Source organism: Eleutherodactylus coqui, chromosome 2 (genome assembly GCF_035609145.1).
Source record: "Eleutherodactylus coqui strain aEleCoq1 chromosome 2, aEleCoq1.hap1, whole genome shotgun sequence".
NCBI classification, from domain to species: Eukaryota; Metazoa; Chordata; class Amphibia; order Anura; family Eleutherodactylidae; genus Eleutherodactylus; species Eleutherodactylus coqui.
In genome coordinates this window covers 9,271,243-9,343,331 of record NC_089838.1, presented here as the reverse complement: position 1 = coordinate 9,343,331, position 72,089 = coordinate 9,271,243, and the positions used below count along the sequence as shown (strand labels likewise).

Genomic DNA, 72,089 nt, shown 5'->3' with positions numbered 1-72,089 from the left:
CACCACCGATGCCGAGAAGGCCTTTGATAGGGTTGATTGGTTATTTCTTAGAATGTCACTTCAAAAATTTGGCTTCCCAGAACTATTCATAGATAAGATTATGGCGCTGTACTCCCTTCCCTCCGCTAAAATTAAAATAAACTCGGAATTCTCCCCTACAGTCCATATTAGCAACGGCACCAGGCAAGGGTGCCCCCTATCCCCTCTATTATTTGTTCTTACTATGGAGACCTTTCTGGAAAAAATTAGACAAAATGATAAAATTGCAGGCATGAAATGGGGTTGTAGGGAACACAAATCAGCCTCCTACGCAGATGACATGTTGTTTTTTCTCACAGAACCCCAAAACTCAATTCCTTACATTCTGCAAGAATTTAAGAACTTTGGCCGAATATACAATTTTAAACTAAATCACACAAAAGCAGAGGAGGTGAAGGGTCCCTGCCTAGAAGCGGAGTATTCATCTCAATAGAGACGGCCCAATGGTCTTCATCCTGGGCCCTGGCTGTCCCTGAAGGGACCCCTGGAGAGATGAACTGAACAGCAAAGCAAAATAGAAATGAAAAGCTACACTTTAACTGAAACGGAACCCGCAGCTACTTATCTGCAAATAAAAAACCACTCAGCACACCACAGCTCCAAACTCCAAGATCTGTACTATGCAACGGAATAAGCAGCACTGATCACCAGGAGGGGTGAGAATATATAGCCACTCTGCACCTGAAAACTGACAGAGTGAATAGAAAACCATACCTCCACCCTACTCCCAGGCATGACTAATCTAGCATGCATCCATGCAGCAAAGGCAGACCCTAGACTGTGCACATTGTGCACTGACCCTTGACCTGCTTAACAATCTGTGTTGAGGCCACCATGCCACGTCGTTGTCGCGACTGACAAGCCACAACAGTATCTCAGCTACAGTTAGTATCACATAGATGAGAATTAGATACATAGCACTTTTCCCTAGCAGTACTCCATTTGTTGATTTAAATCTTTTTTATTGAATACATTTTTCTTGTGTCTCAAGACACTTTTGGTCCACAAACAGTACAAACACAAAGACAATAACGAATCTCCCCGGTAAACAAGACCCAACAGTCTCTCCTGCAGTGTCTCAGCTCATTGTATAAAGTTCCTTGGATTTTTCGCAATCACCGAGGGGCACTTCACAGACCACACAGCTCAACGTCACCTAGACAGTACCCCATTTAGTGTATATTGGTGACATCCGAAACACTTATTGGATAATACAAGCGATAGATGGATTTATATTACCCAAATAACAGTAATGTATCGATCTTTATATGAAGATGGGTGTATGACTGCGTAATTCACAGTGTGTAAGAAAAGAGAATAAGATCTAGTCAAAAGTTCAGCAAAACGAAGGCTCGACGCGTTTCCCCACTCCGTGAGGAGCAGTTCATCAGGAGCTCCAAAATACTGACTTTATATCAGAACTGCGGTATGCTGAAATGTTCTCTACAACTCCCCCTTGTCATAGCATGGCAGATGTTTGCGCTGCATACAAGGTGATGGCACTATCTTTACAAGGTGTAATAATGACCAGTATGGATACATTGGTCATAGAAATAGAATAACTCATATAAAAGAGTTTCTATTTAAAAAGGAAATCAGGGGGGGGGGGGGAGGAGAAACGAGGCCCGGTTTTTGGCTCAACCCCACTATGAGGAATCAGGCTAAGGTAAAGCACATCAAGATGCCTGGTATGCATGCACATCAGCGGATAGCTTATTAAGGAGGTGTCTGCTATATTAGTCTTAGACACTGGTCTAATAACCCTATATTCTCCCCTTCCAAGATAGACTAGCACAAAGTCTTTTACACGCTGGCCTGATTGCCCTGTATCTATAACCCTGATGGCAACTAGCCAGAGTACCATCATATAACAAACATGTAGATAGAGACATGGGCGTAACTATAGTGGGTGCAGGGGATGCGGTTGCACCCGGGCCCAGGAGCCTTAGGGGGCCCATAAGGCCTCTCTTCTACATATAGAGAGCCCATTACTATGAATAATGCATTATAGTTGGGGGCCTTGTTATAGGTTTTGCATTGGGGCCCAGAAGCTTCAAGTTACGCCTCTGTGCAGCATGGTTTAGGTATGGGTACGAGTACAGATAGAGGGGAGGCCCCAGATCACCTTTTGCATCAGGGCCCCAGAGCCTTTAGTTACGCCCCTGGATAGAGAAATCGGGCCTGTGGCCCTGATGGTGAACCCCAGGCTATGATTGTTGTCTCAGCCTTAATCCCTGATATACCCGGCCTAAGCCCTCCTCTTGGGGAGGAGACCTATAGATCCTCCAATGGATTACAAACTCTTAATGAATAAGGGGAGGGGCCGGATACCTTACCCTAAAATTGCCTCTTGGGAAAGCCACCAGTCCCATGAGATACACAGAAAACAGATAAGTATATTTGGGACATTGTAGGTAACCTCCGTCTCACATTTGATTGCTGGCCGCTAGCTACGATCGCTCTCAAGCGGCCATAGTATGTTCCCCATTCACCGGGATGTTATGGGCGGAGTGCGCATGCGTGCGCAGCGTGATGACATCACTGCGTCTATCACGTGATGTCCGTCACGTTCGGCCTTGCGGAATGACGTAGCGGTATGGAGACGGCGCCATTCATTCATAAAATCTCCGATGTCGATATAGGAGCCCATTCCGATTGAATTAAACGATGCTGAACTTAAGTAGTGATGAGGATGTATCGCTGCCGACGGACCTCCTAATAGCAGAACTACTGCTTAACATACATGATCCGCAGAAATAACGATGACACCGTAAGGAAGGCCGCATCCGTCATTTCTTTATCATTCAGAGTTTAAGCGTTTAGCGTGTCTGGGAGGCCAATAAAAGAGCCCATTCTGATAGATGAAGCAATGCTGGAGGTAAGTGGTGCGCTGATGAGGATGTATCGCTGCGGACGGACCTGTTAGTAGCAGAACTACTGCTTAACATATAAGATCAACGCCTCCGCATGAATAAACGGTATGGAATAAGGAATGCTGCATCCTTGATTTCGTTATCGTTTAGACGTATAGCATAATTAGGGCGTATTACACAGCGATGGTGCTGATGATGGTGATGGTGAAGGGAACATACTAGGACTTAATATAAGATCAGACAAGCCGACAACGTGATAGAGAGAAGTCTAGGAAGGAAGTTTAGAATCAAACAAATATAGAATTAGGCTCTAAAATCCTTAAGAGGCTTTTTAATGAAGCAGACATACAGTCTGGACACAAAGGGGTAAGTATTAACCCTTTCCAATCCACTGTCTGATGTCTGAAGACATTCTGATTGAAGGCTGTACAGCTCCGATGTCGGAAGACGTCTGGCAGGGTATTGTTACTGTATATTACTAGCCGCTCTGTTGTCGGGGGACCGCTCCAGCATGTCCCATACCGCAGTACTGGCTCTAGCCAGCAGATGGTGCCATTGTATAATGGCAGAAAGAGAAAACCCCCTAGGAAACCCTGAATCCAAAATTGGATTGCAAAGAGTTAATGGCTGCAAGTCGTTTAAAGACTGAAGATACATGTTATTGTACACAAGATAAGACTCATGATAGAGTAAACGGCAGTTTTGCCAGGAACGGTATATCAGGGAGGGAAATGTGTTTGTCCCAAACATGTGGAATCTCCCAGGAAATAAAGTCACAGAAAACAATTAAAACATAAATTTCCATTTAGCCCGACTGGATTGAGAGTATTGATGCGGTAAATCCTCTTTCTGGAGTAAGCGCTCGTCAGGATCACCTCTGCCGCCATACGGTTTCGATAATTCAATTCCTTGAAATTTGATAGACTGAGCGTCTCCATTATGCATTGCCCAGACGTGGTCGGCTAGTGGTGGGGATTCATGACGGTGGATGTTGCCAACATGGCCTAGGATCCTGCGGCCAAATTGCTGTATAGTTTTCCCTATGTCATTTTTAGGGCAGGGCAGGTGGCCATGTATACGACGTCCTGCAGTTAATCAAGTCACGGCATAGATATGTTTTGCTGGTAGAACGAATTGCCCTTTAAAATAAGCGGCCATGCTAGACCCCCGTGACAGGGAAAGGTACCACAGGGTTTATTAGACCGGAGCCACGTCTTTTATGCATCATCGGAGTGAAGATGACTCTTAACCAGGTGATCTTTAAGGTTATGGCCGCGACGAAAGGTGATCAGAGGCGTAGGTGATGTAGACTCTCCAAGGTCAGCGTCGCTTTTTAGGATATCCCAATAATGATTCCGGATATTGCGTACTTCCTTTGAGGCTGTATGGTAAGTCCCTATAACTCGAGTGTATTGGTCAGTCGGGCGTTCCCGTGGTGTCAGGAGGGGAGTACGGTTTTGTGAACAGCATGTCTAAATGCTCTATGAACAGCCTCTTCGGGGGCTGTCCATCCTGGAAACGTGTGGAGAGTTTCTCACTTTCCATCATGAAGGAAGAGTCATCAGAGCAATTCCGTCTCAGACATAAAAGTTGCCCTTTTGGGATTCCCTTCTTGAGTGGGAAGGGGTGACGGCTCTTCCCACCGAGCAGACTGTTGGTGGCTGTTGTTATATAAAGTCGAAGAGATCATACCATCCTCGTCTTTCTTGATCAGTAGATCCAGGCAGGGTAAGGCCGTGGAATTAATCTCATACGTTGGATGGAGATTAGGAGTATTTTGATTCAATGAGTCCACGAAGTTCTTAAAGGAGGATGATGTGCCTTTCCAGAAAAAGAAGATGTCGTCGATATATGGAAGCCATAAGATAATGTTGTCAGACCACATGGTGTTACTGTAGACAAACCTTTCCTCCCACCAGCCCAGGTACAGGTTGGCATATGATGGGGCACAGGGCCTCCCCATCGCTGTACCCCTGAGCTGGTGAAAGTACTTGGTGTCAAACAAAAAGTAATTGTGGCTGAGAGTAAACTCAAGATATGATATGCTATTGCCCGTGGGTGTCAGCTGTAGGAAACAATAACATGTAGAAAAAATAAAATGTCATATTTTTGCAAATATGTCATTTTAAAGACTGTTTTTTCTCTATAGTGAACATGAAAAAGAAGATTTGTACCCCAAAATGGATCCCCCTGTTTGTCCTGAGTTCAGAAACATACCCGCTGTGGCCCTAATCCTATATCTGTATGCACAACGGGGCCCAAACCGAAAGGAGCAGCCGGTGGCTTTCAGAACAGAAATTTTGCCTGGAGGTTTTAGGCCCCATTGCCCACTTGTAGAGCCCTTGAGCGGCCAAAATGATGGAGAACTCCCCAAACAGAGTACTTTCAGCTCCCCTCCTCATCCTCACTGCTATATTAACCCTTTGCAATCCAAATTTGGGTTCCTGGTTTTCTAGGTGTTTTTCTCTTTCTGCCATTATACAATAGCGCCATCTGCTGGCTAGAGACAATACTGCGGGTTTTGATATGCCGGAGAGGCCCCCGACAACAGAGCAGCCACTAGTATACAGTAAGAAAACCCTGCCGGACGTCTTCCGACATTGGAGCTGTAGAGCCTTCAATCAGAATGTCTTCAGACATCAGACAGTGGATTGGAAGGGGTTAAATGTTATGTCTCCAACAGTCACCATTAGTACTATATTGCATACTACATCCTCATCATCCATTATTACTACTATATTATATACTACATCCTCATCATCCATCATTACTACTATATTATATACTACATCCTCATCATTAGTACTAGATTGCATACTACTTCCTCATCATCCATCATTACTAGGGGAAGAGACTTGTTATTTGTATAGCACTAACGTATTCTGTAGCGCTATTGTAGGGGCCCAGAGCTAGCGGGGCCCCTCCATAAGTATGAATGCTTTTGCCTTGTTAGTGTCTTCTATGTGTGTTAATTTGATGTGTATTGCACATCTGCAGCACTGAATGGGTTAATGTCTGTGTTATGTCTGAAAAATGTATCTTGTTGTATGTCATGTGATCATGCTATATATGTGTGTTTTTGCAAGGATGCTGTGCAAGTCTTTTTGTGACTTGCACAAAAATTTACATTTATTTAGGCCACCTTCACACAGATTTTCCCCAGTAGAGTTCGGCTTGGCACCCGGCTGGTGACCCCTGCGTTCTTGTCTGGTGGCTTCTGTACAGCGCTGCGGATGTGCCGGGTGGCGCTCCGTCCTACATGCGCAGAAGCCGCCAGAGCTCTGCAGTGAAGCGTATCCCTCGATACTTCTGCAGGGCTCACTGTGGAGTGCCGCGGGACAGACCGCTTGCATTGCCTTCAACGGAAGCCAAACATGCATATCCCGCACAGAATCGCAGCATGCTACAATTTTTTTCACCCCTGAGTAGAAAATCGATTTCCGCTCATGGGCAGGAAATCGCGGATTGCCATAGCATGCTATGGGCTGGAATCCCACTCCGGATTCCGCGATGCAAACCCGCCTGTGTGAAGGAGGCCTTATGCCATAATTCTGGTGTAAAAGCTTCTGTAAATACCCCCCTATGTGTTTACCAAAACATGCTCAGTGGGGCGCCATTCCTGAGGTGAGAACTGCATGAACATCCATCAATGAACTCAAGATGCCTCAGCAAGGCTGGGGGGTCACCGGACCACCATATAAAGTCAGAGCGGGGGAAGAAGGAAATACTAAATGTGACAGGGAGGTAAAAACTAAAGTAAAGACACAGGCGCCCATCAGTTATATGCAGATACATCTTTATTAACCCTTACAATGACCAGCAGCTACCTACACAGATCTGGTGACCCCAAAATAATGCAAAGTGGGGAAAAAACAAGGCGCATTTCATGTGATTGGGTCATTATAACAATAGTAAGCAAGAAACAAGCGGAAATTAACCTAAAACCCAAACTGCTGAAGATTAAAGTAATATATAGAATTACATTTCCTTAGTCCGGCATTAACAGGCTCTGATGCCGGATTATCAGATGTTCTGAGTTACTGAACTGGCAAAAAACTTTATAAAACTTTCTGGCAGAGAAGCTGAAGGAAGATGAAATGCTCATACATAATCTGCTGCTGTCACATAATGCTCCGTCTTCTGGTTCTGTGCTGGAAACAAGGGCCGGATTATCAGAATCTCTGGATTATCAGACACCAGATTACGGGTAATTCACAGAATGGGTTCTATTTACTGACATTCTGATTAGTAATATATTTATTGTCCTAATATCAAAAAATATTTAGATAATAGTAAATAGGTGAGTGAGTGCTGCCTCTGATTGGTGAGGGCTGTGACCAATCAGAGGCAGCCCATTCAGCAGGCGGGGATTTCAAATCCCCGCCTGCTGAATACTACACAGAGCAGTTCAGGAGAACTGCCGGCCGGCCGTGGCTGAACTCCGGCTGCAGAAAAAAGGTGAGTATACATTTTTTTTTATTTTATACATTTCAGGATGGTTTTCAGGGAAGGGCTTATATTTTTAAGCCCTTCCCGAAAATTCATCCCGCGCTCGCCGGCAGCCCATTGCCTTCAATGGAGCCAGCTATATTGCCGGCTCCATTGAATTCAATGGGCGAACAGCGGACAGTGCTCCTTTGATTGGGCCCGTTTCGCTGAAAACGCTGCTAGGTACAGATTTTTCAGCGAATTGTCGGCCCCGGTCACGAGATTTGCAGATGCGCATCCGTTATGCGATTCGCAAATTGCGCGAAAAAACGCCTTTCTGACCGAGGCCAGAGTCTGTACCATTGGTACAGATTTTGACCAGAAATCAGCTGGAGATACGCAGCGGCACTCCCCCTCACCTCCTACGTAGGCTTCCCACTGTCAGCGCTCCCTAGCTTCCGATTCCCGGCAGCCTGGTGAGGTGCGGCACCACAGGTCCGCTGGGAACCGGAAGCCAGGGAGCGCTGAGAGTGGGAAGCCTTCGGAGGAAGTGAGGGGGAGTCACAAATAGTGTGACATCAGCTGCGGATACGCGTCTGATTTCCAGTCAAAATCCACACAAATGGTACAGACTCTGACTGTTTTTTGGTGCAGAAATGCTGCGGACTTTGCTCCCTGTCTCTTTTTTTGAACCGCCCTGTACATTTTATAACGATGGAGGTAAAATCATACGTTGTGATAAGCCCCGCCCCTGGCCACACCCCTGTCCCGCTTTGACCCTGGAAAAATCTGGTCACCTTACATAAGGACATGTCAAAAGTTTGGATTGCTGGAGATACAACTGCTGAGATCCCCACCGATCGCTAGAAAATACAGTTACACTAAGTCTCCTGGTATGACGGGCCGGCAGCGTTCTAAACGGGATGGATCTGCGGTAATATTCTGGCTTTCTTGATCTTCCCCCACAGTCGGGTTAAAGGGAACCAGTCACCACCTGTCAGCCTTATAAACTACATAACGGGGCTCGAAGGTGAGAGAACGGGGAGTCCGGAAGGTTGTGTTTGACACTCACCGGGTGCCTCGTTCCGGCGCTGTGTCTCCGTGAAGTCGGTGCGCACACAGTAAGGCGCGATCACATGACAGTTTTTATGTTCAGCTTTTTGTGAGCCAAAACCCGGAGTGGAGAGCCAGTATAATGGGGAGAGGTGCCGTCCTTCCATATTTTGGACCCGCTCCTTGTTGTGGCTCACAAAAAACTGAACATAAAAACTGTCGTGTGAAAGCGCCCTCAGGGCTTCTACCACTAGTGGGGTTTTAGTGCTGCGATATCGCTACATTTTTTTCAATGGAACTTTCTAATGTTAAAATCGCAAGTTTGCGCTTCTGTCCCATTGAAAAAAACGCAGCGATATCACAGCGTTAAAAAGAAAGAGCCAGTGGGTGTCAGCCGTAACTCTTTGCAGCCCGCTCTGCGCTCTGGGAGAGCGTGAGCACGGAGTCGGCTGTAAAGTCACACTATGTGTGTGCGGGGACGCAGCGCTGGAGCGGGGCACCCGGTGAGTATTGTACACCGCTCCCCGGACTCCCCGTTCTCTCACCTTTGAGCCCAATAATGTAGTTTATGGAGCTGACAGCTGGTGACGGGTCCCTATAAAGGCGGCTGCGAACATCTGGGATGATGTAATTCAGTAGGGATCGGGGTCCACAGTCACAAGACGCTACATGTGATAAGCAGTAAGACTGCGGTAAATCATCCGCGTGACTTCAGCGTTCCCCTTTGGGTAGAATGTCACCATAACAAATACATCTGATGTGTCCATAAGACAAGATCCCAGGGCCGGGTGCTACACAGGAAGTGTCCGGCGCTCTACACACGCTCATCCGTAGGACGGCTCCACGGACGAGCTGCGCACAGCGATCTCCGTGTATGTGGAGCGTTATTTGTATTTAACCCTAATGAAGCGTCATTCACAACACTTAGGCTGCGTTCACACGGGGCGGAATTGCCACTAACGTTCCGTGCAGACTTTCTGCACAGAAATTCCGCCTGCGACTTTAATCCTGGGATTAGCCGGCAAAGGGCAGGAGATTTACAAAAATCTCATCCATACGCTGCGACCGAGCCGCACTGAGATTGACAAGCCACACGGAACTCAAAGACGTGGCATATCAATTATTTCCCCGCTTCCGCAGTGGATCCTCTCCTCTCTATGGGGAGATGGACGCAGCGGAATGCAGGCGGTGAAGCCGCTCCTAAACCCGCGACGAAAGGCCATGAGTTTTGAAGCTGCATTTCTCTCGCAGAAATCTCGCAGTATTTCCGTGCGGTCATTCCGCGAGATTTCAGTCCGTGTGAACCCAGTCCTAAATCCGACCTGATCTACCCGGGAACCCCACAAACATACCAGGATGCCACCTTTATGCAGATTTTCATGGACTTCACCCACTTAGCGCTCTCTTTTGGGGGACAATCCTGGTAAAATGGGAGTGCTGGTTCATGTGATGTAGTAGATCAGACATCATTGGGATAAACAGCAATGACACACGGAGGATTATCCATAAGGAGGCACAGGGATCACACCCAGAATACAATCACAGCGGATCCCCCACATGTGATCTAGTCATAAGGACAGCGGTCAGATAGGCCGGGCACCAACATATGTGCATTGGGTATAACACACACAATGTACTGTGAGAGAAGTCCCAATGGTCTCTCCTGCGCCATCCTGCCCTTCGCTCTCTATAAATAAGGGCTGTTGTTCGGCTCGTTTTCAATGTCTGAGTCTAAAAAAAACGTATAAATATTTCTATTTTTTTCTAATAAAGGGAGAATCAGCTGATTACGCAGAATGCTGTGTGACCGAGTCTATGATCCTTCAAGCAGCTCGAACTGAACCCCGTTGGATTCGGAGCACAAGAATATAGCTGTAGCATTCCATCGCACTAACAGCGCACGCATATAATACGCGCAAAAGGTGTCAATGAAAGGACATTGCTCTCACTGTTCCGCTCACGCTTGCCTGTATTTTATTGCGTATGTTATGTGCGTAATAAAGAGCGCAGCATGTTCTATTTTACCGCATATAATGCACATAACAGCCCTATTGTTCTCTATGGGTGCGTTCACAACACAGCGCTTACACAATCACATTACATATGTATGGCGGTTTTATGTTGCCAGGAGACAGGAGAAGGAAAGTGAAAAAAAGAAGAAACCAGCCAGCCGGCGCAGGACAGCGTGAGTAAAATACGTGTACATGTGCAGGCATAACCGTGTAAGAACATGACAATACGCAGGGATACGCAGACCCCTACTCCGGGAAAATGGTCAAGTGGGCCTGGCTTTGGTTATAATCACCTGCAGCCCCACCTCATTCATCCCATTGGCTGTCTGATCTACCAATCAGTTTGTCTTTCAGTCCTGTCTCTGGTCAGTTTCTATTATGGTTTCTCCCAGTTGTTGCTTCTCCCAATATCGTTATTAAACCGGCATTCACACGTAATACAGCATGAAGCGGCTCGGTGAAGGAGGCAGTGAAGGTGTGTAAGTGTCTGATGGGGTCACACAGCGCATAAAAGGACAGCCGCCCGGCCCCATAATCCAGGCAGATCCTGACTCTATTACTGGATATAATGTGAGGTAACGGAATCACTTTACTATCATGTCTCACTAAATACTGATTATTAAACCTCCTCAAACCCCAGGACTTGTTATTATCTCCAATGTATGACTGCTGCCCCCTCCTGTCTATACTGGGGTAACACATCCCCACCCTCCACCTCACTGATCCACTGATCTCCACATCCCAGTAATGTCGTCCTGAGGAGAATCCCCTCCTGCTCATCACCTGATTATGCTGGAATCTCTCTGCTGTTTCTGGACGGTTCTGGTTCTCTTGTGTCCCGGTTGCCGTTTTCAGGTCATCTGATATATGGATATTATTACCAGCTGTGTTTTCATCCAGTAATATGTCTGCAGGACCCTCCACATAGATCCCCCTCATTATATCTGTTACTATGTCACATAATGTGTGAAATGTGTCTGAGATCACAGCCACATCCGGACCATCTACATCATGAAGCGGTTCACCATGTCCCCGCGTGTCCCCATCACCTCCATCATGTCCCCCCGTGTCCCCATCACCTCCATCATGTCCTCCCATGTCCCCATTACCTCCATCATGTCCCCCCGTGTCCCCATCACCTCCATCATGTCCCCCTGTGTCCTCAGGATCATACAAGTCCCCGGTGTCTGGTTCCTGTAAGACAGTCAGTGGATCAGTCATGTTACACAGCTCCTCCATGTGTCTCATCTTCCTGGACAGCTCGTCCTTCTGTATTTCCAGCTTCTTCATCAGAGCAGACAGTGAGAATGACTCTTCCTTCTCCTGCCTGGAGATCTCGCTCAGGACCCTCTTCTCCACATCGTCCAGCCGTCTCCTGATGTCTCTACACAGGGCAGTGACTCTCTCAGCTTCTCCAGATGCTTTTTCTTGAGCTTTTCTCTTGCACTCCTCCAGACTCCGGACTCTTTCCTCAGTCTCCTCCCTCCTTGTGATCAGTTTCTGGAGAACATTTCTCAGTCTCTCCTTCTTCTTCTCAGAGGCCTCGTCCAGCATCTCCACCCGATGACCCCGATGTTCTCCGGCCAAACTGCAGGACACACAGATACAAGCGGCGTCCTCAGTGCAGTAATATTCTAGGATCTTCTTATGGACAGAACATTTCCTGTCCTCCAGGTTGGCGCTGGGCTCACATAAGACGTGTTCTGCTGACTTGCTGTGAACTCTCAGGTGTTTCTCGCACAGAGAAGCTTCACACAGCAGACAGGATTTAGCGGCCGGTACAGGAGAGTCCACACAGTAAGTGCAGAAGATCCCGGCTTCCGTTTGTGTCGGAGGAGTAGTCAGGAAGTTCTCCACGATGTTACACAGAGCTAAGCATCTCATCAATGCCGGCCGCTCCTGAGACTCCTCTCTGCATTCAGGACAGGAATAAACTCCAGCCTCGTCCTGTGTATCCAGCACACGATGAATACAGACCCGGCAGAAGTTGTGTCCACATCTCAGCATTACAGGATCTGTATAAGTGCTCAGACAGATGGAGCAGAGCAGCTCGTCTCTCACAGCAGCAGACGCCATGGCTGACAGAGGAAGAGAGAAACGAAACTACTACTTCCTGACCCTCATAGACCTATGAGCAAGTTTTCTTCTGTTGACTACAGGGCGGGGCTGCACGGCACAAGATCACTATTAACCTGTTAATGGACAGTTGTCATAATGATACCATGTTTTCCTGAAAATAAGACCCTGTCTTATATAAATTTTTGTCACAAAACAGGCATCGGGTCTTATTTTTGGGGAATGTCTTATTATACTTACCTACCAGGCTCAGTTCAGGTCCCTCCCGCTGCTCTCTAGACCTACGACACGCTGAGCCGTGGCATTGATTGGCCAATTCATAAATTCTGCCTCCACAACGCGAACCAATCACAGCCATCGCATTCGTTCATCGAGTGCTGCATGGATTGGCTGAGCAGTGCTCGAGAACCAATAGCAGCCATCACTTCCTGGAGGTGGGATTTATGAATCCCATAACCAAGAAGTGATCTTCTGTGTGTGAACGAGAACTGCAGGACGCACGGCGGAGCTCCAGGCAGCAGCAGGAGGACCTGGATCAATCCTGCTAGGTAAGTATTCAATTTGTTTTTTAAATGTAATGCAGCTAGGGCTTATTTTCAGGGTCAGGCTTATATTTCAAGCCTTCCCAAAAAATCTGGGTAGGGCTTATTTTCAGGGTAGGTCTTATTTTCGGGAAACTGGGGTAGATTCTTTCTGCTGTATATTTGGGGCCTACATTGTGGTCACATATAAAGTGTTGGGTTGTTACTTGCAGTAAATTCCTCTGTTATTCCTCTCTTTTAAAAAGAAATTCAATAGAAATCTACTGAAAATAAAGAATTTACAGCAGAGATAAGAGAAGAGATTCACCAAGATCCAAATTCATGAAGAAATCAGACATCTGAGAGGTTCATGAATTAACCCTTTGCAATCCAATTTTGGATTTAGGGTTTGCTAGGGGGCTTTCTCTTTCTGCCATTATACAATGCCGCCATCTGCTGGCTAGAGACAGTACTGCGGTATGTGACTTGCTGGAGAGGCTCCCAACAACAGAGCGGCCAGTAATATACAGTAAGAATACCCTGCCGGACGTCTTCTGACATCGGAGCTGTACAGCCTTCAATCAGAATGTCTTTGATGTCATCAGTCAGTGGATTGCAAAGGGTTAAAGGGGTTGTCCCGTTGTGACAAGTATATGTATGCACTTCTGTATGGGCCTTACAATGCACTTTGTAATATACTTTGTGCATTGAATATGAGCCATACAAAAGTTATATACTTACCTACAGGAGTGACCCCCCCCCCCCGCCCCCCATGTTGATGATCTCATCGTCCCTAAGCCTGTGGACAAGCCCGGTACAGTTTGCAAATGCACAGTAGCTGCTGTCAGGCCTTGATCGTGCTTTCCCACGGGGACTATCAAGCAGCAGATGGTAACTGTTACTTGGAGGGAGGGGGGAAGGTGTGCTGACAGTGTACTTGTCATGGGGGGGGGGAGTGCTGTCGATGTACTTGTCGCACCGGCGGGCGGCTGGGGTGCTGTCAGTGTACTTATTGCACTGTGCAGGAGGGTGCTGTCAATGTACTTGTCGGGGGGGGGGGTCTGTCAGTGTACCTGTCGTGATGGGGGGGGGGAGGGAAGGGGTGCTGGTAGTGAACTTGTCAGGTGAGTTGGGGGTGCTGTCAGGTCAGAATACTTTTGGATGGGGGCTGCTGTTACTGTACTTGGGGGGGTGGGAGTGCTGCTAGTGTACTTGTTGCACCATGGGGGGGTACTGTCAATGTACTTGTCAGGGGGGGAGCTGTTAGTGTACTTGTTAGGGGGGCTATTAGTGTACTTGTCAGAGGGTGGGGGGGCTGTTAGTGTACTTGTCGGGGGGGCTGTCATGGCACTTGTGGAGCTGGGGGGGGGGGGGTTTGCGGGTGCTGTCAGTGTACTTGTCGGGGGGTGCTGTCAGTGTACATATCCGGGTGGGGCTAGGTGGGGGGTGCTAGCGTAATTGTCAGGGGGTGGGGAGGGAGGGGGTTGCTGTCATTGTACTTGTCGCGCCGTGAAGTAGGGTGCTGTCAGTGTACTTGTCCTGCGGGGGAGGGGTGTCACTATCACTACTGGGGGCAGTGTCAAGGGGAGGGGAGTGTGGCGGCTGGTGTCACTATTACCACTGAGGCAACTATTGGGGGTTACTAGTACTGCTAGGTCAGAAAAAAAAAAAAAAACTAGTAGTCCCGCACTCCTTATAGGGATGAAGTGTAAAATATATATATGTAGATATTTTCAATTTTCTATACATGCACTTACTTCTTTTGGAGGTCCCCTCCTAGGAGACCCCACTTTGTCAAAAGATGAGCCTTAAGAAGTCTCCACCGGTGGGATATCAAAGCCACAGATCCTCAAAATGGCAGACACTGTGTCATCTGGAGGAGACGAAGCGGTGAGGAAGATGCGACTACGGCTGATGGTTGGAGTCTCCTCTGTTCTCTTGTGTAATCATGGTGACTCTTGGTTTCCCTGCAGCTGGATGGAGTCCTGCCTCAATGAGGAGCTGGGGCCCCATATGGAGCTGGAGGAGAGTCTGCACAACGGTGCCACCCTTGCCAAGCTGGGGCATTTCTTAGCTCCAGAGATTGTACGAGGACCACTGAGGAAAATCTTGTCACAAATCCAACGTTGTGTTATGTTGCTTTGAGGATATGGATGTTCCACGATTGAACCGGCTGCACAGAGTCCGACCTGAACCCGACCAAACTGGAACTTCAGTGTCCATCTTCTTTAAGAGAATTCGCCAAACATCTTTCTCGTCTGTATCATAGCTAATGGGGGCACTATTTATGCTGCGGCAAATGTAGAGGGTAACTGCCCCAGCAGTGATAGTGATTCCCAATAATTGCCCCAGCAGTGATAGTGATTCCTAATATTTATCACTGCTGGGGCAGTTAATGGGGGTCACTATTTCTGCTGTGACTATAATTGTTGGGGCACTGATGCTGCTGAGGCTACTATTGTGGGGGCACTATTGCTGGTGCGGCTATAATTGTTGGGGCACTGATGCTGCTGTGGCTACTAATGTGGGGGCACTATTACTGCTGTGGCTACTATTGTGGGGGCATTATGTTACGTTGGAGCACTATATGGGAGCACTGTGGTAGCACCATGTGTGGGCATAATGTTATGTGGGAGCACTGTGTTATGTGGGTGTACTATGTTATGTGGGGTCACTGGGGGGGGCACTGTGGGAGTGCCATGTGGGAGTACCATGTGGGAGCACTATGTGCGGGCACCCAGGAGGCACTGTTATGTGGGGCGCACTATGTTATGTGGGGTCACACTGTGGGGGCAGCAAGTGGGAGCACCATGTTATGTGGGGGCAGTGTGTGTGGGAGCACTATGTGGGAGCAGTGTGTGGGAGCACTATGTGGGCACTGTGAGAGCACCATGTAGGGGCACTGTGTTGGGCACTATGTTATATAGCGGCACTGTGGAAGCACCATGTGGGGACACTATATTATGTGGGAGCACTATGTAGGTGCACTATGGAGGAGCACTATGTTAGGGAATGTGGGAGCACCATGTGGAGGAACTGTGTTATGTGGGAGCACAATGTTATGTGGAGTCACTGGGGGAGGGCATTGTGGGAGTACCATGAGGGGGCACTATGTGAGAGCACTATGTACGAGCACTATGTGGGGGAATGTGGGAGCACCATGTGGGGGCATTGTGTTATGTGGGGTCACTTGGGGGGCACTGTGGGAGTATCATGAGGGGGCAATATGTAGGTGCCCCATGGGGGGCACTGCATAGGGGCACTATGTTATGTGGGGGCACTGTCGGAGCACTATGTGTGGGCACTATGTAGGTGTATTCTTTAGGGGCATTATATGGGGGGGGCACTATGTTGGCGCACTATGTGAGAGCACTGTGGGGGCACTATGTGAGGACAGTGTGGAAGCACTATGTGGGGGCACCATGTTGCGGCACTAAGTAGGTGCACCATGGGCGGGGCACTGTGCGAGAGCAGGTGGTGTTACTTTCACATTTAATTACTTTCAATGGGAGAGGATGGCGATCTCCTGCTTCTGCTGTGACAGCTGTAGCAGGAGATTCCTTCATCTCTCTTTGAATGGGGCTGGTGCGCTGCCTGCTGCCGGCTCCATTGAAAGCAGTGGGGACTCGCACGGAGGGAGAGAGCTATATCAGGCCATCCCTCACAGCCCGATATCGCTCTGCCCATCACAGCGTGCGTCTCTCATAATGACGCCGGTCTTCCGTTCATTTGACTGGCGTCATCGGGAGCGCACACTGAGGAGGAGAGGGGGCAGTGCATCATGGGAACTACCTCGGCGGCGCCATCTTTGAAATATTCTGTAGGTCAGCTTTACAAGGAGAAGATAAGGAATAGAGATGAGCGAGTATACTCGCTAAAGACAACTTCTCGAGCGAGCATTGCCTTTAGCGAGTATCTCCCCGCTCGAGACTGCAGGTTCGGTTGCCGGTGCGGGGGAGCGGTGAGTAGCGGCAGTCAGCAGGAGGGAGCGGGGGAGAGGGAGAGAGAGATCTCCCCTCCGTTCCGCCCCGCTCTCCCCCGCAGCTCCCTGCCCGCCGGCACCTGAACTTTCCGTCTCGAGCGGGGAGATACTCGCTAAAGGCAATGCTCGCTCATCTCTGCTAATGAATAAAAAGGTTAGCAGAATCCCGTTTTTTATGTGTAATGCTGTATTGTGGGATGCTTTTACTCTACAGGGCATTAATGGAAATAAAATCACTTTGGGCGGCCGGACAACCCCTTTAAGGAGAAAACGTGGCAAAGAAACGAGAGGGAAAATAAGTCATCAGCATTTTATATTCACATTGGTGGACATGTGATGCGGGACACATCGGCATGTAATAAGATGCTGCGGCACGATTCTGGCCCCATTTACAGCCCAGAGATTTTGCATATCCCATTTGTGTCTGCCAGTTAGACAATCGGCATCCTGCCAGCCGGTGGGGGGGGGGGGGGGGGGGGGGGTCTTGAAGTCCTTGGGTGACACCAGAAACCAAATATATGAATACATTATCAGCACAGCACAAGGCCAGGTTTACTTCTGAGCCAAACATTTATCCTCCTCTGTGCCATCATAGGAACAGACAACCAACCATGACGGACGGCCCGATGTGTCACATGATGGACATAGTAGCCATTACTCTTCATGTTACCAGTGGTAATAACGCTGCATTGTTTACAGTAGAATTGATGGAATCTTTGATGGAGGCTCCAAAGGGAATTTGTAACGCAGATTAAAGGGGTTGTCTGACTTAAAGGTTTCTTTTATATTTGTGTTCCTCATGCTTACAAGTCATAAACCAGCTCATGCCCCTCCCCCGCGGAGCGGTCCGAGTCCTCTCGCTGATGTAATGATTACAAGCTATACTAGACTACTTACAGGACGTCACAGGCTGCTGCAGCCCGTTAACAATCCAGAATTGTTCCATCCATGGAAAGTAAAAGGTAGATACTTGAAGTATTGCCGAAAACTAGATAATTTATGGAAAATGATGATACAACTTGAAGCTCCTGGGATTGTAGAGGGGCGCCATGTAGAACGTAGTAGGAAGACCGTTAATCTTCCCGTAGATACCAAGCCAGAGTGTAGTAGAGTTACAGCTTTGTGTAGGGGTGCAATGTGACAGTCAACCTCCAGGACAGAAAATAGTAGTAATGTGAGTGATTGATGCTGCAATCATCACACATAATACACTATATGGACTAAAAGTATTTGGACACTGCGGAAAATCAGTAAATATGCAAATACTGAGTTTGCCGAACGGCATGCTGGGAAGGGCATGGGTAAAATAAAAAGCTGCTCATTTTGTAATAACCATTCATTCATCCGATCGAGCACTTGTGGGACGAACTGGAGCGACGGGTACGACACCGCCGCCCACGCCCATCCTCACAGCAATCTCTTCTCACAGCCTCGTACGAAGAATGGCGGCTATTCCTGCCCAGTCTTACAGAGACCTTGTGGGAAGTACGCCTCGACGTGCGGCCGCTGTAATACCAACAAAAAGGAGGGCCGACACGTTACTACAGGGAATAATAAAGCACTTTTTCTGAAAAACATGCAGTGTCCAGTTTGTCCACATGGTGTATCTAGAGGCCACCAGTTCTACTTATTCCTGCTATAGCATTACGTCATACTGCAGGAGCGATCAAGTCAGTCGGCGTTCCCTTCTGCCGCTGGGGAGGGAGGTCTGCAGACGCCCCCTTCAGCTGCTGGAAGTGAAGAGCCGTTGTATGCAGCGGAGGAGGGAGGTCAATGGCGTTTCCTTCTGCTGCTGGCAGTCTGAGGAGAGGACTGTCGGCACCTCCAGTTGCCACTCAGAGTCGGAGTATCCTGTCGGGGACCCGCTGAGGGGATCTCTGAGCTCCAACAGGGGATCCTGGCACTGCAGCAGCCACCATACTTGCCTTCCTTTACGGGGGGGGGGGGGGGGGGGGGAGAGGCAGCAGAGCTCCCTGCTTGCAAGCTTCAGCCTGACCATAAGGTCCAGCCTGTCCTAGGTGGACTGCAGGCTCCACAAATTAACCCTTTCTGGCAGGGGCTTGGAGTGCACCCCTGGGTCCTTTGAGGGAGATCCTACTTGCCTGCACAGTCAGGAGTCCTCACAGCCTGCAGCCCAGGGCTTCCTTACAGTACCACACAATGCACCCCTGCAGCTGCACATGACCAAGAGAGAGTCTGCACCCCACAGCTAATAAACGAAAAATAAATAACTTGCTAAACCCAGAAAGAGCTTGGGATCATTATCCAGTGCTGCTCTAAACTTCTGCCAGCTTATACAGAAGCAGCAACATTTCCAACTCTGCTACATGCAACTTTCACATTGAGACGTCTAACTAATTCACTCTAGCGCCACCTGGTGGCCCAAAGGGAAAAATCGCTATTTTTGATTACATATCGATTTCTCACAGAGTATTTCTGCAGATTCATTTTAACTTATCACAAATAAGTACTTTTGTCACGCCTACAAACAGCCTAAGACCGAAACTAGCAGCGCTAGAGCGACCAACTTACAACTTATCCCTCATGCCAAGCTGCTCTTTTATGATCCTTCTGCACCATGGAAAATTGCTGCAAGATAATAATATACTAATGTGAACAAGCCCTACATCTCTCCCAGCATAGTGACATTCAAAGCAGACACAATGGGGAAGAACACCAAAATTGCCAACCCGGAGACAAGCAAAAATACTAAAACTCCCAACAAATACCTGGAAAGTGAAAAAATCCTCAAAAAAACCTCGCCAGAGATTTCAAGACTGATGAGAACAAAGAACACTGTGGAGGAAGTCAAATCCTCATCCCTACTTGCTCAACCCTTAATCTCGGACTCAGATAGCGACCTTGAAGAGGGTGCGCAAGCTCAGGGGTCTCAGAATTAAGAGATTACATCAAAGCCTTACCAACTAAGGACTGCATCAGAGACTTATTTAAAGAATTTACCCAGACAATCAAAGAGGAGATATCGGAGATGAGGAAGGATGTACAGCAAATATACACAAGAGTACAATCTTTGGAGGACACTTATACTCAGGTGGTCAGCCACTCTGAGAGAGTATCAGAGATCCTCATTGATAAACATAAAGAAGCCTATTTTCAAAAAGCTGCAAATTGATGACCTTGAAAACCGTTCAAGGAGAAACAACATCCGAATCAGAGGAATCCCTGAATCTGTCCTAGATAAAGAAATACCAGCGACTCTAGCTGGTAAATCAGACGACCATGATCTGGGCCTTGAAAGGGCGCATCGAGTCTTTAGACCCAGATCAATAAACGCGGACAAACCGAGAGATATATTGTGCTGCCTGCAAAGCTTCAAGGTCAAGGAGGAGAATCTGTACAAAGCCAGACTGGCTAAAAAGATAGAATATGCCGATAAAGAGATCTTAATCTTCCAAGACCTATCCAAACTAACCCTGCATTTAAGAAGGCAACTCCAGCCATTGACTAAAGCTCTGAGGGAAAATGCCATACCCTACAAATGGTTGTTTCCTTTTGGCTTCGCTATATCCGGGCACAGCAGAACCTGGACTATTAGAACACCTCAAGATCTTCCTCTGGTCCTGCCAAAATTAGATCTCGGTCATATCCAAATTCCCGATTGGACCACAGCTGAAGACATTCTGAATATACCACCTCTTCCCAGATGTGAGACCTGGTCGTCGGTAACACCACGTAAAGTTAAAGGGGTTGTCTCACGCCGAAACGGGTTTTTTTTTTCCATAGGCCCCCCATTCGGCGCAGGACAACCCCAAAGGATGTGTTAAAAAAAAAAAAAAATTCATTACTTACCCGAATCCCCGCTCTGCGACGTCTTCCTTCTTCCTTCTTCTTCCTTTACCAAGATGGCCGACGGGATCTTCAGCCACGATGCACTGCGGGTCTTCTCCCATGGTGCACCGTTGGCTCTGTGCGGTCCATTGCCGATTCCAGCCTCCTGATTGGCTGGAATCGGCACACGTGACGGAGCGGAGCTACGCGATGATGCGTAGAAGGGGGTGGAGCCAGAACGCCGCTCGTGCCGGGACGACCAGAAGGGAGAAGACCGGACTGCACAAGCGCGTCAAAAAACGCCAGAAGACAGCGAATTTAGATGGATCCATGGCGACGGGGACGCTAGCAACGGAGCAGGTAAGTGAATAACTTCTGTATGGCTCATAATTAATGCACGATGTATATTACAAAGTGCATTAATATGGCCATACAGAAGTGTATAACCCCACATGCTGCCGCGAGACAACCCCTTTAAGAAGTCCCGAACTCACAACTCGGACCCTTACAAATCACCTGGAAGAGGGCACCCTAAGAATGATAACGTTTGAACGTTAATTCATATATTATAATGCTTGAATGCTATAACTTTTACCTAAGTGGCACTATTTGGCAATGCCACTTGTTCTCTATCTCAGTGTTTTGTTCTTCCACTGCATAGTATATCTGTTTCTGCTTTTATCTAACATTTCCCTACAGATAACAGACTACGCTGGGAGTCATGGATCTCCTGAGCCTCACCACGTCCCCGCAATTTCCTAATTCCTGCTTGATAATCTGGTTCCAGATAGGACTTTGTCCCTATAATCTGGTCCAGCAGCAAAAGGTCATAATGTTTTTGTTCAATGTTGGCCAATCACAGGCCAGTTATATAAGTTTTGTGTTTCCCTTCTTTTATGTTCTGTATTTTTCTGACAGTTCGGCTGATATCGTCAACTCAAAAGGTACATCCCATAGCTACAGTAATGGCTGATTTACACCTAGCCTCATTCAATGTAAAGGGTATTAATGTCCCACAAAAAAGGTCCCAAATTTTGCATTATTTAGAGAAACATGGTGTGGACATTGCTTTCTTTCAAGAAACGCATTTTAAAAAAAACTACACCCCTGTTACAAAAAAAAAAGTTTTCACTAAATGGTTTAATGCCTGAACGCCTTTGAAAAAGCATAGAGGTGTAGCTATAGTTCTACATAAAAAGGTTCAATTTCAATTGTTAAATACCTTAACTGATCCCGAGGGCAGGTACATCATGATCAAGGGTACAATTGGTGACAGAACGATTACATTAGCTAATGTGTATGCCCCCAATTCCTATCAAGATGCCTTCTTCACTAAAGTCACTAATATATTACAAGAATTCTCAGAGGGTGATCTTATCCTTGGCGGTGACTTTAATGTTCCGCTTAATCCTACCTTAGACACTTCTAATGGCTCCTCGGCGGTCTCCTTTCTCAAACTAAAAATAATTAAGAATCTGTTAGCGGATCTCCACCTGGTGGACCCATGGAGGGTTCTTAACCCAGATACAAAAGATTTCTCTTTTTATTCCCCAGTCCAGAAAAAATACTCAAGAATAGACTATTTTTTGTCACGCATTCTTTACTAGATTCAATCATCAAAACATTCTATGATTCTATCCTCTACTCAGATCATGCCCCTATTTTCATGAACATGGCTTTGTCCCCCACGAGGAGATCTGCAACCAATTGGCTATTAAATGACAACCTGTTGAATAACAAAGAGGATGTCGAATATATACAAAAAGGCCTACAACATTATTTCAGGGAGAATGCTCTGGAGCCATATAACCCTGCGATTCTTTGGGAGGCCCACAAGGCTGTAATAAGAGGTTTATTTATTGAACTGGGTACTAGAAAGAAGAAAGAAAAAGAGAGAGAGACTTCCTCTCTCATTGAGCAGATTAAAAACATAGAATCATGTAACAAGAAAACGTTCTCACTCCAACATGAAAAACACCTGTTTAACTTGCGTATTAAACTAAAAGAGCTCCTTAATAGAGATGAGCGAGCACCAAAATCCTCAGGTGCTCGTTACTCGGAACGAAATTACCGCGATGCTCGAGGGTTCGTTTCGAATAATGAACCCCATTGAAGTCAATGGGCGACCGGAACATTTTTGTATTTCGCCGATGCTCGCTAAGGTTTTCATGTGTGAAAATCTTGGCAATTCAAGAAAGTGATGGGAATGACACAATGACGGATAGGGCAGGCGAGGGGCTACATGGTGGGCTGCATCTCAAGTTCCCAGGTCCCACTATTAAGCCACAATAGCGGCAAGAGTGCCCCCCCCCCCCCACTGTCAGCATAAAGATCGTTCTCCTCTGCCACAGCTGTAACAGCTGTAGCAGAGAAGAACGATGTTTGCCCATTGAATTCAATGGAACCGGCAATACAGCAGGTTCCACTGAATGCAATGGGCTGCCGGCGATCGCAGGATGAATGGTCGGCAAGGGGTTAAATATATAACCCCTTCCCTGCAATTCATCCAAAATGTGTTACAATAAAAATATATACTGGCGTATAAGGCGACCGGGCGTATAAGACGACCCCCCAACTGTCACCTTATACGCCGGTAATACAGTGAAGCAAAGAATAAAAATCATTACTCACTTTTTCAGACGATCTGCGGCGCTCCTGCAGGCTGTCGCTCCCTCCTGATCCATGGCAGAGTATTGCTTTCTCTATGAAAGGCTTGAAATCCCCGCCTCCAGAAACACAGCCAATCACAGCCATTCAATGACATCATTGTCATTGGCTGTGATTGGCTGAAGGCACATGTGTTTCTGGAGGCAGGGATTTAAAGCCTTTCGTGGAGAAAGGAATAGTCTGCCGGGAACCAGGAAGGAGCGACAGCCTGCAGGAGCGCCGCAGATCGTCTGAAAAAGTGAGTAATGATTTTTATTCTTTGCTCCACTGTATTACCGGCGTATAAGGTGACAGTTGGGGGGTCGTCTTATACGCCCCGTCGCCTTATACGCCGGTATATATTTTTATTGTAACACATTTCTGGATGAATTGCAGGGAAGGGGTTATATATTTAACCCCTTCCCGACCATTCATCCTGCGATCGCCGGCAGCCCATTGCATTCAGTGGAACCTGCTGTATTGCCGGTTCCATTGAATTCAATGGGCAAACATCGTTCTTCTCTGCCACAGCTGTTACAGCTGTGGCAGAGAAGAAGGATTTGTCTTCTATATGTTCTCAATGGTGTCGGCGCTGCTGCCGCCGGCCCCATTGAGCGCATATAGAGAAGATGTATGGCCTTAAGAAGGACCGTTGGGGTTCTTGAAACCTAAAATACTCCTAACACTCTCCCTATAGCAGCTCCAACACGATAGCGCTTTCCCTAAACTCATGTCAGAATGCATCCATAGCGAGCTGCGGGAGGGGCAGATTTCAATACTCGGGTGACACCTTATCTCCCCAGCCACTCACAGCAGGGGGGTGGTATAGGGCTTAAACGTTGCAGGGGGAAGTTGTAATGCCTTCCCTGTCTTTCTATTGGCCAGAAAAGCGCGCAAATTTCTCAGGGAAGAAAGTTAAAGTAACCCGAACATCGCGTGGTGCTCGTTACGAATAACGAGCATCCCGAGCACCCTAATATTCGCCCGAGCATTGAGCTCGGACGAGTACGTTCGCTCATCTCTACTCCTTAACCAAAAATTTGAAAAATACCTCTTCTTTGCAAAATATAAACACTATGCCTTCGCTGACAAATGTGGTAAAAAGCTCGCAGCCCAAATTAAAACTCAGAATGCTAAGGCATTCATTCCTAAAATAAAAGATAAATATGATAAAATGCATTACAAAACTGCAGATATCTCCAATATTTTTCATGCATTCTACACTGATCTATATAATATTCGAAATCCCAAGGAGTCAATAACCATTAAACATCAAAAGATCCGTGATTTTCTGGACTCGGTTAACCTTACTAACGTACCCACAAGTCAACTAGAATCTCTCCTTGAACCGATCTCTCCCCAAGAAGTGGAGGAAAGTATCCAGTCCGCCCCAAATGGGAAAAGCCCAGGTCCCGATGGTTTCGGGTCCCTTTACTTTAAAACCTTCAAAGAAACTCTCACACCACATTTGGTACATTATTTCAACTTCATTAGCACTGAAAATCAGTTCCAAAAAGAAGCATTGACAGCACACATAACCTTAATCCCCAAAGAAGGAAAGGATGCTACTTTATGCAGCAGCTATAGACCCATATCTTTAATTAATAACGATGTCAAGCTATATGCTAAAATCCTAGCCAACAGAATAAAATTAATACTGCCTTGTTTAATCAGTCCCGAACAAGTGGGCTTTATACCAAATAGGGAGGCAAAGGATAATACCACAAAACTACTAAATCTGATACACCAAGCCCACCACAGCAAATCCCCATTAGCCCTGCTCACCACCGATGCCGAGAAGGCCTTTGATAGGGTTGATTGGTTATTTCTTAGAATGTCACTTCAAAAATTTGGCTTCCCAGAACTATTCATAGATAAGATTATGGCGCTGTACTCCCTCCCCTCCGCTAAAATTAAAATAAACTCGGAATTCTCCCCTACAGTCCATATTAGCAACGGCACCAGGCAAGGATGCCCCCTAGCCACTCTATTATTTGTTCTTACTATGGAGACCTTTCTGGAAAAAATTAGACAAAATGATAAAATTGCAGGCATGAAATGGGGTTGTAGGGAACACAAATCAGCCTCCTACGCAGATGACATGTTGTTTTTTCTCACAGAACCCCAAAACTCAATTCCTTACATTCTGCAAGAATTTAAGAACTTTGGCCGAATATCCAATTTTAAACTAAATCTCACAAAATCAGAATTGTTGAATATAAATATAGAGCCAGACCAGTGGACAGAAATTTTAAAAATCTCACCTTTTAAAAATTCAAGTGAACAAATAACATATCTGGGGGCGAGAATATCCCGGAACCTTGCAGATGTCTATAAATTAAATTTTGTCCCCCTACTCGAGAAAATCGAAAAGGATCTTATCTCCTGGAACACTTTGCCTATTTCCTGGTTTGGCAGGAAGAATTTAATCAAAATGGTCTGCTTACCAAAAATATTATATGTACTACAAACGTTGCCAATAGAGATCCCTCAGAGCTTTTTTGCCAAATTGAAAAATCTCATAGCAAAATTCATTTGGCAAGGTAAAGGACATAGGGTTAAACATGCAACTCTTATCAAAACAAAAAGAGAGGGTGGCATAGGACTCCCAGACTTTGAAATATACTGGATTGCGTCACATCTGAATCGCATGGTGGACTTATCCCGCCAAGCAAGTTCTTAACTGTGGGTGGAGTTGGAACTTTCCTCCCTAAACAACGATCAGAAACTCTCAATGTGGTCCACCCCACTTAACAAAACATCATTGAAAGAGATCCAAAACCCTTTCACCCGGCTAACTTTGAATATATGGCATAAATCCAACAAAAAACACAAACTGGTACCTCAGATTAGCGGTTTCACCCCACTTCTCCTGTTAATTCCCAACAAATTCAGAGTACTTAAGCAGAAAATTAGAAAAGATACCTACCTAGCCTCATTGCAATCCCGTTGTCTCATAATAGATGATTCCGTAGCACATGATTTCCAATTTTTAAAGATACTATATTTAATGACAAAGAGTTATGTATCATTAGGGATACAATCAGGTTCCATTCTCCAGATATTCTCGACACAGATCAGAATCTGCTATTCCACAAATTATTCTGGAACCCCCAACCCGTTAAAAACGCAATCTCCAAACTCTACAAGACCCTGATACAGTATGGGCTGCAACCCTCCTTTATACCCCGATGGGAGACCGAACTAAACACCAATTTTACTACTGATGAAGTAAAAGATATCCTCCGCAATTCACATTCGCCCTCCTCCTCCACTAGGTTTCAAGAATTAAACTATAAAATTATCTCCAGATGGTATAAAACCCCGGCCCTACTCAACAAAATAGATTCGGATTATTCCCCCCTATGCTGGAGATGCTCAGATAGTGTTGGCACCTTCACCCATATTTGGTTCTCATGCCCGCTCCTACAACCATTCTGGGAGGAGATCCAAAGATCACTTGGCCTTATTTGTAAAACGAATTTCACCCTTACACCTGAGATTGTCCTCTTGAACATGAATGTCCCAGGTCTCCTAGTGGAATACAAATCTATTGTTCCATTTCTCACAAATGCAGCTAAAATTTTAATCCCCAGGCATTGGAGAGATAGCACAATTCCCTCCATGCCAGAATGGTATAATGAGGTGAATATTATATGCTCTTTCGAGAAGGTCAAAGCCAGACGTGAAGGGGGTCTGGAGAAATTCATGAATCTCTGGGATCCCTGGTTTACGTTTCTTCGCAACGTTCCTGGCCCACCACCATAAATAATTGATACCCCCCAACCATTGAATTACTTATGTACTCTACTATATGTATGTAATGCATAAATGTTCTATACTATATTTCTAATAGTTTTTTCTCTTCTCTGATATTGGAGTGTATTCTCAGCAGAGCTGTCATTGTTCTTTGTATGTTACAGGATTGATTGTTTTATAATGTGATTTACCACTGATTTATTTCTATTTCTGTTGTAACCCCTCCCCCCCACCCTATTAAAATTGAAAAATAAAGAATATATACAAAAAAAAAGCTAACACTTATTGCTTCATCTTATCTTTAACTTGAGACAAAGAAAGCAAGAAGTATATTTTACTTTCACTTACAAGTTTAGGAAAGGGAGGGAGAGAGAGAGAGAGAGAGAGAGAGAGAGAGAGACTGTGAGGGAAGGAAAGAGGGTTAGTGGGCAAATTCCAACTGCTGCTAAATCCCTGGTATCTGGTTACACAGTGTATCTGTCATGTCCGTGCAGCACACGAGCGTCACACTCACCAAGGACGCAGGGTGATGATAACAACTACAGTAGCTGAAAGACTATTGCACTGAAGAACAGTGCGCACCACAACAGAAGTACATAACCCAGATGTAAGGCCCATGTGACACCAGAGTACAACACTCAGCGTGGCGACAGGGAATGTACACATGATAGAAAATATATGCACACCCAGCTATGCTGCATGGTAGCATCCCTCCAAGGAGAAGGAAGCCTGGCCCTAACCTAGCAGAGGAGGTGAAGGGTCCCTGCCTAGAAGCGGAGTATTCATCTCAATAGAGACGGCCCCGCGGTCTTCATCCTGGGCCCTGGCTGTCCCTGAAGGGACCCCTGGAGAGATGAACTGAACAGCAAAGCAAAACAGAAATGAAAAGCAACACTATAACTGAAACGGAACCCGCAGCTACTTATCTGCAAGTAAAAAAACACTCAGCACACCACAGCTCCAAACTCCAAGATCTGTACAATGGAATAAGCAGCACTGATCACCAGCAGGGGTGAGAATATATAGCCACTCTGCACCTGAAAACTGGCAGAGTGAATAGAAAACCATACCTCCACCCTACTCGCAGGCATGACTAATCTAGCATGCATCCATGCAGCAAAGACAAACAGCAGATTCTGCACATGGTGCACTGACCCTTGACCTGCTTAACAATCTGTGTTGAGGCCACCATGCCACGTCGTTGTCGCGACTGACAAGCCACAACAGTATCTCAGCTACAGTTAATATCACATAGATGAGAATTAGATACATAGCAAAGCAGACAGTATCGACTTTTGTTAGAGAGAAAAACATTCGGCATTTAGGAGAGCGGCAGCTCGCTTGCCAGCAGCATCTGCTTTTCTGTTTCCCTGTGCAATGAGTGAGTCTCTTTTCTGATTTCCTTTACAGTGAATTACTGCCACTTGAGTAGAGGCCCACACATATTCTAACAGTTCCAGAATGAGAAGGGTGTTAGTGCAAACCAATATTTACTATATGATATTCTGTTGGGGTCCAAATTCAATTATTAGAGGTAAGCTGAGACTAAAGGCCCATTTAGACATAACGATTATCGCTAAAAATTCACTGTCTTTTGAGTGATATTCGTTGTGTTTAAATGTGCCCATCTTTCACTGTTTGACTGAAGGATGGTTTTCAGTTCTGCTTGAAAAATGTCCTTCAGCAGAACAGCTGATAAGCAGGACCACATGCTGTGTTTGCTGTCCGTGGTGCTGAATTCCCCACGGGGAGCCTGTGGCTGAACAATAGAGCTAATTACAGAGCTCAGACCTCCTGCTAAGTTCTGTAACAGCTCCCAGAAGCTCTTTATTGCATGAAGCTAATAAAGTACTAATAGTAATTAGTGTCTATTAGAACTTTATGCAAAACGATAGCTGATCTTTTAACCTTTTGAAAGATATCTGTGTGTGTAAATGGGCTTTAACATTAAATCACACAGCTGAAGGAAAAGCAGCGCAGACGCAGTAGAATCCTACATGATTAATTTCTCAGAATGCAAAGATACAATAATTGTTTACTTTGATTTAGTGAAGATATGGACTTTCAGCCCAGCTACCAGCTGTAGGGCTCTGATAAGTGCAATAAGTTCTGACCTTTGAGCTGAAGTTCTGCTTCTATAGTAGTCTGTAAGGTGACCACTGCATATCCAGCATAGTGCATACCTTTATCCATGAAGCTGCTGCCATCTGTGTAATATTCAGCATCAGGAGTTTCAAGAGTTGTGTCCTGTAGATCAGGATGGCTGCGAAAAACTTCACCCTTTAACTCACAGCAGTTATGGTCCGGGGTTCCAGTTCTAGTCAGCAACAGGGTCGCTGGATTTAGAGTGGTGCACACTTCCAACTTCAGTCTTGGGTTTTCACATAGGAAGCCTTGGTACTTGGTCATGCGAGCATTTAACATAGTAACATAGTATGTAAGGCCGAATGAAGACAATGTCCATCTAGTTCAGCCTGTTTATCCTCCTATGTTGATCCAGAAGAAGGCAAAAAACCCCCAAGAGGCAGGAGCCAATTAGCCCATTTGGGGGAAAATTCCTTCCCCGACTCTCTAATAGCAATCAGACTGTTCCCTGGATCAACCCCTAATAGTTCCTACCTGCTGTATACCCGGATTAACAATTAACCTAAGATTTATATCCTGTAATATCCTTCCGCTCTATAAAGACATCAAGTCCCCTTTTAAACTCCTCTATGGATTTTGCCATCACCACGTCCTCAGGCAGAGAGTTCCACAGTCTCACTGCTCTTACAGTAAAGAACCCTTTTCTGTGTTGGCGATAAAACCAGCTTTCTTCTAGACGTAGCGGATGCCCTCTTGTTACCGTTGCAGTCCTGGGTATAAACAGATCATGGCAGAGATCCTTGTATCGTTCCCTCATGTATTTATATATAGCTATTTGGTCGCCCCTTAGCCGTCTTTTTTCCAGAGTAAATAATCCCAGTTTTGGTGCCTCTCTGGGTATTCCAGTCCATACATTCCAGGTATTAGTTTAGTTGCCCATCTTTGAACCCCCTCCAGTACTGTAACATCTTTCCTGAGCACCGGAGTCCAGAACAGTGCGCAGTGTTCCATGTGGGGCCTGACAAGTGCCTTATATAGTGGGAGGATAATGTTCTCATCCTTTGCCCCTATACCTCTTATAATGCACCCCAAGACTTTATTTGCCTTTGCAGCAGCTGACTGGCATTGGTTGCTCCAGTTAAATCTATAATCCACTAGTACCCCCAGGTCTTTTTCCATATCACTTTTCCCTAGCAGTGCTCCATTTAGTGTATATTGGTGACATCCGTTTCTCCTGCCCATGTGCAGAACCTTACATTTATCAACAATGAACTTCATTTGCCATTTTTCTCCCCAAGCCCCCAGCTTATCTCGGTCCGTTTGTAGCCGCACATTGTCCTCCGTTGCATTGATTATTTTGTATAATTTTGTGTCATCTGCAAATATTGATGCTTTTCAGGGAAGAGCTTATATTTCAAGCCATTCCCTGAAAGTTATACTGCAGGGTTTGCTACAAACCACTGCTTTCAATGGGACCGGCAGCAGCGCTGATCGCATTGAAAGCAATGGGATAGCATGCTGCCCTTCTGCTACAGCTGTCACAGCTGTGACAGCTGTGGCAGAAGTCCCGGGTATTCTCCATATCTCTTCAAAGGGGCTAGCGCTGCTGCGGCTGGCCCCATTGAAAAGACTGGCGATATGCCGGTCTTATTTCAGCGTCTTTCTTGCACTGCGAGGCGAGAGTTTTCACGTGCTCTCGCAGCACAAGAAAGAAAATATCGCCAGTGGGTGTCAGCCCTGAGTCTTGCAAGATCTAAGTCAGTGTGCAGTCTAGCAGAAATCTGGAGAGCTGAGAGACTTCTAGTGAGTGGGAGAACTTGTGCTTTGTCCTACAAGGAGCCCTAGAATGGAAAAGGCTGAGCGATGGCCTGATGTGTGCCCTGGCCCTATTCACCCGGGCCTCCCTGCTATTAATATGGAGGACTGAAAGAGAAAGAGGAATCGCCCTGCAGTGCTGAGTGCTATCCCTAAACGTGAGAGAGAATGGCCGAGAGCAGAACCCCACAGATAACTGAGACTGTGGACCCGTCTGACCTCCTGTGAATCCTCCCTGACACCACTAATCTGTGTGCATCGGTGATATGCTGGCTGATGTAAAGTTGATGGACTGTTAATCGTTATTACAAGTAAACGAGCTCTACCAACCATTCCGGGTTTTGCTCATAACATTTTCTCTGTGTGTGGACTACGTTACTTTCATCTACTGGATTCACCACAGAGGACGGAACGCTGGCGTCACAAGTGACAAAAAGGACTTAAGGTAAACCTCATACTGGCTTACCCCGTGAAACTCCTCCAGCAGTAATTTGTTCGGGTGCCGTGCCACCCCCAAGGGAGGAGATGATAGAGCTCTGTGAAAAGGCATCCATCTACCCCGCTCTCTCCTCGGCTCTGGGCCTGCTCCGCGGACGCTGGACTTTCAGGTAAGCTGGGTGCTCATTTTACTGACCTCGGAAGGATAGAAGGCTGAGCCAACCTTGTGCTGGCTGCCTGAACCATGCGGGTAGCCGGATCAAGGTTGAACCCACAACCTTCAGATCGTGAGCGAGAGCTTAGGACTGCATTCTGCTTCCTTAACTCTCTGCGCCACACAAGACCATTACTACTATATTATAAACTACATCCTCATCATTACTACTATATTATATACTACATCCTCATCATCCATCATTACAACTATATAATATACTACATGGATGATGAGACCCCACCCACTTTTTGTTAGAAAAATAGCTAAAGTCACAAATTTCTGTGACTTGCACAAAAATTTACATTTATTTAGGCAACCTTCACACGGATTTTCCCCAGCGGAGTTCGACCCAGCACCCGGCTGGTGACCCCTGCGTTCTTGTCTGGTGGCTTCTGTACAGCGCTGCGGATGTGCCGGGTGGCGCTCCGTCACACATGCGCAGAAGCCGCCAGAGCTCTGCAGTGAAGCGTATCCCTCGATACTTCTGCAGGGCTCACTGCGAAGTGCCGCGGGACAGATCGCTTGCATTGCCTTCAACCGAAGCCAAACGTGTGTATCCCGCACAAAATCGCAGCATGCTGCAATTTTTTTCCCCCTGAGTAGAAAATCGATTTCCGCTCATGGGCAGGAAATCGCGGATTGCCATAGCATGCTATGGGCTGGAATCCCACTCCGGATTCCGCGATGCAAACCCGCCTGTGTGAAGGAGGCCTTATGCCATAATTCTGGTGTAAAAGCTTCTGTAAATACCCCCCTATGTGTTTACCAAAACATGCTCAGTGGGGCGCCATTCCTGAGGGGAGAACTGCATGAACATCCATCAATGAACTCAAGATGCCTCAGCAAGGTTGGGGGGTCACCGGACCACCATATAAAGTCAGAGCGGGGGAAGAAGGAAATACTAAATGTGACAGTGAGGTAAAAACTAAAGTAAAGACACCGGCGCCCATCAGTTATATGCAGATACATCTTTATTAACCCTTACAATGCCCAGCAGTTACCTACACAGATCTGGTGACCCCAAAATAATGCAAACTGGGGAAAAAATAAGGCGCATTTCATGTGATTGGGTCATTATAACAATAGTAAGCAAGAAACAAGCGGAAATTAACCTAAAACCCAAACTGCTGAAGATTAAAGTAATATATAGAATTACATTTCCTTAGTCCGACATTAACAGGCTCTGATGCCGGATTATCAGATGTTCTGAGTTACTGAACTGACAAAAAACTTTATAAAACTTTCTGGCAGAGAAGCTGAAGGAAGATGAAATGCTCATACATAATCTGCTGCTGTCACATAATGCTCCGTCTTCTGGTTCTGTGGTGGAAACAAGGGCCGGATTATCAGAATCTCTGGATTATCAGACACCAGATTACGGGTAATTCACAGAATGGGTTCTATTTACTGACATTCTGATTAGTAATATATTTATTGCCCTAATATCGAAAATACTTAGATAATAGTAAAGGTTAACGTGTGACTGAGCTTTCTAAAAGCTTTTAACATACCATAAGGTAAGGTGACCATATATCCTAATTTAGGTGGGACAGTCCCACTTTGGGACCCTGTGTCCTGACTTCCACCAGGACCCCAGTGGGACAGGCATTTGTCCCCCTCTCTGGTGACGTCTAGTCAACATTAACCCCTTGAGTGGCACGCCCGGAAATTTTCTGGGACGAGCTCCACTGCCCATAGCGATATAGCCCAGAAGATGTCCGGGCTATGTTTCACTATGGGAGCTGCAGAGCACATTCCCATAAGCTGTGGCAGTGTGCTCCGCCTGCACAGACTCACACAGAGCCGTGCAGGACCTTGAAAAACAGAAGCAGGAAGATATTGCCGATCTGCTGGCAATCTCCTGCTTCTATTTTCAAAGTCCTGCACTGCTTTGTTTGCAGGTTGCCATAGAGACCATCGCCTTGTCAGAAGACAGCCGAAGGTCTCTGTGGCAAGGAGAGCTGGTGCTTGGCTGTCCCTCCGTTTAAAAAATCATAACTCCTTTATTTATTTAAAGTACCATATAATGTACTGAAAAACTTTTACAAAATTGTAAGTGGAGTAAAATGAAAAAAAAAAACGACATTCCGCCATCTTTCAGTGCGTTTTGTTTCTACGGGGCACAAACTGCAACAAAAATGACCTGATACCTTTATACTATGGGTCAGTACGATTACTGCGATACCAAACCTGTAGAGGTTTTTTTTGCTGTAGTACTTGTATTGTTTTTCAAAGACATTTAATTTTTTACAATTTTGTGCTGCATCTTCTGCGCGCAATAACTTTTTTATTTTTCCGTCGACGTAGTTGAGCAAGGGCTCATTTTTTGCAGAATGTTCTGTAGTTTCCGATAGTACTAATTCAGAATACATACAACTTTTTGATTACTTTTTATTGCATTTTTTCTGGGAGACAGGGTGACTGAAAAAGTGCATTTGTGGCGTTCTGTATTTTTTTTTCGGACTACGTTCACCGTGCGGGGAAAATAATGCACTACTTTGATAGATCGGACTTTTACGGATGCGGCAAATAAGTATTTTTCTTTTATGATTTAAATTTTTTTATTATAAATATGGCAAAAGGAGGGTGATTTAAACATTTATAACTTTTTTTTTTTTTTAAATTGTGAAAAAGTTGCGAAAAAGAAAAAAACAATTTTAATTTGGTATTGGCATAATCGTACCGGCCTATAGAATGACTTTAATATATTATTTATACTGCTCAGGGAATGTAATGAAAAATAAAAATAAAAAACATGCCAGAATCACAGGTTTTGTTAATCTTGCCACTAGAAAAAAAAGGAATAAAAAGCGATCAAAATGTTACATGTTCCTAAAAATTAGATAAATGAAGAGATAAATGAAGACTGGAGTTCATCCCGCAATAAACACGGCCTTCTAGAGCGCTGGCAATGGGAAATAAGATTACTGCGGCTCTTGGAATGTGGCGACACAAAAGCAAACTTTTAAGAAAACAAAAGGTTTTAAATGTACAAAAATAGCAAAACATAAAACAACTGTATAAACGCGGTATCGCCGGGATCATGTGACTCAGAGAATAACGTTATCACACTATTTATTCCGCACGCTGAACGCCGTAAAAAAAATGAAATCCAAAAAAGAAATTGCAGAATTTCTTTTTTTCCCCCAATCTCCCTACAAATTTTTTACAAAAGTTATGCAATACATTATTTATACCCAAAAATGATGCCATCAAAAAGTACAACTTGTCCCGCAGAAAACAAGCCCTCATACGGCCGTGTCAATGGAGAAATGAAAAAGTTAAGGCTCTTGGAACGCGTCTGGAAAATTAGTTGAAATTAAATGATTAGACCATTTAAAAAACCTGCCCTGGTGGGTCTGACAGGGGGGTAAGAAACCCGCCACTCAAGGGATTAAAGTGATTACTGGGTGAGGTGCCGCAGCTCCCTGCCCGGTAATCACTCTGCAGCGCCGCAGCCTGATGCACATACCGATAGCAGTGTGTCCATCTGGGATCCTCCTCCCCTAAACTCTCCTCTTTGGTTCCGCTAGAGCAGAGGGCAGGAGGCGCTGCTGCACACACACTTCCGCCCACTAGCAGCAGCACTGAGAGGATCAACGGGAAGCCTACATAGTAGGTGAGGGGGAGCGCCGCTGTGTATCTCCAGCTGATTTCCAGTCAAAATCCACACAAATGGTACAGACTCTGACTGTTTTTGGAGGCAGAAATGCTGCGGACTTTGCTCCCTGTCTCTTTTTTTGAACTGGCCCTGTACATTTTATAACGATGGAGGTAAAATCATACATTGTGATAAGCCCCGCCCCTGACCACACCCATGTCCCACTTTGACCCTGAAAAAATCTGGTCACCTTACATAAGGACATGTCAAAAGTTTGGATTGCTGGAGGTACAACTGCTGAGATCCCACCGATCGCTAGGAAGTACAGTTACACTAAGTCTCCTGGTATGACGGGCCGGCAGCGTTCTAAACGGGATGGATCTGCGGTAATATTCTGGCTTTCTTGATCTTCCCCCACAGTCGGGTTAAAGGGAACCGGTCACCACCTGTCAGCCTTATAAACTACATTACGGGGCTCGAAGGTCAGAGAACGGGGAGTCCGGGAAGTTGTGTTTGACACTCACCGGGCGCCTCGTTCCGGCGCTGTGTCTCCGTGAAGTCCGTGCGCACACAGTAAGGCGCGATCACATGACAGATTTTATGTTCAGCTTTTTGTGAGCCAAAACCCGGAGTGGAGAGCCAGTATAATGGGGAGAGGTGCCGTCCTTCCATATTTTGGACCCGCTGCTGGTTTTGGCTCACAAAATACTGAACATAAAATCTGTCCTGTGATCGCGCCCTCAGGGCTTCTACCACTAGTGGGGTTTTAGCGCTGCGATATCGCTGCATTTTTTTCAATGGGACTTTCTAATGTTAAAATCGCAAGTTTGTGCTTCTGTCCCATTGAAAAAAAACGTAGCGATATCACAGCGTTAAAAAGAAAGAGCCAGTGGGTGTCAGCCGTAACTCTTCTCAGCCCGCTCTGCGCATGTTCTTCCAGTCATCTCTCTGGGAGAGCGTGAGCACGGAGTCGGCTGTAGAGTCACACTATGTGTGCGCGGGGACGCAGCGCTGGAGCGGGGCACCCGGTGAGTATTGTACACCGCTCCCCGGACTCCCCGTTCTCTCACCTTTGAGCCCAATAATGTAGTTTATGGAGCTGACAGCTGGTGACGGGTCCCTTTAAAGGCAGCTGCAAACATCTGGGATGATGTAATTCAGTAGGGATCGGGGTCCACAGTCACAAGACGTTACATGTGATGAGCAGTAAGACTGCGGTAAATCATCCGCGTGACTTCAGCGTTCCCCTTTGGGTAGAATGTCACCATAATAAATACATCTGATGTGTCCATAAGACAAGATCCCAGGGCCGGGTGCTACACAGGAAGTGTCCGGCGCTCTACACACGCTCATCCGTACGACGGCTCCACGGACGAGCTGCGCACAGCGATCTCCGTGTATGTGGAGCGTTATTTGTATTTAACCCTAATGAAGCGTCATTCACAACACTTAGGCTGCGTTCACACGGGGAGGAATTGCCGCAAAATTTCCGTTCAGACTTTCTGCACAGAAATTCCGCCTGCGACTTTAATCCTGGGATTAGCCAGCAAAGTGCAGGAGATTTACAAAAATCTCATCCATACGCTGCGACCGAGCCGCACTGAGATTGACAAGCCACACGGAACTCAAAGACGTGGCATATCAATTATTTCCCCGCTTCCGCAGTGGATTCTCTCCTCTCTATGGGGAGAGATGGCCGCAGCGGAATGCAGGCGGTGAAGCCGCTCCTAAACCCGCAACGAAAGGCCATGAGTTTTGAAGCTGCATATCTCTCACAGAAATCTCGCAGTATTTCCGTGCGGTCATTCCGTGAGATTTCAGTCCCGTGTGAACCCAGTCTTAAATCCGACCTGATCTACCCAGGAACCCCACAAACATATCAGGATGCCACCTGTATGCAGATTTTCATGGACTTCACCCACTTAGCGCTCTCTTTTGGGGGACAATCCTGGTAAAATGGGAGTGCTGGATCATGTGATGTAGTAGATCAGACATCATTGGGATAAACAGCAATGACACACGGAGGATTATCCATAAGGAGACACAGGGATCACACCCAGAATACAATCACAGCGGATCCCCCACATGTGATCTAGTCATAAGGACAGCGGTCAGATAGGCCGGGCACCAACATATGTGCATTGGGTATAACACACACAATGTACTGTGAGAGAAGTCCCAATGGTCTCTCCTGCGCCATCCTGCCCTTCGCTCTCTATAAATAAGGGCTGTTGTTCGGCTCGTTTTCAATGTCTGAGTCTAAAAAAGCGTATAAATATTTCTATTTTTTTCTAATAAATGGAGAATCAGTTGATTACGCAGAATGCTGTGTGACCGAGTCTATGATCCTTCAAGCAGCTCGAACTGAACCCCGTTGGATTCGGAGCACAAGAATATAGCTGTAGCATCCCATCGCACTAACAGCGCACGCATATAATACGCGCAAAAGGTGACAATGAAAGGACATTGCTCTCACTGTTCCGCTCACGCTTGCCTGTATTTTATTGCGTATGTTATGTGCGTAATAAAGAGCGCAGCATGTTCTATTTTACCGCATATAATGCACATAACAGCCCTATTGTTCTCTATGGGTGCGTTCACAACACAGCGCTTACACAATTACATCACATATGTATGGCGGTTTTATGTTGCCAGGAGACAGGAGAAGGAAAGTGAAAAAAAGAAGAAACCAGCCAGCCGGCGCAGGACAGCGTGAGTAAAATACGTGTACATGTGCAGGCATAACCGTGTAAGAACATGACAATACGCAGGGATACGCAGTCCCCTACTCCGGGAAAATGGTCAAGTGGGCCTGGCTTTGGTTATAATCACCTGCAGCCCCACCTCATTCATCCCATTGGCTGTCTGATCTACCAATCAGTTTGTCTTTCAGTCCTGTCTCTGGTCAGTTTCTATTATGGTTTCTCCCAGTTGTTGCTTCTCCCAATATTGTTATTGAACCATTATATACACGTAATACAGCATGAAGCGGCTCGGAGAAGGAGGCAGTGAAGGTGTGTAAGTGTCTGATGGGGTCACACAGCTCATAAAAGGACAGCCGCCCGGCCCCATAATCCAGACAGATCCTGAATCTATTACTGGATATAATGTGAGGTAACCGGATCTCTTTACTGTCATGTATCACTGAGTACTTATTATTATACTTCCTCAAACACCAGGACTTGTTGTTATATCCAATGTATGACTGCTGCCCCCAACTGTCTATACTGGGGTAACACATCCCCACCCTCCACTCCACTGATCTACTGATATCCACATCCCAGTAATGTCGTCCTGAGGAGAATCTCCGGCTGCTCATCACCTGATGATACTGGAATCTCTCTGCTGTTTCTGGACGGTTCTGGTTCTGTAGTGTCCAGGTTGCAGTTTTCCGGTCATCTGATATACGGATATAATTACCAGCAGTGTTTACATCCAGTAATATGTCTGCAGGACCCTCCACATAGATCCCCCTCCTTATATCTGTTACTATGTCACATAATGTGAGTAATGTGTCTGAGATCACAGCCACATCCGGACCATCTACATCATGGAGCGGTTCACCATGTCCCCCCGTGTCCCCATCACCTCCATCATGTCCCTCCGTGTTTCCATCACCTCCATCATGTCCCCCCATGTCCTCAGGATCACACAAGTCCCCGGTGTCTGGTTCCTGTAAGACAGTCAGTGGATCAGTCATGTTACACAGCTCCTCCATGTGTCTCATCTTCCTGGACAGCTCGTCCTTCTGTATTTCCAGCTTCTTCATCACAGCAGAGAGTGAGAGTGACTCTTCCTTCTCCTGCCTGGAGATCTCGCTCAGGACCCTCTTCTCCAGGTCGTCCAGCCGTCTCCTGATGTCTCTACACAGGGCAGTGACTCTCTCCGCTTCTCCAGATGCTTTTTCTTGAGCTTTCCTCCTGCGCTCCTCCAGACTCCGGACTCTTTCCTCAGTCTCCTTCCTCCTTGTGGTCAGTTTCTGGAGAACGTTTCTCAGTCTCTCCTTCTTCTTCTCAGAGGCCTCATCCAGCATCTCCACCCGATGACCCCGATGTTCTCCAGCCAAACTGCAGGACACACAGATACAAGCGGCGTCCTCAGTGCAGTAGTATTCCAGGATCTTCTTATGGACAGAACATTTCCTGTTCTCCAGGTTGGCGCTGGGCTCACATAAGACGTGTTCTGCTGACTTGCTGTGAACTCTCACGTGTTTCTCGCACAGAGAAGCTTCACACAGCAGACAGGATTTAGCGGCCGGTACAGGAGAGTCCACACAGTAAGTGCAGAAGATCCCGGCTTCCGTCTGTGTCGGAGGAGTAATCAGGAAGTTCTCCATGATGTTACGTAGAGCCAAGTTCCTCATCAGTGCCGGCCGCTCCTGAGACTCCTCTCTGCACTCAGGACAGGAATAAACTCCAGCCTCGTCCTGTGTATCCAGCACACGATGAATACAGACCCGGCAGAAGTTGTGTCCACATCTCAGCATTACAGGATCTGTATAAGTGCTCAGACAGATGGAGCAGAGCAGCTCGTCCCTCACAGCAGCAAACGCCATGGCTGACAGAGAGAGAGAAACGAAACTACTACTTCCTGACCCTCATAGACCTATGAGCAAGTTTTCTTCTGTTGACTACAGGGCGGGGCTGCACGGCACAAGATCACTATTAACCTGTTAATGGACAGTTGTCATAATGATACCATGTTCCCCTGAAAATAAGACCCTGTATTATATTAATTTTTGTCACAAAACAGGCACTGGGTCTTATTTTTGAGGGATGTCTTATTATACTTACCTACCAGGCTCAGTCCAGGTCCCTCCCGCTGCTCTCTGGACCTACAACACGCTGAGCCATGGCATTGCTTGGCCAATTTATGAATCCTGCCTCCACAACGCGATGGCTGTGATTGGTTTATCGAGCGCTGCGTTTATTGGCTGAGCAGCAGTCGATGAACCAATCACAGCCATCGCATTAGTTCATCGAGCGCTGCATGGATTGGCTGAGCAGTGCTCAAGAACCAATAGGAGCCATCCCTTCCTGGAGGTGGGATTTATGAATCCCATAACCAAGAAGTGATCTTCTGTGTGTGAACGAGAACTGCAGGACGCACAACGGAGCTCCATGCGGCAGCAGGAGGACCTGGAACAATCCTGCTTGGTAAGTATTCAATTTTTTTTTAATGTAATGCAGCTAGGGCTTATTTTCAGGGTGGGCCTTATTTTCAGGAAAACAAGGTAGATTCCTTCTGCTGTATATTTAGGGCCTACATTGTGGTCACATATAAAGCGCTGGGTTGTTACTTGCAGTAAATTCCCTCTGTTATTCCTCTCTTTTAAAAAGAAATTCAATAGAAATCTACTGAAAATAAAGAATTTACAGCAGAGATAAGAGAAGAGATTCACCAAGATCCAAATTCATGAAGAAATCTGACATCTGAGAGGTTCATGAATTATCTTGTTTGTAGAATGCATCAGGTTTATGTCTATTGAATGGCTGCAGGCGTGAAAGGGTTAATGTCTGGAAAGTGTATCATTTTGTCTGGTGTGGTATAAAAGTATAGTCATGTGATGGGTGGTAAGGCTGCCCCTGTCTAGCTTTCTATTTGGGCAGTCATCTTCAGTCTGTCGGTCTGCTGCGGCTGTTGCTGTTGTCCAGGCCAGAAAGAAAAAGAGAGCGAGTCGATGTAGGACTCAGTCTGCCTGAGTAAGAGAACCGGATGATTAGAAAATGGAAGAGTCCGAAAGGGGGTCCGTTGTTCCCGCCTGGGCCTAGCCTTGTAGAGGAACTCCCGTTAGCTTCTATCTCTAGAAAGAAGCGAATGTACCCGGACTGAAAGAAACGAGTTGAAACCGCATGAGTCTGGAGAGGGAGAGAGGACCCGTTAGAGAAATGTAAGTGACTGGCAGGAGACAGAGAGAGAGTTGCCGGGAGAGACAGAACTGACAGATCATTGGGACTGTGGTTGAGTAATGCCCGAGGGTCCTCCCTGATCCAGCACTGTTCTCACAGTGTTTACTAGTTAAGTCTGTTGTATTGTTGTTTGTCTAAAGAGACTTAAGTCAACGAGCAGAACTGAATGTTACTGGTTCCTGTTCAGAAAAGTGTAGCTTGTGCGTGGACTACTTTATTTCCCGGAATTGACATTGGTGGGATCCACCAAAAAGCATGGACGTTGGCATCACGAGTGACAACTTAGATTGCAGGTAACCTTGGGTACTACCCCTGTGATCTCCCCCTAGTAGTAAGAGGTCAGGTTCCAAGCTACTTTTAGGGAGGAGACGGTAGCCTTGCCCCTTGACAAGGTTAAGACTCTACCCCGCTGTTTCCTTGGCTGAGGGCCTGCTCCTCGGATGCTGCACATACTTTGCAAACTTCTCCAGATGCAGTGCAATGCCATGGCAGGCAGCAGATGGTGTACGCTATTGCTTCATGGACACCGATTGTGCCCCTGATTTCAGCTGTACTGCGACTGGGGGTATATTCTGAGCGAGTCCTGGTGGATTATCTTCCGCCCATACCCCTGGTATTTTCATTACTTTGTCCAGGGTGGGGCCTGAGTGATCTGGCTCATAAATGACAGGAACTGTGAGTGAGAAGGTTCGGCAGGAATTGGAACATCTTCTCCAAGTTGTAAAGTCATCTGTCCATCCGGTTGAAAGGACACTTGGGCCTGTAGTTTTATCAACACATCCTGTTCCAGCAGTGGTTTTGGACAGTCCAGTAGATACAAAAATTGATGAGTGTCTCCCGAGGTGCATTGCGGTGGTACAATAAAGTGATGCTTCCCGCCTTGTCCAGTAGCTCCCACAATCTGGGCATTCTGTGTGAAAGAGGTGCTAGTTGTTGGGTTGTAACTGAATGTTCAGCTCCGGTATCAACCATAAAGTTCACAGAATGACCTCCTTCCTTTACTCTGACCATAGGTTCTTGGGGGTCCAGCAGATAGGAACCTGGTCATCGTTATTTGGAATTATCTTCATACAGCGGAACAATAGGACATAACAAGATGGAGGTCAGTGAGGACGGACCTGAGTGGCTCTGCCATGTGCTTGTCTCTGGTTACGGCCATTTTGGGCCTGGCCCCTTCCTCCTTCTCTTCCTGTATGAGCAGAGGAAGTGATGGGGCAGTCTCTTTTCTAGTGACTGTGCTTCCTGCACCATCTACATTGGTCTCTATCAAGGGGGCGGTGTTGGGGCCTGCCCTTCTGTGCATAAGAAGGAGGTGGGTCGTTGTACGAGAAGATAAGGAAATGACTTTTTAATGGCGTAAAAGCGTTGAATCATTTAGTGAAGACTTTACTTTTGTTAATAGGGGTGTAGTGTTTTTTTTAATGCATTTCTTGAAATAAAATGATATCCATGCCATGTTTCTCTAGGTAATGCAGTTTGTACAAGTGTAGTAAGAACTTCCCTCTTGACAGCCACCTCACTCCGGTGTGTAGGAGTAGACATTTGATTCTTCATCGTGGTCTTTACAGAGCGGAAAAGACGTTTATTCAAAAGAGTGCGCTAATCTTGTTAACAGCATTAACTACATAGTGCAGAGAATCATGCAATCTCTCACATACATGTTTAGCAACAAGGTGCTGCCGATCGATCACACAGCGGACTGCAATTATGCCAGGCATACTAGATTTTAAATGGGCTATAAATCTGCGATATCCACCAATCATGGACGCAGCTCCGTCGGTTGCACAAGCAGGTACATTTGTTAAAGGTAAATTTTTTTTCTTAAAAAATTCTCCCACTCTTTTGTATATAGAGGAGCCTTCGTGTCGGTGGTTACATTTCTGGTAAACAACAGTTCCTCCACTACCTCTTCATTCTGATTAATGATAGGAACGTCAGCTAGCAGCAATGCTTCATTGTCTCTAACCGTTGACTTGTCAAATTGCATTACAAATTCTGTGTTCTTTAACATGTCTAAAAGCGTTTCCTCCACATCAGCAGCCATCTTGTCAATTCTTCTTGAAACAGTGTCATTACGCAAAGGAATCGATTTCACCATGGCACACGCATCAGGCCCCAGCATAGTACTGACAATCTCTTTAACTGTGGGTAACACAAGTGTTTCCCCAATAGTATGTTATTTACCACATTGCGCAATTAATAAAGAGACTTTATAGGAAGCAAGGAGGCCTTTGGTAGGATTGAGAGCAGATTTTCCAAATGGCTTGCCTACAGTGCTGCGGTTCTCAAACTTTGACTTTAAACTTTGGTAAAATGAAATTGGCTTACCCACTTTGTCTGAATGCATTTTTGCAAGGTCATCACTGTTCGTAGCGTCATTCGAAAATGCCTTTTCACAAACGAAGCACAAGGGAAGCTGTCCGTTTGTAGGAGAAGGGATGAATCCATATTTCAAGTATCTATTTGAATATTGATGGCTTTTCTTCTTCTCAGCCATTTCTATAAAGTATGCTTCAATAATGCACTGCTTATGTCGCTCTATCATATAATGATGTCTGACATTTATAACTCCATGACTCCGCTGCAGATCAATCACACTGGATAACCTAAAGAACCACCTAACCCGCTGTATTCCATTATGCCGATGATTGGCTGGAATTTTTAATTGTGTGGGTCTCTGGGAGTTGTAGTTTATATCAGTGTTCTGAAAAGACACTCAGCGTCTACTAGACCACAACTCCCGGAGACCCACACAAGTGAAAGTTTGAAGCGGTTCCAGCCAATCAGCGGCATTATGGAATACAGCGGGTTAGGTTGTGCTGTAGGTTATACATTGCTTTGAAGTGTGATTGATCTGTAGCGGAGTCATGGAGTTATAGAAGTCATACATTATATGATAGAGGCGCACAGGCTGCACACAACTATAAGTGATTCATATGGAAATAATCGCTTCGGTTTTCATCAGTTTCGGATTTCACTGATTGTTTTCGAAAGGATTATCGCCGAAAACTGAGGTATCACTACTAATTTTTAGAAAAATGTAGTTACTAGACGAAAAAAAATCAACAAAGCAAACAGAGAACGCCCCCCTACCGCCCCCTTTATGTTCCAACACCCCCCTGCCACACCCTTGAGAAGTAAAAACGCCCCCCAGGCAGTAATAACGCCCACATTGAGAACTACTGCTCTAAAAAAGAATTATTGCAGTCAATTGCTTTGTGTGTCGTTTTCAACCACTAGGTGGTGCTGCTGTCAATTTGTTTGAGGTCAGCAGGGTTAAGCCAGTATGCAATAGTGAGAGATTGCTGCCTTTGAATAGAACTGGGTATGCTCTGAATCCGGCCCTTTTTGTATAGCCCAAAGCGGTTTCTTGGCCGTGTATCCCCCCCTGCTCTTCCAGCCCTTACAGTCCCAAACAGGCCGCTTTATTTGTAATGTATGATAGTATGCTGCAGGGGTGAGAGTGCTTATAATGGCTTCTGCACCATCCAGATCCTCCTGGTGAGCACCCAGCTGTGTGCAGATGTGCAGAAATGGAGGTGTTGCAGCAGTCTGCCTCCCCCTGTACTTATGTCAGGGAGTTATGTATGTTTAACCCCTTAACGACCAAGGACATGCGAGTACGTCCTGGAGCGTCGAGGTATGTATGAAAAGAGGTCACGGGGCAACCTCTCTTCATACAGCGCGGGCGATTGCGGCTATCAACCCTTTAAATGCCGCTGTCAATTCTGCCAGCGGCATTTAAATCCCCCGTACGCGCAGTGAGATCGGGGGAGCCATGCCTATCATTACATCATACTGCAGGAGCCATCAAAGCATCGCATGTTGTCGTCCCCCAGGAAAAGTGAAAATAAGAGCAATAAAGTTTTATTAATTGTACAAAAAAAAAGTTATACAAAAGTTTAAATCCCCCCCCCCCCTTTTGCCATATCTATAATTAAAAAATCTAAATCATAAAATAAAAATACATATTTGGTATCGCCGCGTCCGTAAAAGTCTGATCAAAGTAATGCATTATTTTCCCCACACGGTGAACATCGTCCAAGTGCCAGCGCATCCTCCACCATGTGCGGCACGTTGGGGTACACCTACCTGCGTACCGCCCACCTTTCTTTTTTGATTCAAATCTTTTTTATTGAATACATTTTTCTTGTGTCTCAAGACCCTTTTGGTCCACAAACAGTACAAACACACAGACAATAACGAATCTCCCCGGTAAACAAGACCCAACAGTCCCTCCTGCAGGGTCTCAGCTCATTGTATGAAGTTCCTTGGGTTTTCCCAATCACTGAGGGGCACTTCACAGACCACACAGCTCAGCGTCACCGAGAATGTAAGGGTTAGCATTTCCATGACATCGTTATCTCATCGGACCTTATCCTCTAGTCGGTTATTTTGCAGCCATTTGAACCAAACACTGCAGTATTTTTGTGGTGTTAGGCCCGAGAATACACCGTATCGTTTGATCAGTGACATTGCCGCGTCTAAGGATTCACCAGCGTCTCTCAGAAATAGCACCACGGGGGAATCCAAGAACTCCCTTTGCTCTTCAGTCAATCTCGGCAGTTCTATGTCTGCTAAATATTGAGCAATGTGTTCCTGCGTCTTATGAAGCTTGGAGGAGTATAAGGAAGCATAATACCGCCGCACCGTCTCTCTTACCGCCGCCGAGTCTGTTTCCAGTGTACCTTGTTCATTTCGCAGCTCTATAATGTAGGTAGAATTTCTCTGTCCCTGAGAGACCATCGCCAGCATATGTCCGGCTTTCTCGCCCTCTTCATAGTAGGCCTGTTTTTTAAATGTACTTTTATGTGCTGCAGTCTCTAGCGTGTACAAAGTCAGGTTCTCCTGGGCCGCCCCCCATTGTTCTATCGCCTCCACTGTACCCGATTCTACAAATCTAGCTTCACTATTTGTCAGCTGTTCTCTCAGCTTTTGCCCTCGTTCTCTATGTCTTCTCGTCATTTGCGTCACCCGCTGGAGGAGGATACCTCTAAAATATGCCTTCATCGCTTCCCATTGTACACCAATGGTTGCAGAACCCGTATTTAATTCAAAGTATTCTCTCAGCGTTTCTCCCAGGTCCTGATGTCCTATTATATTTAGCCAGTATGCGTTGAACCTCCATAAAGGACGCACGAGCGCACCACCTCCAGAGTGCTGCACCACAACCTGCAATGGGGAGCGGTCAGACCGCACTCTAGGAAGATATCGGATCAATTGTATTCTCCCGTATAACAATGTGTTGCAAATTGCCAGATCAATACGCGACAGAGTCTGGAACGTACTGGAGTGGCACGAATAATCTCTAACTTTTGGATTTTTGGTGCGCCATGTGTCCAGCAGGAGTGTTTCTTCCAATAGGCGACCTAGCAGTGTCAGCCCCCCCTGTCCGGTGGTCCCTGCGATCTTTGCCTGTCCCAGTAGGGGTCAATTACCGAGTTAAAGTCTCCTACCATCAAGACGGGGACATCTGGTGTTTCCGCTACAAAGCCCAGGATCCGCTGCATTACCGCACTGCTATAGGGAGGTGGAAGGTTCACTGAAATTAGTAAACACACATAATTAAATATTGTACAATGGAGGCAAACAAATCGGCCCTCTGCGTCTATCCTCTGCGTGAAGACCACAAATGGTATGGACCGATGGACAAGAATACTAACTCCTCTAGAACAAGAAGAATATACCGAGTGGAAGCTATGCCCCACCCACCGCACCTTAAAGAAGGGCAGCGTGTCTCGAGAAAGGTGTGTCTCTTGTAGGCAGAGAATCACAGGGTGGTACTCCTTAATTGTCTGGAGCACCGCTAGACGCCTGACCGGATCCCCCATACCTCTTATGTTCCAAGATATAACCGTAAATGTGTCAACCATTTCGCCTCTGATAGGCATGAACAGATGGTTTCTCTCCAGTCAAGAATCCAGCGGCACGGCAGAGTTTCCGCGTCCGCCCCCAGCAGAATAGCGCCTCCGCACAGCAGCTATTGGTAGCACAAGGGAGATAGAACATAACAAATGTGAACATTTCCCACAACAACATTCCCCACATGTAACTAGGTGCAGACCCTCCCCACATAACATGTAACTAGGTGCAGACCCTTCCCACATAACATGTAACTAGGTGTAGACCCTCCCCACATAACATGTAACTAGGTGCAGACCCTCCCCACATGTAACTAGGTGCAGACCCTCCCCACATGTAACTAGGTGCAGACCCTTCCCACATGTAACTAGGTGTAGACCCTCCCCACATAACATGTAACTAGGTGCAGACCCTTCCCACATAACATGTAACTAGGTGCAGACCCTTCCCACATGTAACTAGGTGCAGACCCTCCCCACATGTAACTAGGTGTAGACCCTCCCCACATGTAACTAGGTGCAGACCCTTCCCACATAACATGTAACTAGGTGCAGACCCTTCCCACATAACATGTAACTAGGTGCAGACCCTTCCCACATAACATGTTTTGATCTGTTTACACCCGTACAGATCAGGTTGTCAGTCCACCAAGCAACGGAAAATGGTGGTTTGTTCGCAGTTGCGAATGTAAAACATTGTAAGCTTGAAAAAATAAAGCTGTAAACAACCAATAGAGGCAGTAGATCCATCCTGCTTCCTCCGATATCCTCTTCTTCATTCTTTATTCCTTGTTATCAACGTTTCGCTCCAATCACTCTCCCAGGTGATAAGCAACATCTGTAATGCAGCTCCTCCTCTGTCACGGTCTATGATTGGCCTCTGCAGAGCGTCGCGGCGATCGCATCCCGTATCGCAGCTTCGTTTCTTTCTAGCCAAACTGCCGCAGATCTTGGGTTGTCAAAAAACTGTGTTTCTCCCATTGCTACGACACGCAGTCCAGCAGGATACAGCATGGCATATGGAATACGGAGGTCACGCAGTCTAGCAGGATATAGCAAGGCATATGGAATACGGAGGTCACGCAATCCAGCAGGATATAGCATGGCATATGGAATACGGAGGTCACGCAGTCTAGCAGGATATAGCATGGCATATGGAATACGGAGGTCACGCAGTCCAGCAGGATATAGCATGGCATATGGAATACGGAGGTCACGCAGTCTAGCAGGATATAGCATGGCATATGGAATACGGAGGTCACGCAGTCTAGCAGGATACAGCATGGCATATGGAATACGGAGGTCACGCAGTCTAGCAGGATATAGCATGGCATATGGAATACGGAGGTCACGCAGTCCAGCAGGATATAGCATGGCATATGGAATACGGAGGTCACGCAGTCTAGCAGGATATAGCATGGCATATGGAATACGGAGGTCACGCAGTCTAGCAGGATATAGCATGGCATATGGAATACGGAGGTCACGCAGTCTAGCAGGATATAGCATGGCATATGGAATACGGAGGTCACGCAGTCTCCTCTTCACATCTATGAAAGTTCCCCTTTTCTTTTGGTTTTCTGCCGAGAAATCAGGAAAAAAGGAGATTCTGGAGCCATTGCTCCTTATATCGCCCTTCTCTCTGGCACGGCGTAGTATGGCGTCCCGGTCTTTGAAGTGTAAGAGTTTCATAAGGACCGGTCTTGGAGGGGTCCCTGGGGGAGGAGGCCGTGTAGGGACACGATGGGCTCTTTCTATCGCAAACATTGGTGAGAAGCAGTCTCTACCAAACAGGTCCAGTATCCACTTCTCAATATATTCAGATGGGTTATTGCCTTCCATCCTCTCTGGCAGTCCGACGAGGCGCACATTATTTCTGCGGGAGCGGTTCTCTAAATCGTCAATTTTGGTGAGGAGAAAAGCTATATTCTGCGTGTTCCCTTTCACTTCACGTTGCATAGGTGGCATTTTATCCTCAATGTCACTTATTCTGCCTTCCGCCGCCGTCATCGTCTCTGAGGTTTTCTGCATATCTTGTCTAAGCAGCCCCATATGTTCTTGTAAAGTGCCAAACTGCTGATATAGTGCCTGTACTGTATTGGAACATTTCGTAATAGCTCCAAGGATTTCATGTAGCGTGGGCTCTGCTACTTCAGTGGTGCCGGGGGCCGCTCTAGGAGCATACTGTATTGCTGGTTCTATCACATTATGGGTTTTAGCAGCAGCTCCACAGGTGTTTCGCATTGTTGGCTCTGCTACATTGGAACCTTTAGAAGCAGCTCCAGAGGTGCTCTGCATTGTTGGCTCTGCTACATTGAGAGCTTTATCAACAGCTCCAGAAGTGCTCTGCATTGTTGGCTCTGCTACATTGAGAGCTTTATCAAGAGCTCCACAGGTGTTTCGCATTGTTGGCTCTGCTACATTGGAACCTTTAGCAGCAGCTCCACAGGTGCTCTGCATTGTTGGCTCTGCTACATTGGAACCTTTAGCAACAGCTCCAGAGGTGCTCTGCATTGTTGGCTCTGCTACATTGAGAGCTTTATCAACAGCTCCAGAGGTGCTTTGCATTATGACCTCTGCTGCACCATATGCTGTGGCCACAGCTCCAAAGGTATGCTGCATTCTGGGCTCTGCTACATTCATGTATGTCCCCTCTGTACATTTCTTGCTTAGTCTTCCTCCCCTTGCTTGCCTCTCCTCCCGGCTCCCATGCTGTCATGTTTAGAGGCACTCACCCGTGGTTTAGGGCTCCCATCTGGCTGCTGGTAGCTGGCTGGCTCTTCTCTCTGCAGCGTGCCTCCTCTGGTATACCGAGCTAGCTTGCTCGCTGTATCTTTGTGCAGTTCAGTGCGGGGGGTCCGGTCTCCACGTGGAGTCCCCTCCACACATGTGTCGGCGCCATCTTGGAGGTGCCGGCCACTTGTCTCCCCGCTACCTTCTTTCTCTTTTCTGCGGGTCATCTCTGCAGTCAGCTGTCCCAGCGCTTCCCACTGCTGTCCAGGCACACAGAGAGTCCTAGGGCTGCTGCTTTATCCAGGTAAGCCTGGTTACAGGATGGTCTGGCAGGTATTTTACTGTGGAGCTCTGGTCTCACACAACTGCTTACATGCCTTGCTTACCGCCCACCTTTCTAGCCTGAGTGACAGCCACACGCAAAGAGACAGCTCAGGAGCCGTGCATTTCTTTATCTGGATACTGCTAGCCTTTATTTACAGTACAAACAATGTAAACAGAGTCCATATACACACCCCGCCTGGTGTTGAGGTTAGGGTGGTCAGGTCACCCCTATCCACCTCTGGCCTTTGCTAGGCCACCAGCCTGCAGCACCTCAGCTCTGCTGCACTGGTCCTTTCTGGCTCTCTCTGCCAACATCTCCCTGGGTGTAGCAGGAATGTACCCTTATATCCAACTTCCTGACCACACCCGTGGGCGTTTTCCCTTTTCTCAGGCACCAGAATGCCTGTCTGTTGTCCCCTACAGGCCGTTCTCTGTAGTGCACCTGTACAGTGCAAACATACTGTACAAACTTTTGATAAGATATATATTTTCATCTGTTTACTTTATTCTGGATGCACATTGAGAAAATTTTAGGGTTTTTCAGCCATTTAGGAGACGTACAAATTTAACATTGATTATTAACATTTTGAGGAACACTTTGTTTTCCTGCACCAAGCCAAGATCACAAAGGCTCATAGGGGTCAGAATGATAGATACTCTCACAAATGACCCCATTTCTAAAAAACTACACCCATTAATGTACTCACTGAGGGGGTCAGGAGGATTTTGACCCCACAGTTTCTTTTCAGGAGTCAATGCAATTTAGAGGAGAAAAAATAAAATGTCATATTTTTGCAAATATGTCATTTTAAAGACTGTTTTTTTCTCTATAGTGAACATGAAAAAGAAGATTTGTACCCCAAAATGGATCCCCCTGCTTGTTCAGAAACATACCCGCTGTGGCCCTAATCCTATATCTGTATGCACAACGGGGCCCAAACCAAAAGCAGCAGCCGGTGGCTTTCAGAACAGAAATTTTGCCTGAAGGTTTTAGGCCCCATTGCCCACTTGTAGAGCCCTGGAGCGGCCAAAATGATGGGGAACTCCCCAAATGGAGTACTTTCAGCTCCCCTCCTCATCCTCACTGCTATATTAAATGTTATGTCCTCAACAGTCACCATTAGTACTATATTATATACTACATCCTCATCATCCATCATTACTACTATATTATATACTACATCCTCATCATCCATTATTAGTACTATATTATATACTACATCCTCATCATCCATCATTACTACTATATTATATACTACATCCTCATCATCCATCATTACTACTATATTATATACTACTTCCTCATTATCCATCATTACTACTATATTATATACTACATCCTCATCATCACTACTATATTATATACTACATGCTCATCATCCACCATTAGTACTATATTATATACTACATCCTCATCATCCATCATTACTACTATATTATATACTACATCCTCATCATCCATCATTACTACTATATTATATACTACATCCTCATCCTCCATCATTACTACTATATTATATACTACATCCTCATCATCCATCATTACTACTATATTATATACTACATCCTCATCATCCATCATTACTACTATATTATATACTACATCCTCATCATCCATCATTACTACTATATTATATACTACATCCTCATCATCCATCATTACTACTATATTATATACTACATCCTCATCATCCATCATTACTACTATATTATATACTACATCCTCATCATCACTACTATATTATATACTACATCCTCATCATCCATCATTACTACTATATTATATACTACATCCTCATCATCCATCATTACTACTATATTATATACTACATCCTCATCATCCATCATTACTACTATATTATATACTACATCCTCATCCTCCATCATTACTACTATATTATATACTACATCCTCATCATCCATCATTACTACTATATTATATATTACATCCTCATCATCCATTATTACTACTATATTATATACTACATCCTCATCATCCATCATTACTACTATATTATATACTACATCCTCATCCTCCATCATTACTACTATATTATATACTACATCCTCATCATCCATCATTACTACTATATTATATACTACATCCTCATCATCCATTATTACTACTATATTATATACTACATCCTCATCATCCATCATTACTGCTATATTATATACTACATCCTCATCATCCATCATTACTACTATATTATATACTACATCCTCATCATCCATTATTACTACTATATTATATACTACATCCTCATTATCCATCATTACTACTATATTATATACTACATCCTCATCATTACTACTATATTATATACTACATCCTCATCATCCATTATTACTACTATATTATATACTACATCCTCATCATTAGTACTAGATTGCATACTACTTCCTCATTATTTATCATTACTAGGGGAAGAGACTGGTTATTTGTATAGCACCAACTTATTCTGCAGCGCTATTGTAGGGGCCCAGAGCTAGCGGGGCCCCTCCATAAGTATGAATGCGTTTGCCTTGTTAGTGTCTTCTATGTGTGTTAATTTGATGTGTATTGCACCTCTGCAGCACTGAATAGGTTAATGTCTGTATTATGTCTGAAAAATGTATCGTGTTGTATGTCATGTGATCATGCTATGTATATGTTTTTTTGCAGGGATGCTGTGCAAGTCAGCCTTAGCCTAAGGCCTCGGTCACACGGACGGTTTTTCCCGCAATTTGCGGAGCGCATAACGGATGCACAGCCGCAAATCGCGTGAACGGGGCCGACGATTCGCTGAAAAAGCTGCACATAGCAGCGTCTTCAGCGAAACGGCCCAAGTGCTGCCCGCTGTGGCAGAGGAGAACGATGTTCGTCCATTGAATTCAATGGAGCCTGCAATACAGCCAGCTCCATTGAAAGCAATGGGCTGCCGGCAAGCGCTGCATGAATTGGCTGAGCGCTGGGACCATTCAGAGGCAGCTCTAAGCTGTCATTCAATAGCTGAGAGCTGCCTCTGATTGGTCCCTGCGCTCAGCCAATCAGAGGCAGCACTCACTCACCCATTCATGAATTCATGTATTGCCGGCTCAATTGACTTCAATGGGCGAACATCGTTCTTCTCTGCCACGGCTGTTACAGCTGTGGCAGAGGAGAACGATCTTTAGTATATGTTCTCAATGGGGTCGGCGCTGCTGCCACCGGCCCCATTGAGCGCATATATAGAACACAACGATTCACAGAACGCAGATAGGCGCGTTCTGTGAATCGTTGTGTCCTATAATTTATCGCACATCCGCATAAAAAGCGGACATGTGACCGATCCCATTGGGATGCATTTGGTCTATAGATCTGCAGATCGCAAGCGCGTCTGCAGATCGGACCAAAAAACGGTTGTGTGACCGAGCCCTAAGCCTGAGTCTTGCAAGAGTCTAAGTCAGTGTGCAGTCTAGCATAAATCTGGAGAGCTGAGAGACTTCTAGTGAGTGGGAGAACTTGTGCTATGTCCTACAAGGAGCCCTAGGATGGAAAAGGCTGAGCGATGGCCTGATGTGTGCCCTGGCCCTATTCACCCGGGCCTCCCTGCTATTAATATGGAGGACTGTAAGAAAGAAAGAGGAATCGCCCTGCAGCACTGAGTGCTATCCCTAAACGTGAGTGTTGACCCAGAGAGAGAGAGTGGCCGGGAGCAGAACCCCACAGATAACTGAGACTGTGGACTCGTCTGACCTCCTGTGAATCCTCCCTGACACCACTAATCTGTGTGCATCGGTGATATGCTGGCTGATGTAAAGTTGATGGTGGATTCACCACAGAGGACGGAACGTTGGCGTCACAAGTGACAAAAAGGACTTAAGGTAAACCTCGTACTGGCTTACCCTGTGAAACTCCTCCAGCAGTAATTTGTTCGGGTGCCGTGCCACCCCCAAGGGAGGAGATGGTAGAGCTCTGTGAAAGGCATCAATCTACCCCGCTCTCTCCTCGGCTCTGGGCCTGCTCCACGGACGCTGGACTTTCAGGTAAGCTGGGTGCTCATTTTACTGACCTCGGAAGGATAGAAGGCTGAGCCAACCTTGTGCTGGCTGCCTGAACCATGCGGGTAGCCGGATCAAGGGTGAACCCACAACCTTCAGATCATGAGCGAGAGCTTAGGACTGCATTCTGCTTCCTTAACCCTCTGCGCCACACAAGACCATTACTACTATATTATAAACTACATACCCATCATCCATCATTACAACTATATAATATACTACATGGATGATGAGGCCTCACCCACTTTTTGTGACAAAAAAAAGCTAAAAAGTCACAAATTTCTGTGACTTGCACAAAAATTTACATTTATTTAGGCCACCTTCACACGGATTTTCCCCAGCGGAGTTTGACCCGGCACCCGGCTGGTGACCCCTGCGTACTTTTCCAGTTGCTTCTGTACAGCGCTGCGGATGTGCCGGGTGGCGCTCCGTCACACATGGGCAGAAGCCGCCAGAGCTCTGCAGTGAAGCGTATCCCTCGATACTTTTGCAGGGCTCACTGCAAAGTGCTGCGGGACAGACCACTTGCATTGCCTTAAACTGAAGCCAAACATGGGTATCCCGCACAATATCGTAGCATGCTGCAATTTTTTTCACCCCTGAGTAGAAAATCGATTTCCGCTCATGGGCAGGAAATCGCGGATTGCCATAGCATGCTATGGGCTGGAATCCCACTCCGGATTCCGCGATGCAAACCCGCCTGTGTGAAGGAGGCCTTATGCCATAATTGTGGTGTAAAAGCTTCTGTAAATACCCCCCTATGTGTTTACCGAAACATGCTCAGTGGGGCGCCATTCCTGAGGTGAGAACTGCAGGAACATCCATCAATGAACTCAAGATGCCTCAGCAAGGCTGGGGGGTCACCGGACCACCATATAAAGTCAGAGCGGGGGAAGAAGGAAATACTAAATGTGACAATGAGGTAAAAACTAAAGTAAAGACACCGGCGCCCATCAGTTATATGCAGATACATCTTTATTAACCCTTACAATGCCCAGCAGTTACCTACACAGATCTGGTGACCCCAAAATAATGCAAAGTGGGGAAAAAACAAGGCGCATTTCATGTGATTGGGTCATTATAACAATAGTAAGCAAGAAACAAGCGGAAATTAACCTAAAACCCAAACTGCTGAAGATTAAAGTAATACATAGAATTACATTTCCTTAGTCCGACATTAACAGGCTCTGATGCCGGATTATCAGATGTTCTGAGTTACTGAACTGGCAAAAAACTTTATAAAACTTTCTGGCAGAGAAGCTGAAGGAAGATGAAATGCTCATACATAATCTGCTGCTGTCACATAATGCTCCGTCTTCTGGTTCTGTGGTGGAAACAAGGGCCGGATTATCAGAATCTCTGGATTATCAGACACCAGATTACGGGTAATTCACAGAATGGGTTCTATTTACTGACATTCTGATTAGTAATATATTTATTGCCCTAATATCGAAAATACTTAGATAATAGTAAAGGTTAACGTGTGACTGAGCTTTCTAAAAGCTTTTAACATACCATAAGGTAAGGTGACCATATATCCTGATTTAGGCGGGACAGTCCCGCTTTGGGACCCTGTGTCCGGACTTCCACCGGGGCACAGTGGGACAGGCATTTGTCCCACTTTCGGGATCATTTGTCCCGCTCTCTGGTGACGTCTAGTCACCATCCACTGCCCATAGCGATATAGACCGGAAGATTTCCGGGCTATGTTTCACTATGGGAGCTGCAGAGCACATTGCCATAAGCTGTGGCAGTGTGCTCTGCCTGCACAGACCCACAGAGAGCAGTGCAGGACTTTGAAAAACAGAAGCAGGAAGATATTGCTGATCTGCCGGAAATCTCCTGCTTCTATTTTCAAAGTCCTGCACTGCTTTGTTCACAGGTTGCCATAGAGACCATCGCCTTGTCAGAAGACAGCCGAAGGTCTCTGTGGCAGGGAGAGCTGGTGCTTGGCTGTCCCTCCATTTACAAAATCATAACTCCTTTATTTATTTAAAGGACCATATAATGTGCTGAAAAACATTTACAAAATTCTATGTGGAGTAAAATGAAAAAAAAAATGACATTCCGCCATCTTTTAGTGCGTCTTGTTTCTACGGGGCACAAACTGCAACAAAAATGACCTGATACCTTTATTCTAAATGTCAATACTAGAGATGAATGAATGTACTTGTTAAGGGCGATTTCGTACTCGAGCATCGCTATTTTCGAGTACCTGACTACTCGGGTGAAAAGGTTCGGGGGCACCGGGGGTGAGCGGGGTGTTGCAGGGGGGGGGGGAGAGAGAGAGAGCTCCCCCTGTTCCCCACTACTACCCCCGCTCCACCACGCCGCCCCCCGGTGCTCCCCGAATCTTTTCACCCGAGTAGTCAGTTACTCGAAAAAAGCGATGCTCGAGTACGAAATCACCCTTAACGAGTACGTTCGCTCATCTCTAGTCAGTACGATTACTGCGATACCAAACAGTTTTTTTGCTTTAGTACTTGTATTGTTTTTCAAAGACATTAAATTTTTTAAAATTATTTTCTGCTGCATCTTCTGCGCGCAATAACTTTTTTATTTGTCCGTCAACGTAGTTGAGCGAGGGCTCATTTTTTGCAGAATGTCCTGTAGTTTCCGATAGAACTAATTCAGAATACATAAGACTTTTTGATTACTTTTATTGCATCTTTTCTGGGAGACAGGGTGACTGAAAAATTGCATTTCTGGCGTTTTTTGTTTTTTTTTCGGACTACGTTCACTGTGCGGGGAAAATAATGCACTACTTTGATAGATCGGACTTTTACAGACGCGGCGATACCAAATATGTATTTTTCTTTTATGATTTAAATTTTTTATTATAGATATGGCAAAAGGAGGCGATTTAAACCTTTTATTACTTTTTTTTTTTTTTATACTGAAAAAGTTGCGAAAAAGAAAAAAACAATTTTAATTTGGTATTATTGGCATAATCGTACCGGCCTGTAGAATGACTCTAATACATTATTTATACTGCTCAGAGAATGCTACTATTATTGCTGAGGCTGATATAGGAGACACTATTACTAGTGAGGCCACTCTGCACGTGGCAGCATACCTCAAACTGCAGTCGGGTTAAAGGGAACCGGTCACCACCTGTCAGCCTTATACACTACATTACGGGGCTCGAAGGTGAGAGAACGGGGAGTCCGGGAAGTTGTGTTTGACACTCACCGGGCGCCTCGTTCCGGCGCTGTGTCTCCGTGAAGTCCGTGCGCACACAGTAAGGCGCGATCACATGACAGATTTTATGTTCAGCTTTTTGTGAGCCAAAACCAGGAGTGGAGAGCCAGTATAATGGGGAGAGGTGCCGTCCTTCCAGATTTTGGACCCGCTGCTGGTTGTGGCTCACAAAAAACTGCACATAAAATCTGTCATGTGATCGCGCCCTCAGGGCTTCTACAACTAGTGGGTTTTACGTTTTTTTCAATGGGACTTTCTAATGTTAAAATCGCAAGTTTTTGCTTCTTTCATTTTTGTGTGATGGAATATTAGCATTAGAAAGTCCCATTGAAAAAAATGCAGCGTTAAAAGGGAAGAAAGCGAGTGGGTGTCAGCTGTAACTCTTTTCAGCCCGCTCTGTCTGGGAGAGCGTGAGCACAGAGTCGGCTGTAGAGTCACACTATGTGTGCGGGGACGCAGCGCTGGAGCGGGGCACCCGGTGAGTATTGTACACCGCTCCCCGGACTCCCCGTTCTCTCACCTTTGAGGCCAATAATGTAGTTTATGGAGCCAGCAAAGTGCAGGAGATTTACAAAAATCTCATCCATACGCTGCGACCGAGCCGCACTGAGATTGACAAGCCACACGGAACTCAAAGACGTGGCATATCAATTATTTCCCGGCTTCCGCAGTGGATTCTCTCCTCTCTATGGGGAGAGATGGCCGCAGCGGAATGCAGGCGGTGAAGCCGCTCCTAAACCCGCAACGAAAGGCCATGGGTTTAAAGCTGCATTTCTCTCACAGAAGTCTCTCAGTATTTCCGTGCGGTCATTCCGCGAGATTTCAGTCCCGTGTGAACCCAGTCTTAAACCCGACCTGATCTACCCGGGAACCCCACAAACATACCAGGATGCCACCTTTATGCAGATTTTCATGGACTTCACCCACTTAGCGCTCTCTTTTGGGGGACAATCCTGGTAATATAGGACTGCTGGTTCATGTGATGTAGTAGATCAGACATCATTGGGATAAACAGCAATGACACACGGAGGATTATCCATAAGGAGACACAGGGATCACACCCAGAATACAATCACAGCGGATCCCCCACATGTGATCTAGTCATAAGGACAGCGGTCAGATAGGCCGGGCACCAACATATGTGCATTGGGTATAACACCCACAATGTACTGTGAGAGAAGTCCCAATGGTCTCTCCTGCGCCATCCTGCCCTTCGCTCTCTATAAATAAGGGCTGTTGTTCGGCTCGTTTTCAATGTCTGAGTCTAAAAAAACGTATAAATATTTCTATATTTTTCTAATAAAGGGAGAATCAGCTGATTACGCAGAATGCTGTGTGACCGAGTCTATGATCCTTCAAGCAGCTCGAACTGAACCCCGCTGGATTCGGAGCACAAGAATATAGCTGTAGCATCCCATCGCGCTAACAGCGCACGCATATAATACGCGCAAAAGGTGTCAATGAAAGGACATTGCTCTCACTGCTCCGCTCACGCTTGCCTGTATGTTATTGCGTATGTTATGTGTGTAATAAAGAGCGCAGCATGTTCTATTTTACCGCATATAATGCACATAACAGCCCTATTGTTCTCTATGGGTGCGTTCACAACACAGCGCTTACACAATTACATCACATATGTATGGCGGTTTTATGTTGCCAGGAGACAGGAGAAGGAAAGTGAAAAAAAGAAGAAACCAGCCAGCCGGCGCAGGACAGCGTGAGTAAAATACGTGTACATGTGCAGGCATAACCGTGTAAGAACATGACAATACGCAGGGATAAGCAGTCCCCTACTCCGGGAAAATGGTCAAGTGGGCCTGGCTTTGGTTATAATCACCTGCAGCCCCACCTCATTCATCCCATTGGCTGTCTGATCTACCAATCAGGTTGTCTTTCAGTCCTGTCTCTGGTCAGTTTCTATTATGGTTTCTCCCAGTTGTTGCTTCTCCCAATATTGTTATTGAACCATCAATTACCCATAATGCAGCATGAAGCGGCTCGGTGAAGGAGGCAGTGAAGGTGTGTAAGTGTCTGATGGGGTCACACAGCTCATAAAAGGACAGCCGCCCGGCCCCATAATCCAGACAGATCCTGACTCTATTCCTGGATATAATGTGAGGTAACCGGATCTCTTTACTGTCATGTATCACTAAATACTTATTATTACACCTCCTCAAACTCCAGGACTTGTTATTATGTCCAATGTATGACTGCTGCCTCCTGTTTATACTGGGGTAACACATCCCCACCATCCACCCCCCTGATCTACTGCCCTCCACATCCCAGTAATATCGTCCTGAGGAGAATCCCCTCCTGCTCATCACCTGATTATGCTGGAATCTCTCTGCTGTATATGGACGGTTCTCTTGTGTCCAGGTTGCAGTTTTCAGGTCATCTGATATATGGATATTATTACCAGCAGTGTTTACATCCAGTAATATGTCTGCAGGATCCGCCACATAGATCCCCCTCCTTATACCTGTTACTATGTCACATAATGTGTGTAATGTGTCTGAGATCACAGCCACATCCGGACCATCTACATCGTGGAGCAGTTTATCATGTCCCCCCGTGTCCCCATCACCTCCATCATGTTCCCCCGTGTCCTGAAGATCACACAAGTCCCCGGTGTCTGGTTCCTGTAAGACAGTCAGTGGATCAGTCATGTTACACAGCTCCTCCATGTGTCTCATCTTCCTGGACAGCTCGTCCTTCTGTATTTCCAGCTTCTGGATGAGAGCAGAAAGTGAGAGTGACTCTTCCTTCTCCTGCCTGGAGATCTCGCTCAGGACCCTCTTCTCCAGGTCATCCAGCTGTCTCCTGATGTCTCTACACAGGGCAGTGACTCTCTCTGCTTCTCCAGCTGCTTTTTCTTGAGCTTTCCTCCTGCACTCCTCCAGATTCCGGACTCTTTCCTCAGTCTCCTTCCTCCTTGTGATCAGTTTCTGGAGAACATTTCTCAGTCTCTCCTTCTTCTTCTCAGAGGCCTCATCCAGCATTTCCACCCGATGACCCCGATGTTCTCCGGCCAGACTGCAGGTCACACAGATACAAGCGGCGTCCTCAGTGCAGTAATATTCCAGGATCTTCTTATGGACAGAACATTTCCTGTCCTCCAGGTTGGCGCTGGGCTCACATAAGACGTGTTCTGCTGACTTGCTGTGAACTCGCAGGTGTTTCTTGCACAGAGAAGCTTCACACAGCAGACAGGATTTAGCGGCCGGTACAGGAGAGTCCACACAGTAAGTGCAGAAGATTTCGGCTTCCGTTTGTGTCGGAGGAGTAATCAGGAGGTTCTCCATGATGTTACACAGAGCTAAGCATCTCATCAGTGCCGGCCGCTCCTGAGACTCCTCTCTGCATTCAGGACAGGAATAAACTCCAGCCTCGTCCTGTGTATCCAGCACACGATGAATACAGACCCGGCAGAAGTTGTGTCCACATCTCAGCATTACAGGATCTGTATAAGTGCTCAGACAGATGGAACAGAGCAGCTTGTCTCTCACAGCAGCAGACGCCATGGCTGACAGAGGAAGAGAGAAACGAAACTACTACTTCCTGACCCTCATAGACCTATGAGCAAGTTTTCTTCTGTTGACTACAGGGCGGGGCTGCACGGCACAAGATCAGTCACTATTAACCCGTTAATGGACAGTTGTCATAATGATACCATGTTTCCCTGAAAATAAGACCCTGTCTTATATTAATTTTTGTCACAAAACAGGCACTGGGTCTTTTTTTCAGGGGATGTCTTATTATACTTAAAGGGGTTGTCCCGAGGCAGCAAGTGGGGTTATACACTTCTGCATGGCCATAATAATGCACTTTGTAATGTACATTGTGCATTAATTATGAGCCATGCAGAAGTTATAAAAAGTTTTATACTTACCTGCTCCGTTGCTGGCGTCCTCGTCTCCATGGTGCCGACTAATTTTCGCCCTCCGATGGCCAAATTAGCCGCGCTTGCGCAGTCCGGGTCTTCTGCAGTCTTCTATGGGGCTCCGTGTAGCTCCGTGTAGCTCCGCCCCGTCACGTGCCGATTCCAGCCAATCAGGAGGCTGGAATCGGCAGTGGACCGCACAGAAGAGCTGCGGTCCACGGAGGAAGAGGCCATCTTCAGCGGTGAGTAGAGAAGTCACCGGAGCGCGGGGATTAAGGTAAGCGCTCCGGTGAGCTTTCTTTACCTCCCTGCATCGGGGTTGTCTCGCGCCGAACGGGGGGGGGGGGTTGAAAAAAAAAAAAACCCGTTTCGGCGCGGGACAACCCCTTTAATAAGTCCAGGTCCCTCCCGCTGCTCTCTGGACCTATAACACGCTGAGCCGTGGCATTGATTGGCCAATTCATAAATCCCGCCTCCACAAACCGATGGCTATGATTGGTTCATCGAGCGCTGCGTTTATTGGCTGAGCAGCAGTTGATGAACCAATCACAGCCATCGCATTAGTTCATCGAGCGCTGCATGGATTGGCTGAGCAGTGCTCGAGAACCAATAGGAGCCATCGCTTCCTGGAGGTGGGATTTATGAATCCCATTACCAAGAAGTGATCTTCTGTGTGTGAATGAGAACTACAGGACGCATCGCGGAGCTTCAGGCAGCAGCAGGAGGACCTGCATCGATCCTGCTAGTAAGTATTCAATTATTTTTTTTTTATGTAACGCAGCTAGGGCTTATTTTCAGGGCAGGGCTTATATTTCAAGCCTTCCCGTAAAATCTGGGTAGGGTTTATTTTCAGGGTAGGTCTTATTTTTGGGAAAATGGGGTCGATTTTTTCTGCTGTATATTTAGGGCCTACATTGTGGTCACATATAAAGCGTTGGGTTGTTACTTGCAGTAAATTCCCTCTGTTATTCCTCTCTTTTAAAAGAAATTCAATAGAAATCTACTGAAAATAAAGAATTTACAGCAGAGATAAGAGAAGAGATTCACCAAGATCCAAATTCATGAAGAAATCAGACATCTGAGAGGTTCATGAAGTAAAGGGGTTGTCCGTATGGGCCTTACAATGCACTTTGTAACATACTTTGTGCATTGAATATGAGCCTTACAAAAGTTATATACTTACCTGCAGGAGTGCCCCCCCCCCCCCCCCATGGTTTCCCTGCAGCTGGATGGAGTCCTGCCTCAATGAGGAGCTGTGGCCCCATACGGAGCTGGAGGAGAGTCTGCGCAATGGTGCCACCCTTGCCAAGCTGGGGCATTTCTTTGCTCCAGAGATTGTACGAGGACCACTGAGGAAAATCTTGTCACAAATCCAACGTTGTGTTATGTTGCTTTGAGGATATGGATGTTCCACGATTGAACCGGCTGCACAGAGTCCGACCTGAACCCGACCAAACTGGAACTTCAGTGTCCATCTTCTTAAAGAGAATTCCCCAAACATCTTTCTCGTCTGTGTCATAGCTAATGGGGGCACTATTTCTGCTGCTGCAATTGTTAAGGGTAACTGCCTCAGCAATGATAGTGACCCCCAATATTTATCACTGCTGGGGCAATTATTGAGGTTTACTACCACTGCTGGGGCAATTACTAGGGGTCACTATTTCTGCTGTGACTATAATTGTGGGGGCACTATTACTGCTGTGGCTACTATTGTGAGGGTACTATTACTGCTGTGGCTACTATTGTGGGGGCACTATTACTGCTGTAGCTATAATTGTTGGGGCACTGATGCTGCTGAGGCTACTATTGTGGAGGTACTATTACTGCTGTGGCTACTATTGTGGAGGTACTATTAATGCTGTGGCTGTAATTGTGGGGGCACTATCACTGCTGTGGCTATTATTGTTGGGGCACTGTTGCTGCTGTGGCTACTATTGTGGGGGCACTGTTGCTGCTGTGGCTACAATTGTGGGGGCACTATCACTGCTGTGGCTATTATTGTGGGGGCACTATTACTGCTGTAGCTATAATTGTTTAGGCACTGATGCTGCTGTGGCTACTATTGTGGGGGCACTATTCCTGCTGGGGCTACTGTTGTGTCAGAGCACCGTGTTATGTGGGGCACTATGTTATATGGGAGCACTGTGGTAGCACCATGTGTGGGCATTATGTTATGTGGAGGCACTGTGTTATGTGGGTGTACTATGTTATCTGGGGTCACTGGGGGGGGTGTACTGTTGGAGTACCATGTGGGAGTACTATGTGGGGGCAGTGTGTGTGGGCCCTATGTGCGGGCACTCAGGAGGCACTGTGGCGGCACTATGTTATGTGGGGGCAGCAAGTGGGAGCACCATGTTATGTGGGGGCAGTGTGTGTGGGCACTATGTGGGGGCAGTGTGTGGGAGCACTATGTGGGCACTGTGAGAGCACCATGTGGGGGCACTGTGTTGGGCACTATGTTATATGGCGGCACTGTGGGAGCACCATGTGGGGACACTATATTATGTGGGAGCACTGTTTTATGTGGGATCACTGTGTTATGTGGGAGCACTATGTAGGTGCACTATGTGGGAGCAATATGTAAGGGAATGTGCGAGCACCATGTGGAGGAACTGTGTTATGTGGGAGCACTATGTTATGTGGGGGAACTGAGGGGGCACTGTGGGAGTACCATGTGGGGGCACGTTGTTATGTGGGAGCACAATATTATGTGGAGTCACTGGGGGAGGGCATTGTGGGAGTACCATGAGGGGGCACTATGTGAGAGCACTATGTAGGAGCACTATTTGGGGGACTGTGGGAGCACCATGTGGGGGCACTGTGTTATGTGGGGTCACTTGGGGGGCACTGTGGAAGTATCATGTGGGGGCACTATGTAGGTGCCCCATGGGGGGGCACTGTGTAGGGGCACTATGTTATGCGGGGGCACTGTCGGAGCACTATGTGTGGGCACTATGTAGGTGTATTATTTGGGGGCATTATCTGGGGGGCACTATGTGAGGACAGTGTGGGAGCACTATGTTATGTGTGGGCACTATGTGGGGGCACTGTGGGAGCACTATGTAGGGGCAATATGTTATGTGGTGGCACTGTGGGTGCACTGTATAGGGGGAACTGTGGGTGCACCATGTGGGAGCACTAAGTAGGTGCACCATGGGGGGGGGCACTGTGTGAGAGCAGGTGGTGCTACTTTCACTTTTAATTACTTTCAATGGGAGAGGATCGCGATCTCCTGCTTCTGCTGTGACAGCTGTAGCAGGAGATTCCTTCATCTCTATTTGAATGGGGCTGGTGCGCTGCCTGCTGCCGGCTCCATTGAAAGCAGTGGGGACTCACACGGAGGGAGGGAGCTATATCAGGCCATCCCTCACAGCCCGATATCGCTCTCCCCATCACAGCGTGCGTCTCTCTTAATGATGCCGATCTTCCATTCATGTGACGGGCGTCATCGCACACTGAGGAGGAGAGGGAGCAGTGCATCATGGGAACTACCTCGGCGGCGCCATCTTTGAAATATTCTGCAGGTCAGCTTTACAAGGAGAAGATAAGGAATAAAAAGGTTAGCAGAATCCCGTTTTTTATGTGTAATGCTGTATTGTAGGATGCTTTTACTCTACGGGGCATTAATGGGAAGAAAAATCACTTTGGGCGGCCGGACAACCCCTTTAAGGGGAAAACGTGGCAAAGAAACGAGAGGGAAAATAAGTTATCAGCATTTTATCTTCACATTGATGGACATGTGATGCGGGACACATCGGCATGTAATAAGATGCTGCGGCACGATTCTGGCCCCATTTACAGCCCAGAGATTTTGCATATCCCATTTGTGTCTGCCTGTTAGACAATCGGCATCCTGCCAGCCGGTGGGGGGGGGGGGGTCTTGAAGTTCTTGGGTGAAACCAGAAACCTAAATATATGAATACATTATCAGCACAGCACAAGGCCAGGTTTACATCTGAGCTAAACATTTATCCTCCTCTGTGCCATCATAGTGTGATAGACATGTTGATTATTTTGGTATAAAATGTCTATCGATTTATATAACCCAAATGTATTTTGCTGTTGTAATGACTTTTAGCTCTGGAGTTTGATCGACACACAATCTAATCATAGTATTTGCTAGACAATGGATGTCTGATGTAATGTTAGTTAAGTACATAGAAGTTACACAAGTTGCACAACCAGCCTCTAAGAGTTAAAGGGCCATAGTGTCGTGTATATCCTGTGTTTAATACTGAGTGTTTACCTAGCCCCCTTCCACTCCTCATACAAGCTAGTTAAACAATAGGTTGCCACATACACAGAAACTGCTTAAGGTTGTCTGCATGCTAAAGAAGACAAAGTCCATACTATGGCGGACGTGAGGGAGGGTGGGCCGAGAGGTGGGAGATTCTATATGATCCGACAAATGAGAATCTTATATGTTACTGATGTAATCTGTTGCACGCCCATTGAAGGGCGGTTGTCATGTGTTATAATAAAAAGCCTGAGCCTCTACACATTGTAGAGACTCTCCCAGTTTTAGACCAGCACTTGTGTCTGACCTGGTTCGATGATGTGTGCACACAATATAATTCAGAAGCGACAAAATACCCCAAAAGCCTGCTGGAGAAAACCGTAATCCAGCACAATTGACGTCTCTGGGTGGACCGAGTTAAGAGATTTTGATTTCTTTCATTCTGGAAAAATACAGAGATCGGCAGACGGCACGCAGAACTCAGGGGCCCGAAAATCTACAGAACACGGTAAGATTGCTTTATGTAAATCTACCGATGTGATCTGGGTTCTGACTGCTTTTCTGCCTGTTCCTGATCCAGAGTGATAAATCAATGAAAGGCAGGTAATATAGTTCTTTCTTACTCGGAAAAAAGACCACCATTTTAACCTGCCTAAGGCCTCCTTCCCACGAGCGTGACGGGCTCCGCCGCGTAATATTCCGCTGCGAAGCCCGTCACGGCGCCCCCCAGAGCCCCTATACTTACCTGCGGGAGATAGCGTGAAATCGCTTCCCCGCCCACCGCCGCCGCGTCACCACCCGTCACCGCCCACCGCCGCGCGTCACCGGCCGTGTCACGTGACGCGGCCGGCCGTGTTACGTGACGCGGCCGTGCGCGTCATATGGCGTCATATGACGCGCGGCGGTGGGCGGGAAAGCGTTTTTTCACGCTATCTCCCGCTGGTTACAGCGGGAGATAGCGTGAACGGACGGCTTCCATTGACTGCAATGGAAGCCGTCAGTGCGTACAGCCCGTCCTCACCCGCAGAAAATAGAGCATGCTGCCGGTGAGGACGGGAGAAATCGCGGTGCGTAATTCCGCGGTGGAATTACGCATCGTGAGCATTGTGCTATTAGGTTCAATAGAACCTAATAGCTGCGGGCAACGCAGCGGATTTTCGCCGCGAATTACGCGGCGGAAATCCGTTCGTGGGAAGGAGGCCTAAGGGGTATTTTGTATGCTGTGACTGTTATGTCTGAGACGGTTAAAAATTGTGTATGCAAGACCAAGAGACAAATTCTGTGAGGGTTAACGTGTCGGAAGGGCGGACTCGGCTGTTTAAGTCTGAGGGAACACGCCGGAGAGACACGTGCTCCTAGATAACTAGTGTGAGGTTAGGAAGATTTATGATACGTATACTTACCTTTATGATTGAGCGTGTTATGTTCTCATATGTGAAAAGGTATATACGAGGGAATATAGCCGTGGTGTGATTTCTCCAGAATATTGTTGAGGTTTTGGTCATTGAAAATAATCGTCAGTCTCTGTGTATAGCTAAATGTCCTGTCTAGATCATGTACAAGGAGTGCTCTTGGGGATTACTAGTATACGGTGGGCTGTTATAAAGGTAGATGAGATATATACCTTGAGCCGTTGTGGGTATTCTCCAGTAATCCCGTCTGTTTGGTACTATAGAAAGAATGTGCAGTGTTTATTATTGGGGGAGGGCTGCTGATAAGAGTGAACTGAAAGCTTTTTCCAATTAACCCTTCCGTTCCTTTTTGTCTTGTAGAATTAATGTGCATTGTAATCTGAGTGGGAAAGAGAGGTTATATTGGAAGGATTTGAAGAAAGCAGATTTTACAAGAGAAACACTACTGTGTCTTCGAATAGAATGAATAGAAACTTCGAATAGAATAGAGTTGAGCAAAGTGAGCAAGGACAAAGGTCATAGAGCTTGTGATCTGGTTGCTGAAGGGAAGGCAGCAGAGTTTACTGAACATGTAGAAATGTTATACAAAGAGAAGGACCAGGAAAAGTTGCAGAAAGAAATGTCAGGTCATGGACAGATAAAATAGGCTGTAGAAAGTTTTCAGAAGATGAGCAGGAAGCCTAGCAGAAAGAAAGGTGTTTTTAGATTGCTAGGAGGAGGTATAATGTAGTTAAGAGATTGAAGAGGGGAAAGCATGTAGTGGGGTATGTGTATTGCTAATGAACAATGTAATGCCTTTGTGTTGACTACAGCCCCTCCCTGTAATGGCGGCCGCGCTTGCAATGTTTACAACCCAACATAGTGTGACTCTGCAGTAAATGTAGTGAGGCCTGCCCCCACCCTGAAGTTACCTCCCCCCCCCATGTGCTCACTTTCAGGGTGTGTGATGTTACTTCCGGTCCCTCCCCATCCGGGACAGGACCTGGCCCCGCCCCTTCTTCCGGCAGCCATTTTGCCTCACCTGGGAGATCTGTAGCCCCGCCCCTTTCTGCCTCTGGCGGCCATTTTGCTGCATTTGGGAGGCCTATATTCCCCAATGCCACTGTATCCAGTGCTAACATCATGATTGTCTGAAGTAAGGTTTTGTTTGACCAGACTTTGTTACGCTCCAAGATGTGGCCACTTTGGATGTGTGATAAGTTCAGGGAAACAAACCTTTGTGGAGATGCAGCTTGGGACATAGTAGATGACTAAGCTGGTTTATAGTGCATGGAAGATTGGAGTTGATGCATGGGGGGCAGAGACCAGGAATACATGACAGGGGACGCTCTCTCATGTTCCCAGGGGCTCTGTTTTCCACTGCCCGCTTCTCCAATGGATACTCAGACAGATGATGTTACGGAAGGCTCCCACAGATGGAATAATTTCACTATAGTCACCCAGCAAACTTTTTTCATGCAATTTGGTGAAGTAATTTTACTTTTTATGTGAAGAAAGAGGGACTGAATTGCCCAGAGTAGGATGTTAATTCATCCGTATTCTTTAGTTTTTCTTTAAGTCTTTGGTATATTCTAGTGTCAGTCTACACTGAAGCTATAATTATATTCCGACAGGAGAGTAAAAGCTAAACGCTGGCCATACCCTGAAATACTATTACACTGGGTGACGTAAAATTTGACTTGTGTTGCGCCCCCTTGTGTTAAAAAATGCTAACTGCGACCTGAAAGGAAAAACATTTTTTTTGTAAGGAGATTTTCGCTCAGACTTCGCTGCATACTATGTCACCTTGACCTACAAAGTGCTTGTTTTTGTGCCTCTTGGTTTACTAGTTTGAACGCAATGACTCTTTTTCCATTGAGTATTGCGGTTCAAAAGGGGGGAGGCATAGGTGATCTGGGTCATAGATGATCTAGGTGTTGTAGATCAGCTATTGGGTTTGAAAAAAAATAAATAAATGGAATAAGATAACAAGATTCCGAGCCATGTAAAATAGAACATCAACACGATTATTTAGTACTAATACAGTAAGAAACTGCAGGTATGCAAACAGTTATCAGAACCTCTGTTGATAATGCATATGTTGAGCTTTTTGCAGATGGTACCAGGGTGAGGATTGATGACTCCACATCGGATATGCAGTGGTCACACAACAAGATGTCCTAGAAGCAGAAGCTCTGCCTCCGCATGTCACAGTACAAGAAGCGGAATTAAAGGCCATCACTGAGGCATGTAGAGTGGCGAGAGGTAAGACCGGCAATCCTTTACACTGACTCCTGGTATGCATTTGGCATAGCTCATGATTACGGCCCAATATGGAAGGCCAGACAGTTTTTTTACCTTAGCAGGACAACCAATTGAGAATGGTGCAGCGGTACAGAGTCGCATGGAGGCCCTACTTCTACCTGACAAAGTTGAGAGTTCGCACCGATTCCTACACTGGAGAGGCGAGAGACGACACCCTCGCTGACAGCATAGCAAAGGCAGCGGCCCTCAAGCCGTGGAAGAAAGAAGAAAAGATACTGACGGCATGAGTCAGTGGTAAAAACTTTGGACATTGACAAAAATTTGGACTTTGATATGCTAAAAGACTTTTACAGTTACAAGCCAGCAAGGAAGAAAAGAATAAATGGACTAATATGGGAGCAGCAGAAACAGGACAGCGTGTGGTGAACGGTCAACAGCACTTGCCCACCACAGTTCCTGTATCCCATGATGGCCCAGCTGATGGACGCAAAGACCCACCTAGTAAAGCAGCACTGACGACGACGCTTGAAAGAGGTTGGGCGACTTCTGGGTTCTCTGTAGCTGCTGCATCATTTGTCCGGTTTAGCATGATCTATGCCATGGGTGAGACAGGGCAGAAGTAAATTTGCCACATCACACTTGCCTAGACCACTCTACCCATTTCAGGGATTGCAAATTGACTACGTTCAGCTCCCACTTGTTGGGAAGTATGAATACGTGCTTGTTGTTGTTGATGTCTTTGCAGGTTGGAGGCTGACCCTGTTACCAAGGCAAACAAGTAGGTAACCGCAAAGAAGCTCATGAACGAGGTAAACTGTGAATATGGGGTACCAGAGGTGATTCAGAGTCAGACAGAGGTATAAACTTCACAGGTGAATGTAACATGTCATGTCTGCTCTGGGTGTATCCCAGGCCTTTTACATACTGTACCACCTTTAGTGTAGTGGAAAGGTGGAGAGACGTAGTGGCACGCTAAAAGTAAGATACTTAAAAATGACGCCACTTTGGAAAGACTGTCATCCAATAGCCTTATACAGTGTTAGATATGAACCCAGGGGGGATTATATATTATCTCCCTACGAGATTGTTTGGGCTAGCCCCAAGGCTAGGTTGTTACTATCCTCAGTGGTTACAATTACAATCTGATGTGTTGACTAAGTATGTGATTTCCGTTGTTAAAGAACTAACCAAAGCCTATGCACAGGTGTTCTCTTCCAGACTCAGAGGCAGACACTGGGACACATATCTTGCAGCCTGGGGATTGGGTGTGCGTCAAGAAGTTCCTCAGGAAGCACCCTCCTGAGCCCCGATTTGATGGCCCCTACCAGGTGCTTCTGACTACTGCCACAGCTGTGAAACTAGCCGAAAGACTTACATGGATCCATGCTTCATACTGTAAGAAAGCTTTAGATCCGGGAGACCAGTCTTAGTTGTGCCAAAGACATTACTCTGGTTAGGGCTAGTGAGAGAAGAGGGTAGCAACTGGAATCCTTAGTCGGAAGAATATGGGGGTATGGTTACCTTCTAGTATAACTCGTCCAATGCTCAAGTAGCCGCATATTCCTTCGACTATTGTACTGTGGTCCCGTGTCTAGGCGCAAGATCCCACCGCAGGCCAGATTTAGCTCAGTCCAGCTGGTTATATGACTTATATACCCGGGGAATACAATATGTTTGCACCACTGATAACGTCTGGGGAGAAGACTGCCGTTATTGGGGATTAGTGGGATGGAACGCAGGAACAGACTAGTCCTATAAACCGCGAAGTGCCTTAAATAAGAAAGATAAGAGCGGGAAATCCCTAATTAGTCGTATAACCCTCCTTGAGAGTAATAAGGACAGCAGGTATTGGAAGGCTGAACTTAGTATGTTGCTTGGTTTTAATGCGGTTTTTACATTAACCATGGGAGATCCAAGCCCGGGGGACGGAGGGACTTATAGTCTGGGGACATACCGGTACGGGAGGACAGATCCCTTAGGGAAGTTTAAAATAAGGGATATGGTAGATGCAGCCGAATGGAAGCCTTCACTTAGTCCCGTGCCCATAATTAACCCCCTCCGCCGTAAGATAAAGACCTTGACGAACATGATGATCATAGCCGACCCTACCTTTTGAGGACACCTTGACAGTAGCGACTGGCTACTCTGACCAGAATCTCTGGTTGGAGTTGATGAGGTAAAATGCTAACAGGAGCAACAAGTCTAACTGTTGCGTGTGCGGTAGTGCCCGACTACACTCGGGGATGGTCCCCCTAAATCTCCCTGTAGATGCTGAAGAGTGGTTTATTAGTCTCTTCACGAACATTTCCGCTAATTACACTGTCCGTGAGAAATGGAAGAAGGAATACTCTATAACTACTTAAGTGTTTTGCACTGGAGAGAGTGTTACTGACTACCCTGGAAACTACACCTGCCAGGCAATTAGGCAGGGTAGAGGGAGATTTTTGGGGAACTCACCAATATTTCCCTTGTTTAAAAAAGATGAAGAGCCAGTTCCGATAATGCCAACCACATACGCTACCAAAGAAAAGGAGAAATGTACTAGTACTGCGCCTGCCCCGATCTCCTAAGATGGATTGTCAGTGGAATTCCCATTTGCCTAGGGATAGTGCAGAAGACCTTAAGTTCCGGCGAGGGCACACCCTGTGGGGTGTTAACTTGTACAGATAGAGGGTATGGATGCCCGGAAATGAGCCCAGGGAATCCATGGCCTCCCTCTGAGGTGAGGTAGGGATCCCCCCCTCCTAGGAGTAGGGACTTACGGGCAGTGGGAAAACCCTGACGCAAGGGTGAGGCGACCTGGACGTGTTCACCATTAGGACTATCTCCAGGAGGGACATTGGTGTGGGTGAAGATTAGGGAGTCCCACGCCGTGCGTACCTGTGCACGCTACTAGTATTGTAACATTATACTAGAGCGAGAAGAGAGACC

At 46.4% G+C, this 72,089-nt stretch overlaps 2 protein-coding genes across 2 annotated transcripts; both read right to left on the bottom strand.

The window, feature by feature from the left end:
• Positions 1-8,421: 8,421 nt before the first annotated feature.
• LOC136611051 (E3 ubiquitin/ISG15 ligase TRIM25-like) lies at positions 8,422-12,481 on the bottom strand. Its single transcript, XM_066590302.1, has 2 exons — positions 11,545-12,481; positions 8,422-11,496 (listed from the first exon to the last, which is right to left on the bottom strand). Exons 1-2 carry the CDS (start codon positions 12,479-12,481, stop codon positions 10,772-10,774), a joined length of 1,662 nt encoding a protein of 553 aa, XP_066446399.1. The 3' UTR covers positions 8,422-10,771.
• A 25,312-nt stretch (positions 12,482-37,793) lies between these two features.
• Positions 37,794-60,906, bottom strand: LOC136609895 (uncharacterized). Its single transcript, XM_066589185.1, has 6 exons — positions 59,303-60,906; positions 57,906-57,991; positions 48,583-49,695; positions 46,682-46,785; positions 45,740-46,415; positions 37,794-39,924 (listed from the first exon to the last, which is right to left on the bottom strand). Exons 1-6 carry the CDS (start codon positions 60,904-60,906, stop codon positions 38,240-38,242), a joined length of 5,268 nt encoding a protein of 1,755 aa, XP_066445282.1. The 3' UTR covers positions 37,794-38,239.
• Between the last annotated feature and the right edge of the window lie 11,183 nt (positions 60,907-72,089).

Excerpts from the sequence above, each read along its gene's own strand:
- LOC136611051 (XM_066590302.1), bottom strand. The coding sequence starts at position 12,481 with ATGGCGTCTGCTGCTGTGAGAGACGAGCTGCTCTGCTCCATCTGTCTG. Across the intron at positions 11,497-11,544 it reads CACAGGGGGACATGATGGAG|GACATGATGGAGGTGATGGG; the intron begins GTGATGGGGACA and ends GGGACATGGGAG.
- LOC136609895 (XM_066589185.1), bottom strand. The coding sequence starts at position 60,906 with ATGGCGTCTGCTGCTGTGAGAGACAAGCTGCTCTGTTCCATCTGTCTG. Across the intron at positions 46,786-48,582 it reads TGCTAGACTGCGTGACCTCC|TGAACCTTCCACCTCCCTAT; the intron begins GTATTCCATATG and ends TACTAATTTCAG. Across the intron at positions 39,925-45,739 it reads GCTATTTCTGAGAGACGCTG|GAAGTAGTAGTTTCGTTTCT; the intron begins GTGAATCCTTAG and ends TATGAGGGTCAG.